General features: G+C 39.3%; 2 protein-coding genes and 1 long non-coding RNA gene across 3 annotated transcripts; all 3 read right to left on the bottom strand.

The window, feature by feature from the left end:
- Nucleotides 1–21,298: 21,298 nt before the first annotated feature.
- Nucleotides 21,299–61,037, bottom strand: LOC121408132 (AN1-type zinc finger protein 1-like). Its single transcript, XM_041599457.1, has 5 exons — nucleotides 60,963–61,037; nucleotides 54,743–54,840; nucleotides 41,507–41,634; nucleotides 23,142–23,297; nucleotides 21,299–21,517 (listed from the first exon to the last, which is right to left on the bottom strand). Exons 2-5 carry the CDS (start codon nucleotides 54,777–54,779, stop codon nucleotides 21,341–21,343), a joined length of 498 nt encoding a protein of 165 aa, XP_041455391.1. The 5' UTR covers nucleotides 54,780–54,840; nucleotides 60,963–61,037; the 3' UTR covers nucleotides 21,299–21,340.
- Nucleotides 32,120–39,225, bottom strand: LOC121408131. The gene is made up of 9 exons (XM_041599456.1): nucleotides 36,451–39,225; nucleotides 36,043–36,252; nucleotides 35,612–35,857; nucleotides 35,328–35,404; nucleotides 34,933–35,123; nucleotides 34,229–34,546; nucleotides 33,992–34,141; nucleotides 33,699–33,891; nucleotides 32,120–33,492 (listed from the first exon to the last, which is right to left on the bottom strand). The coding sequence occupies exons 1-9, from the start codon at nucleotides 36,711–36,713 to the stop codon at nucleotides 33,179–33,181; spliced, it is 1,962 nt and encodes a 653-aa protein (XP_041455390.1). The 5' UTR covers nucleotides 36,714–39,225; the 3' UTR covers nucleotides 32,120–33,178.
- Nucleotides 61,038–69,522: 8,485 nt separating the features above from the next.
- Nucleotides 69,523–71,293, bottom strand: LOC121409468. Its single transcript, XR_005969161.1, has 2 exons — nucleotides 71,115–71,293; nucleotides 69,523–70,567 (listed from the first exon to the last, which is right to left on the bottom strand). It is a non-coding gene; the product is annotated as an uncharacterized LOC121409468 (long non-coding RNA).
- Between the last annotated feature and the right edge of the window lie 796 nt (nucleotides 71,294–72,089).

The raw sequence follows: 72,089 nt of genomic DNA, 5'->3' as shown, positions 1-72,089 counted from the left end.
CAGTGCAATCACTATACAATCACTGTAAGCGCTAAATTAGCACCTTATTTTTTACAATGTACTATTATGACTGGCGACCCTCATCCATTATTATGACTGGCGAACCCCATCTACTATTATGACTAGCGACCCTCATCTACCATTATGACTGGCGAACCCTTTCTCCTATTATGACTGGCGACCATTATTATGACTGGCGAACCCTTTCTACTATTATGAATAGCGACCCTTATCCACCATTATGACTGGCGAACCCCATCTACTATTATGACTAGCGACCCTCATCTACCATTATGACTGGCGAACCCCTTCTACTATTATGACTGGCGACCCTCATCCATTATTATGACTGACGAACCCTTTCTATTATTATGAATAGCGACCCTCATCTACCATTATGACTGGCGTACCCCTTCAACTATTATGACTGGCGACCCTCATCTATTATTATGACTAGCGAACCCTTTCTACTATTATGAATAGCGACCCTTATCTACCATTATGACTGGCGAACCCCATCTACTATTATGACTAGCGACCCTCTTCTACCATTATGACTGGCGAACCCCTTTTAATATTATGACTAGCGACCCTCTTGTTTGATTATGAATGGCGACCCTCATCCATTATTATGACTGGCGAACCCCAGCTACTATTATGACGAGCGACCCTCATCTACCATTATGACTGGCGAACCCCTTTTAATATTATGACTGGCGACCCTCATCCATTATTATGACTGGCGAATCCTTTCTACTATTATGAATAGCGACCCTCATCCACTATTATGACTGGCAAACCCCATCTACTATTATGACTAGCGACCCTCATCTGCCATTATGTCAGGCGAACCCCTTCTAATATTATGACTGGCGACCCTCATCTATTATTACGACTTGCGAACCCCATCTACTATTACGACTAGCGACCCTCATCTGCCATTATGACTGGCGAACCCCTTCTAATATTATGACTGGCGACCCTCATCTATTATTATGACTGGCGAACCCCATCTACTATTATGACTAGCGACCCTCATCTGCCATTATGACTGGCGAACCCCTTCTAATATTATGACTGGCGACCCTCATCCATTATTATGACTGGCGAACCCCATCTACTATTATGACTAACGACCTTCATCTACCATTATGACTGGCGAACCCCTTCTACTATTATGACTGGCGACCCTCATCCATTATTATGACTGGCGAACCCTTTCTACTATTATGAATAGCGACCCTCATCTACCATTATGACTAGCGAACCCCTTTTAATATTATGACTGGCGACCCTCATCCATTATTATAACTGGCGAACCCTTTTTTACTATTATGAATAGCGACCCTCATCCACTATTATGACTGGCGAACCCCATCTACTATTATGACTAGCGACCCTCATCTGCCATTATGACTGGCGAACCCCTTCTAATATTATGACTGGCGACCCTCATCTATTATTATGACTGGCGAACCCCATCTACTATTATGACTAACGACCCTCATCTACCATTATGACTGGCGAACCCCTTCTACTATTATGACTGGCGACCCTCATCCATTATTATGACTGGCGAACCCGTTCTACTATTATGAATAGCGACCCTCATCTACCATTATGACTGGCGAACCCCATCTACTATTATGACTAGCGACCCTCATCTGCCATTATGACTGGCGAACCCCTTCTAATATTATGACTGGCGACCCTCATCTATTATTATGACTGGCGAACCCCATCTACTGTTATGACTAGCGACCCTCATCTGCCATTATGACTGGCGAACCCCTTCTAATATTATGACTGGCGACCCTCATCTATTATTATGACTGGCGAACCCCATCTACTATTATAACTAGCGACCCTCATCTGCCATTATGACTGGCGAACCCCTTCTAATATTATGACTGGCGACCCTCATCCATTATTATGACTGGCGAACCCCATCTACTATTATGACTAACGACCCTCATCTACCATTATGACTGGCGAACCCCTTCTACTATTATGACTGGCGACCCTCATCCATTATTATGACTGGCGAACCCCATCTACTATTATGACTAACGACCCTCATCTACCATTATGACTGGCGAACCCCTTCTACTATTATGACTAGCGACCCTCATCTGCCATTATGACTGGCGAACCCCTTCTAATATTATGACTGGCGACCCTCATCCATTATTATGACTGGCGAACCCTTTCTATTATTATGAATAGCGACCCTCATCCACTATTATCACTGGCGAACCCCTTCTACTATTATGAGTAGCGACCCTCATCTGCCATTATGACTGGCGAACCCCTTCTAATATTATGACTAGAGACCCTCATCCATTATTATGACTGGCGAACCATTTCTACTATTATGAATAGCGACCCTCATCTACCATTATGACTGGCGAACCCCTTCTACTATTATGACTGGTGACCCTCATCCACTATTATGAATGGCGACCCTTATGATCAACGAACCCTTTTCCTCCTTATGACTGGCGACCCTCTTCCTTTATTATGACTAGCGACCCTCTTGTTTGATTATGAATGGCGACCCTCATCCATTATTATGACTGGCGAACCCCAGCTACTATTATGACGAGAAACCCTCATCTACCATTATGACTGGCGAACCCCTTTAATATTATGACTGGCGACCCTCATCCATTATTATGACTGGCGAATCCTTTCTACTATTATGAATAGCGACCCTCATCCACTATTATGACTGGCGAACCCCATCTACTATTATGACTAGCGACCCTCATCTGCCATTATGTCAGGCGAACCCCTTCTAATATTATGACTGGCGACCCTCATCTATTATTACGACTTGCGAACCCCATCTACTATTACGACTAGCGACCCTCATCTGCCATTATGACTGGCGAACCCCTTCTAATATTATGACTGGCGACCCTCATCTATTATTATGACTGGCGAACCCCATCTACTATTATGACTAGCGACCCTCATCTGCCATTATGACTGGCGAACCCCTTCTAATATTATGACTGGCGACCCTCATCCATTATTATGACTGGCGAACCCCATCTACTATTATGACTAACGACCTTCATCTACCATTATGACTGGCGAACCCCTTCTACTATTATGACTGGCGACCCTCATCCATTATTATGACTGGCGAACCCTTTCTACTATTATGAATAGCGACCCTCATCTACCATTATGACTAGCGAACCCCTTTTAATATTATGACTGGCGACCCTCATCCATTATTATAACTGGCGAACCCTTTTTTACTATTATGAATAGCGACCCTCATCCACTATTATGACTGGCGAACCCCATCTACTATTATGACTAGCGACCCTCATCTGCCATTATGACTGGCGAACCCCTTCTAATATTATGACTGGCGACCCTCATCCATTATTATGACTGGCGAACCCCATCTACTATTATGACTAACGACCCTCATCTACCATTATGACTGGCGAACCCCTTCTACTATTATGACTGGCGACCCTCATCCATTATTATGACTGGCGAACCCTTTCTACTATTATGAATAGCGACCCTCATCTACCATTATGACTAACGAACCCCTTTTAATATTATGACTGGCGACCCTCATCCATTATTATAACTGGCGAACCCTTTTTTACTATTATGAATAGCGACCCTCATCCACTATTATGACTGGCGAACCCCATCTACTGTTATGACTAGCGACCCTCATCTGCCATTATGACTGGCGAACCCCTTCTAATATTATGACTGGCGACCCTCATCTATTATTATGACTGGCGAACCCCATCTACTGTTATGACTAGCGACCCTCATCTGCCATTATGACTGGCGAACCCCTTCTAATATTATGACTGGCGACCCTCATCTATTATTATGACTGGCGAACCCCATCTACTATTATAACTATCGACCCTCATCTGCCATTATGACTGGCGAACCCCTTCTAATATTATGACTGGCGACCCTCATCCATTATTATGACTGGCGAACCCCATCTACTATTATGACTAACGACCCTCATCTACCATTATGACTGGCGAACCCCTTCTACTATTATGACTGGCGACCCTCATCCATTATTATAATTGGCGAACCCTTTCTACTATTATGAATAGCGACCCTCATCTACCATTATGACTGGCGAACCCCATCTACTGTTATGACTAGCGACCCTCATCTGCCATTATGACTGGCGAACCCCTTCTAATATTATGACTGGCGACCCTCATCTATTATTATGACTGGCGAACCCCATCTACTATTATAACTAGCGACCCTCATCTACCATTATGACTGGCGAACCCCTTCTACTATTATGACTGGCGACCCTCATCCATTATTATGATTGGCGAACCCTTTCTACTATTATGAATAGCGACCCTCCTCTACCATTATGACTGGCGAACCCCTTCTACTATTATGACTGGCAACCCTCATCCATTATTATAATTGGCGAACCCTTTCTACTATTATGAATAGCGACCCTCATCTACCATTATGACTGGCGAACCCCATCTACTGTTATGACTAGCGACCCTCATCTGCCATTATGACTGGCGAACCCCTTCTAATATTATGACTGGCGACCCTCATCTATTATTATGACTGGCGAACCCCATCTACTGTTATAACTAGCGACCCTCATCTGCCATTATGACTGGCGAACCCCTTCTAATATTATGACTGGCGACCCTCATCCATTATTATGACTGGCGAACCCCATCTACTATTATGACTAACGACCCTCATCTACCATTATGACTGGCGAACCCCTTCTACTATTATGACTGGCGACCCTCATCCATTATTATGATTGGCGAACCCTTTCTACTATTATGAATAGCGACCCTCATCTACCATTATGACTGGCGAACCCCTTCTACTATTATGACTGGCGACCCTCATCCACTATTATGAATGGCGACCCTTATGATCAACGAACCCTTTTCCTCCTTATGACTGGCGACCCTCTTCCTTTATTATGACTAGCGACCCTCTTGTTTGATTATGAATGGCGAACCCCATCGTTGATTATGACTTGCGACCTCTATGAACAAAGCCCCTTATGAATAGCGACCCTTATGACTATTATGACTAGCGGTCCTTATAACTAGCGGGTATTATGACCAGTGGTCCTTATGACTGGCGGGTGGACCCCGTACAGACAACGTATTAGCAGTAATGTTAGATCTAACATTCGACGGAAACCTGTTTTTTCCGATCGTTTTTTGCACATAAAATCATACAATATCACATTATGAAAAAGAGATTGCATCCATATTTACGGAAAAATGTAGGAAATTCAGAAATATCGTACCTTAGACCGCAGTTACGGCTAATTCGTTTCAAATTATGATCGAAACATCGTCATCTTCGATCCTTTCGTCGGTCAACGTAAGTTGCCATCTTGGATGACGTCATCATCCTTACAGACGTATTTACCAGTCGCAAAATATCGCGATTTGAGCCGCTGCTATGCGCTTGTAATCTACGTGCGTGCGCTCGGAACTTGTCACCCGCATTGATTCGCCAGGATATCGAAAATTCTAATCGGAAAGCCTTGATGAAAGCATAACTCATTGAACGTAGAGGGCAGCAACACACGAAATACCTTTTCTTCTCTAATTTGTTTTTTCCCGTATTTTTTCATGAAAAAGCGTACTGCCGTATTTTAAATTGATTTCCGTATGAAATACGGAAAAATCGTACTACTTGGCAGCTCTGTTGAGGGTATTAATCATTCATAACCGGAGGGATGATAATCGCTGATGATCAATAAACGATCCGACTTTGTTGAAAAAAATCGACAAGAATCGTGATCGGAAGACTGAAACTTGTACGGTTCAGCAAATGATTGACAAATCAATCCGAGAAAGGCAAATAAATAAAAGCCACGGTCGGGTCAACAGATTAATAAAATTAAGCCAAGCCGCGTCAATGCAAACGTAAGGAATGCGAGATATCTCAGATGCTCCCGCTTGGGGGAAAGCGCCCAGAAGTCGATCTCTGTCTCAAATGCGTGAGGACGTAGCATCTGCGGATACTGATAGAGAGCTGTGGCAGGACGTTTCCAGCGGCCCGATAAGGACATGGAATGACAGAGAGTAAAGGTTGAAGTAAACCACTTGTAAGGCAGTCAATGTGTTGAGAAAAATGACTGATTGCCATCCTGTTAATAAAGAAAACTGCCACGGACGTGCTGTCTATGCGGAATAGAACAGTCTGGTCAAACAGCTCAACTGGGCGTTTCAGAGAATAAATGTGGCTCGCATCAAGACATAAACATGTGTGATAGACCGAGCGGTCGAGAGAGGACCCCATATCCCATCTCTCTGGTACTAAAATAGCAGACGCCCGCAAGCTTGACCCACATAGAGGGCAGTCTATCAGATAGACTGTTTGAGCTTGACCGATGGCCTGGTGGCGGGCAGTTTGGTGTGAGCTCGCCGACCCAGCACGGTGGGTGCGCCCAGGAAGTAGGCATAGAAATGCCGACAAGAACAGAATGCTCAGTAGTGAGCATATTATTTACTAACAAGCTATACTTACCTATACCATTTCATCAAATTGCTATTCGTTACCCTGACTCGAATAGCCACCGGTAAAAAACTCCCCGAAAGAGGCTAACTGCAATCAGCTATCCCAGGAAACCCATCACGGAACGAGACCCATAAAACCCGCTCGCCGCATATAGGTAAGTGTAGCTTGTTAGTAAATAATATGCTCACTACTGAGCAATCTGATTTACTACACTGCGCTATACTTACCTATACCATCTCATCAAATTGCTAGAATAGCACGGAAAAAACTGGAGGGGCAGAAATGAGACCCTTCTCAGACATGTTAGCATAAGAACGATAAAGAAACTGATTGACTATACAAGTGGAATGCCTCTGGCCGTCTCACCTGCATCACACGGTTCAATATAGCAGCAGTGCTGACTTTGAAAACTACTCACAAACTCGAAACTACTAACTCGCACAAGATGTTCAGTGATACATGGTTACTCTTATGTCCACTTTTTATGAACTAGACCAATAAACTTACAGAGATATGATGGTTATTCAACAAAAAACCCCAACATGGCCAAAGTTCATTGACCGTACATGACCTTTGACCTTGATCATGTGACCTGAAACTTGAACAGGATGTTCAGTGATAGTTGATTACTCTTATGTACAACTTTCATGAATTGGATCCATAAACTTTCAAAGTTATGATGGTAATTCAACAGATACACCCAATTCGGCCAAAGTTCATTGACCTTTGACCTTGGTCATGTGACCTGAAACACGTACAGGATGTTCAGTGATACTTGATTACTCTAATGTCCAAGTTTAATGAACTAGACCAATAAACTTTCAAAGTCATGATGGTAATTCAACAGATACCCCTGATTCAGCCAAAGTTCATTGACCCTAAATGACCTTTGACCTTAATCATGCACAAAATGTTCAGTGATGCTTGATTACTATTATGTCCAAGTTTAATGAACTAGACCAATAAACTTACAGAGATATGATGGTTATTCAACAAACAAGTGGAATGCCTCTGGCCGTCTCACCTGCACCACGCAGTTCAATATAGCAGCAGTGCTGACTTTGAATACTACTCTAACTCGCACAAGATGTTCAGTGATACATGGTTACTCTTATGTCCACTTTTTATGAACTAGACCAATAAACTTACAGAGATATGATGGTTATTCAACAAAAAACCCCAACATGGCCAAAGTTCATTGACCTTACATGACCTTTGACCTTGATCATGTGACCTGAAACTCGCACAGGATGTTCAGTGATACTTGATTACTCTTATGTACAAGTTTCATGAATCAGATCCATAAACTTCCAAAGTTTTGATGGTAATTCAACTGATACACCCAATTCGGCCAAAGTTCATTGACCTTTGACCTTGGTCATGTGACCTGAAACGCGCACAGGATGTTCAGTGATATTTGATTACTCATATGTCCAAGTTTAATGAACTAAACTAATAAACTTTCAAAGTTATGATGGTAATTCAACAGATACCCCTGATTCGGCCAAAGTTCATTGACCTTAAATGACCTTTGACCTTAATCATTAGGCCTGAAACTCGCACAAAATATTCAGTGATGCTTGATTACTATTATGTCCAAGTTTCATGAATCAGATCCATAAACTTTCAAAGTTATGATGGGAATTCAACAGATATCCCCAATTCGGCCAAAGTTCATTGACCCTAAATGACCTTTGACTTTGGTCATGTGACGTGAAACTCATGCAGGATGTTCAGTGATACTTGATTAACCTTATGTCCAAGTTTCATGAACTAGATCCATATATTTTCTAAGTTATGATGACATTTCAAAAACTTAACCTCAGGTTAAGATTTCGATGTTGATTCCTCCAACATGGTCTAAGTTCATTGACCCTAAATGACCTTTGACCTTGGTCATGTGACATGAAACTTTAATAGGATGTTCAGTAATACTTGATTAACCTTATGGCCAAGTTTCATGAACTAGGTCCATATACTTTCTAAGTTATGATGTCATTTCAAAAACTTAACCTCAGGTTAAGATTTGATGTTGACGCCGCCGCCGTCGCCGTTGGAAAAGCGGCGCCTATAGTCTCACTCTGCTTCGCAGGTGAAACAAAAACCCCAACATGGCCAAAGTTCATTGACCTTACATGACCTTTGACCTTGATCATGTGACCTGAAACTTGAACAGGATGTTCAGTGATAGTTGATTACTCTTATGTACAACTTTCATGAATTGGATCCATAAACTTTCAAAGTTATGATGGTAATTCAACAGATACACCCAATTCGGCCAAAGTTCATTGACCTTTGACCTTGGTCATGTGACCTGAAACACGTACAGGATGTTCAGTGATACTTGATTACTCTAATGTCCAAGTTTCATGAATCAGATCCATAAACTTTTAAAGTTATGATGGGAATTCAACAGATATCCCCAATTCGGCCAAAGTTCATTGACCCTAAATGACCTTTGACCTTGGTTATGTGATGTGAAACTCATGCAGGATGTTCAGTGATACTTTATTAACATTATGTCCAAGTTTCATGAACTAGGTTTAAATTATGATGACATTTCAAAAACTTAACCTCAGGTTAAGATTTCGATGTTGATTCCTCCAACATGGTTCATTGACCCTAAATGACCTTTCACCTTGGTCATGTGACATGAAACTCTAATAGGATGTTCAGTAATTACTTGATCAACCTTATGGCCAAGTTTTATTAACTAGGTCCATATACTTTCTAAGTTATGACGTCATTTCAAAAACTTAACCTCAGGTTAAGATTTGATGTTGACGCCGCTGCTGCAGTCGGAAAAGCGGCTCCTATAAGTCTCACTTTGCTTCGCAGGTGAGACAAAAATGGAGTAGTCTCCCAACTGGAGAAGCTACTCTAGGAATAGAGGGATATAAATATCATCAAGCTCGTTAATGAAATATATCAACTGGAAATGGTCAAGGAACGATTAGGACAAGACAGAACTACCGAGGCAAAACCTGTGTCTCGGCTAATTACAGAGGTTTCTTTTTTATTCTTAGCTAGGAAACCTGGTCTAGGGATCAAGCGGACACTGTCCTTCTCCCAACGGATATGACCTGGCCGTACCGTGAGTGCATGAAGCAAACTACGTCTTTGACCTGATGCTATAGGCAACAAGAAGGCTGTCTTAAGGTAACCCGACACATGCTCCGGCGACGATTGCTCCGGTAACAAATGCTCCCCAAAATGCGACATTTGCTCCGCGACATTTGCTCTGTCGACATTTGCTCCGCCGACATTTGCTCCACCGATTTTTGCTCCGCCGACTGTTGCTCCGCCGAAATTTGCTCCGCCGACTGTTGCTCCGCCGACTGTTGCTCCGCTGACAGCTGCTCCGCCGACAGTTGCTCCACCGACAATTGCTCCGCCGACAGTTGCTCCGCCGACAGTTGCTCCGCCGACAGTTGCTCCGCCGACAGTTGCTCCACCGACAATTGCTCCACATTTAGCGACAAATGCTCCGGCGATAAATGCTACCCGAACGACACATGCTCCGGCGACAATTGCTCCGCCAATATTTGCTCCGCATGTAGGGACAGTTGCTCCGCCGACATTTGCTCCGCATGTAGGGACAAATGCTCCTCTGATAATATCCACTGAATTTTTTTGTGTGTGTAAAACTAACAACGCTTCTTCTCCAAAGCTGTATGGTTTTTATCATAATTCTATACATTTTTAACATTTCTAATAGTTTGGCTGAACTTAAATTTCCCATCAACGCTTTTATCTCGATTATTTCTCCCTTTCTTTCCTTGAAAACCACTTTCTCCCCCGTCCCTCTCTCCTGTACTAAAATTTGTTTTTCTCTCTCTACATTCATGACTTCTGTTCCTTATTTCTTTTACAACCTCTCCCATCTTCTCCTATCTCTTAAGCTAATATGCCTAAGTAGGGCACGAAATCATGGCCTGAAAACCGGACATTTCAAGAACTTTGGTAATTATGAATAAGATGAATGAGTGAATACATTTTAACAATTAATGCAAGCGCAAATCGCGAGCCGAAACTTTTGATAGACTATCACGAAATGTGGAATTTAAGGAGCTTGTTGTATAATCAATATTGAGACATACATTACTTGCCAATAAAAATGCAAGCGTGCAGCGCTAGCTGATACGTTTTGACTATCAGACCTGCAAAAGGATACTTTGAAAACTTTATGGAATACACAAAATTAATAAAGGTAACTGATAAGTTAACATTTGCAAGCGTGCAGCACGAGCAGAAAATATTAATGTTCAGATCGTAAAACTAACTTTTTTAAAAATCACTTTAAAACAATTAATTTGTAAATCAAACAAATTAATGAAAGTTCGATATCCGCGTCGAAATATATTTTACATATTGACTTCCAAACTTGATATTTAAGCTCCATATTGAACAAGATAATTATGAAAATCAAACAGGCAATGCGAGCACGAAGTGCGAGCGAATATTTTATATAGTGAAATATGAAAGATTCTTTTTATTTTCCAAGTCTTTCACTTCTTCTTTTTCCTCTCTTTTCCCTGTTTTTTTTGTTCTTTTTCCCCCTTTTTCTCTATTTTTTTCTCCGCCAATAGTGGGGACCCGGGCCCCTCGCCCCTGGATCCGCCTATGATATAGAGTGGCACAACAACTTGAATGGTAAAACAAAACAATACAAAAAAGTATGTAACGCAAAAGGTTGTAACAAATATTTTCGTCAGAGCAAGTGTCTTGTCTTCTTTTAGGCCTAGTTAGCAGAGCAATTGTTATTCGATGAGCATTTGTCGCAGGTATTTTATTTAGGTCTTATATTTATTCTTTTAAAGCAACATGCTGAGAAAATGTCGATGGAGCAATTGTGGACGGAGCAATTATTGGCGGAGCATTTGTCCCTACATGCGGAGCAAATGTCGGCGGAGCAACTGTCCCTACATGCGGAGCAAATATTGGCGGAGCAATTGTCGCTGGAGCATGTGTCGTTCAGGTAGCATTTGTCGCCGGAGCATTTGTCACTAAATGTGGAGCAATTGTCGGCGGAGCAACAGTCGGCGGAGTAAATGTCGGCGGAGCAACTGTCGGTGGAGCAAATGTCGGCGGAGCAACAGTCGGCGGAGCAAATTTCGGCGGAGCAACAGTCGGCGGAGCAAATATCGGCGGAGCAAATGTCGGCGGAGCAAATGTAGGCGGAGCAAATGTCGAGGAGCAAATGTCGCGGAGCAAATGTCGCATTTTGGGGAGCATTTGTCACCGGAGCATGTGTCATGGATTCTGTCTTAATGGACAGATCAAGGAGGGAGCATTTATGCATGGGTTCAAGGGGGATTTGTCTGCAGCTCTTTCCGAAAGGTCCCCTTTAGTTGCTGATTTCCTGAGATGGGCCAGAGAGTTAGGCAAAGCCTTTCCGGGTTCAGGTAATAAGTGTCCGTCCCGGGTTGTTTCAGAAGGTCCACCAGTGGGGGTAGCCATTTTGGAGTCCCCACCAGGAGATCTGTAAATGTTGTGAACCATGGTCTCCTCGGCCACCAAGACGCGATGAAGAGACCGTAAGCTTCTTCCTTCCTCACTTTCTCCAGCACTTGAGGTATTATGGGAAAGGGCGGAAAGGCGTAACCCAGGATCCCCTTCCATAGGATTGTTAGGGAGTCTGTCGCAAAGGCTAAGGGATCTTGATGCTTCATGCAATAAATCAGGAGCTGCTTGTTCAGGGCTGATGCAAATAAATCTATCTGAGGCTGGTTGCCCTGACTGAAGATTCTCTCCATGATGATGTGATTGAGTTGCCATTCTGACGGGAGATCTGCTATGTAATTCTCTTTCCCTGGGATGTGGCAAGCCTTTAAGGGTTATGCGATTGTTCTGGCACCATGCTAGAATTTCCAATGTCAGAATTTCCAATGTCAGGAAGCAGAGAGTAGGTTACCTTGTCCCTCCTTCCCTGTTTATGTAGGAGACCACTGTGCTGTTGTCTGATTTCACCAGAATGCACTGGTTGGCAACTTGGGGAGGAAGGCAAGTAGAGCCAGTTGAACCGCCTTCATTTCTAGAGCATTGATATGCTGTGCTGAATCTCTTTCTTGCCATTGGCCAGAGGCTTTGAATTTCCCCATGTGTGCTCCCCAACCCAGCTTTTAAGCATCAGTTGTTAGGGTGAGAGTTGGTTTCGGGTTCTGAGTTTGCTTCCCTTGGTTCAGAAATCGACATGCTGACCACCGATGAATTGCATGCATCATCGCATCTGTCATGGGAACAAGATGGTCCCTGGAGTGAATTCTGGGCCTGAAGTGTCTCAGGACTTGCAGTTGGAGTGGCCTCATATGTCGTCTGCACTGCGGGATTAGATCCACTAGGCTTGCTAATAGGCCTAGGAAAATTTGCCAAGTTCTGGCTGGCGAGTATGAGTTTGAGTGAAGCTCTGCACCTACTGACTGAATCCTCTTTATTCTGTGAGGGCAAGGGCGAACTATTAAGTTTGGGATGGATATTATTGCCCCTTGAAACTCTGGTGATCTTGTTGGTGTAAACCTCGATTTTTCTACGTTGATCAGAAACCCTAGATCCGGAGCCAGCTTTCGGACAATGCTTACGTTGTAGGCAAGAGTGGTCCTGGAAGGGCCAAGGAGGAGCCAGTCGTCCAGGTAACAGAAGATAGTAATGCCTCGCCTTCTTAACTCTGCGGCTAGGACTCTCACCAGTCGGGAAAATATCCTTCGGGCAGGCTTTAGGCCGAACGGAAGGGCTATGAACTGGTAGCAAACGTCTCCTACTTTGAAGCCGAGAAACTTGCAGGCCTCTGGGGCTATGGGGACATGATAGTAAGCGTCTCTGAGGTCTATGGTGACTGCCCATTGGTTGGGTTTCATCAGAGGTAGGATGGTTGTAAGGGATTCCATTCTGAATGTCTGATCTGGAAGGAGTTTGTTTACCTTCTTTGGGTTGATTATCATGCGGAGGGATAAGCCCGCCAGTCGTAAGGACCATAAGTCATAATACTAACTGGTCATAAGGACCGCTAATCATAAAGTGTAAAATCCTATACCCGAAAGTTCGCTAGTCCTAATAGGGAAAAGGGGTCACTAGTCATAAGGTCCTAAGGACCATGAGTCATAAGGTCCTATTTTCATAATGCAAGCTAAGGGTCGCTATTCATAATGGACCATAAGGGTAATTGATCATAAGGATCGCTAGTTATAATCAACAATGAGGGTCGGTATTCATACTACTAGATAAGGGTCGCTAATCATAAAAAGGAAGAGGCTACATTAATCATAAGGGTCGCCAGTCATAATAGGGGATCAGGGTCGCCAGTCATAATAGTAGAAGGGGTTTGCCAGTCATAATAATGATGAGGGTCGCCAGTCATATCTTAGAAGGGGTTCGCCAGTCATAATAGTGGATGAGGGTCGATATTCATAATAGTAGAAAGGGTTCGCCAGTAATAATAATGGATGAGGGTCGCCAGTCATAATAGTAGAAGGGGTTCGCCAGTCATAATAGTAGAAGGGGTTCGCCAGTCATAATAGTGGATGAGGGTTGCCAGTCACAATAGTAGAAGGGGTTCGCCAGTCATAATGGTAGACGAGGGTCGCTAGTCATAATAGTAAAAAGGATTCGCCAATCATAATGATGGATGAGGGTCGCCAGTCATAATAGTAGAAAGGGTTCGCCAATCATAATAATGGATGAGGGTTGCCAGTCATAATAGTAGAAAGGGTCCCCCAGTCATAATAATGGACGAGGGTCGCCAGTCATAATAGAAGGGGTTTGCCATTCATAATAGTGGATGAGGGTCGCCAGTCATAATAGAAGGGGTTCGCCATTCATAATATAGATGAGGGTTGCTATGCATAATAGTAGAAAGGGTTCGCCAGTCATAATAATGGATGAGGGTCGCCAGTCATAATAGTAGAAAGGGTTCGCCAGTCATAATAATGGATGAAGGTCGCCAGCCATAATAGTAGAAGGGGTTCGCCAGTCATAATAGTGGATGAGGGTCGCCAGTCATAATAGTAGAAGGGATTCGCCAGTCATAATGGTAGATGAGGGTCGCTAGTCATGTTAGTCGATGGGGTTCCACAGTCATAATAGTGGATGAGGGTCGCTATTCATAATAGTAGAAAGGGTTCGCCAGTCATAATAATGGATGAGGGCCGCCAGTCATAATAGTAGAAAGGGTTCGCCAGTCATAATAGTGGATGAGGGTCTCCAGTCATAATAGTAGAAGGGGTTCGCCAGTCATAATGGTAGATGAGGGTCGCTAGTCATGATAGTCGATGGGGTTCCACAGTCATAATAGTGGATGAGGGTTGTTATTCATAATAGTAGAAGGGGTTCGCCAGTCATAATGGTGGATGAGGGTCGCCAGTCATAATAGTAGATGGGGTCCGCCAGTCACAATAGTGGATGAGGGTCGCTATTCATAATAGTAGAAAGGGTTTGCCAGTCATAATAGTAGAAAGGGTTCCCCAGCAGGCACATACGCAAGGGGGGGGTTTCGGGGGTTCAAACCCCCCCTTTTTGTTTCCTTTTTTTTTTTTTTTTTTTTTTTTTGCTTGTCTCCCCAGAGGTCGGTCTGGTCAAGGAGTTATTGGGCAAGAGCCTGATAACTCCTTGGTCTGGTTACGGACAGTTCCCCTACCCAATAATGTATATGACAGCAATAATGAACAGAATCTCATGTTTCCGACGGAAAAAAAAAGAAAAAATTTCCGCTCGCTTCGCTCGCTCCATTTTATTATATCTTTTATTTCCGCATATGTCGCCGACATGATCACGGTATCGCCATTAACAAGGCCATACATGATTATCATGATGTATACTTATGAATACAAGTGAACCAAGACAAAGACATATGTTTTCTTACAAAATATGTTTTACCAATATGAAAACCAAAATGAAGGAAAACGCTAAAACGTCGGTTAGCTCGCTCCGCTCGCTCGTAATAATTCATGAAATTCCAGAAGTATCTAGTCTCCTGTTCAAGGCCGTATTATGAGTGCTACGAATAGAAGGACATGTAGCATCGACTAACACTTGATTTACTAACAAACTATTGACAAGAAATGTATGTTTTGACGGGAAAACGCGAAAATTTCGACTCGCTCACTCCGCTCGCTCGTAATCATTTATGAAATTTCTTAAATTTCTAGTCTCTTGATCAAGGCCATATCATGAGACGAGCAGAAGGACACGTATCATCAACTAATATGTAATCATTACCAACAAGCTAATGAGAAGAATTGTATGTTTTGACGGAAAAACGCAAACATTTCGGCTCGCTTGCTCCGCTCGCTCGTAATTATTCATGACATTTCTCAAGTTTCTAGTGTTCTGATCAAGGCCATATCCAGGCGCGTAGCCAGGGGGGGGGGGCGGTTGCCCCCCAAAAAAAACGTCCCCAAAAAGAAAAAAAAAGAAGGGATAAAAGGAGAGGAGAAAAGGAAAAGGTAGCTTTGTGTTTTTTCTATTTATTCTTTATTTTTTTCTCAAAAGAGAAACTCCTTCACTCTTCTTGCTTTAAATTCATATATGAATTTTGCTTCCGCGCTGCGCGCGGTTAAATGACAATATTGAAGTTCTCCATTGTTCCCCCACCTTTTCTCTAACCCTGTTTTTCCACCTCAGCTATGTGCTTCTTGCCAGTTAAAGTTAAAATTGTATACATTAGGGCATGAATTTGAGTAAGGTTAGGCCGAAGCAAATGTATAAAGTTATCTTTTTTTTCAATTGATCGCGCAACTTCTGGTCTGGTCGGCTCCGAGCGGGTAAAATCTTTATATCAGTTTCTGCCGTCACCTCCATAAAGTCAGCTTCTCCCGCTTTTCAGCTCATTACTATAAACATCCATAATTTGGGGGCAAACAGGTTCCTAATTTAAAAAGAGGAAGGTATTAAATAAAAAAGTACAATATTTTTTTTATCAAATTGTATTAAACTTCATGTCATTTCCCTGTAACATTCATCTCCTGTCCTGTTTTGCGCCCTCAGTTTGAAATTTTGAATGACACTTAAGTTTCTTTATATTCAAAATGAAGCGCTTCAGGATAAGTCAAAAAAATTAATCATCCTTTATCATATAGATAGATAATTTCAATAAATCACAGAAGTTTCAACTTTATGCGCACTATTTTCCTTGTAATGAAGTTCAATAATCTTAGAAAATCAATTGAATTAGAGACGATTGGTTATTAGAGATATCTACATTTGATGAAACGTCCGCCCTTTGAAATTTCAGAGTTTCATTGCTCATCGCGGGGAGGAATATCTTCCTCTACCAATCTTCTCCTCTGTTTTGCGAGTTAAAAATATGCACTGATGCTAAATTGTTTGTAATCAAATCTGATCTTTCCAAAGAAAGTTTCAATATATCTTTGAGAATACCCTTTTCTCGGGACCCTTTTTATGGCAAGAAAAATTGATAAATCACTTTAGCTTCCGCGCTTTGCGCGGAGTTATAATCATTTTAATTTCCTCCATTGTATACCTCTTTTGTGCGTTTACAATCACTTTTGAAAACATGGTTCAAAATCGCAATATAGTCAACCGAATTGGAGGTACTAGAGACAAGAGAAACGGCTCCTTTTCATTTTAATTTATGAAACACTAAAAGCTTCGCGCTTCACGCGGCCCCCTCCCTGCACCCACCCCCTAGGGAGCGCGCTTCGCGCGCTCTGTAAGTGTTGGCATGCTTTGCGTGCATTTACCGCCCCCTCCAAAAATGAAATTCTGGCTACGCGGTTGGCCATATCATGAGTGCTACGATCCGAAGGACATGTAGCATCGACTATGATACCAACAAACTATTGACAAAAAGGTTATGTTTTCAACGCAAAAACGAGAACATTTCTGCTCGCTCGCGGGTCATGACCGCACTGTTACATACCCATCCCCACTTAAATGTTATTGTCTTATTTGCAGCGCTGAAAAAAAAAGAAAAAAAATCATCACCTACCCCCCCGCTCATCACTTTTTAGAGACTGGGCGGGAGGTTTAAAAAAAAAATCAGCTCGAAAACCCCCCCCTTTCAAAAATCCTGCGTACGCGCCTGTTCCCCAGTCATATTAGTGGATGAGGGTCGCCAGTCATAATAGAAGGGGTTCGCCAGTCATAATGGTAGATGAGGGTCGCAAGTCATAATAGTAGATGGGGTTCGCCAGTCACAATAGTGGATGAGGGTCGCTATTCATAATAGTAGAAAGGGTTTGCCAGTCATAATAGTAGAAAGGGTTCCCCAGTCATAATAGTGGATGAGGGTCGCCAGTCATAATAGAAGGGGTTCGCCAGTCATAATGGTAGATGAGGGTCGCAAGTCATAATAGTAGATTGGGTTCGCCAGTCACAATAGTGGATGAGGGTCGCTATTCATAATAGTAGAAAGGGTTCGCCAGTCATAATATTGGATGAGGGTCCCCAGTCATAATAGTAGAAGGGGTTCGCCAGTCATAATTGTAGACGAGGGTCGCTAGTCATAATAGTAGAAAGGGTTCACCAGTCATAATAGAAGAAGAGGTTCGCCAGTCATAATCGTAGATGAGGGTCGCTAGTCCTTGACCTTGTCTTGACCCTTTATATCTTCTGGATAAGGACTTTTGACAATGGACTTATCAAAATCGAAAAAATAAAGAAGTACACACCTGCATAAAAACACAGAAAAAATGAGCTTCCTTAACACCTTCAGTGTAATTTGCCATTTAACAAAAGTTTGTTGACCTTTGATATTTCCGGTCATAACTTTTCAATGGAAGGTCAAGAGCATATAATTGTGTACACTTTTTTGTTCAGTATAACAAGACAAACAATTTGATGTGTCACTCGACAGAATTGGGGAAATTTAAAAAATTGACCCCTATTGACCTTATTTTGACCCCTAACATGGTCAAGATGACCATAAGAAATTTGTCACCAAGTTGAAAGTTGTTCCTTGTGATGTCACCAATCACATAAAAGTGAAAAATCAGACTTAGCCAATTTGTCGAAGTAGCCGGTAAATCATGACATATGCTGCCTGACTATTTGGCAAGTTTAAAACTTGAGGGAAATACTCCTGTTGACAAAGATAGGTTACAGACAGTAGCGGACCATGACCCGGAGGAGACAAAGCATTGGGGGGGCACAGCATTGTTCACAAACAATGCTGTGCCCCCCCAATGCTTTGTCTCCTCCGGGTCACGGTCTGCTACTGGTTACAGATGTGCACCACCGGGGTTATAATTAAACTGATAATCTGCTTTAACAAGGACGTGCTTAATCCATTTTAACCACAGGAGTAACTATTCTTAAGAGTACGCACTATATTCAGAATTTCAAAATAATCAGTTGGCTTAAAGGAGATGGAAGATTGTGATGAGTTATGCAGGTATTTCCTAAAATTGGTACCATGTGTATCTATTGTCTTAGCTTGATTTGGACCAACATTTGCAAAATAGTTGTTAAATGTATTTGCAATTGCTTCTGCTGAGGTAAATTCCTTTCCATCATGAATAAACTTGTTTGGGGTATTTGGATTATTTCGCTTACCTAATATATCTTTCACAGTTTTCCAAGTAGAGGAAATATTTCCCCTTGCTCGTTCAAACTGTGAGGAATAATGTGACTTATGAGAGCAACGTATGATTGATGTCAATTTGTTCCTTTATTTCTTGTATTTATTTATATTTTCATTCATTTTATCTTTAATACTACGCTTGTAAAGAACATTTCTCCTCTTTATTGCCTGCATAATGCCCCTGGTTATCCATGGGTGATATCCTCTTTTCCTATTGATTGATTTTTCGTATGGAAAGTGTTTATTGAAAAAGAAGTGGAATCTGGTCCAGAAATTGTCATAAGCTCTATCAACATCACTAGTGGTGAGAATGTCCTCCCAATCTATTGAAAGTAAATCTGTGTTAAGATCATTGATCCCTTCATTAGTGATCCTTCTCCTCCCTGTACATGTATGTACAACTCGAATTTTTGGTAAATTGTCAATTTTAACACCATGCATTATACAGAACACATGAAGATGATCAGATATTTCAGAATAAAACAATCCAGACTAAAAATGACATTGAGACGCCTTTACAACGATATTATCTATTAATAAAGATGAATGATTGCTAATCCTGGTTGGCTTATCAATCATGATATTGAATGCATTTGAATCGATGATACTTTGAAAGCTAAGGGAGTGATTGGATTTGGATAATAGATCAATATTGAAATCCCCCATCACACAGACAGGTTTACCAGATGAGTTAACAGTTGACATGAGGCATTCAAGATCAGCAAGAAAGTTAGTCACATCTGTGGTTGGTAGTCTATATATTAGACAAACTACACATTTCTTTCCATCTGGAAGATCAACCTCAATGCATAAACTTTCATCAGCTCCTCTCGTTAATGAGAGGTCGTTCCTAGGAGATATAAAAGGAAATCAATCTAAAGCCGAAAGGTAAAGGATTGAAATAAGGAATAAATGCAAAGATAAATATGCCAAAAAGGACACTTTAAAAATGCAAAATGGGAGTGTACTTAGCTAACGTCTGATCACAGCGGCAGGTGAAAGTAAAGGAGGAAATGGATGCTTATTTGCATGAAGATCTTGGGATAGTGCGTGTCTAGAGAGATGCTGTGCGCGCAGGAAAAATTGTGTACTTTGGTTCGGCGTGCAAATTAATCGTAATGAACTAGCAAATCAAATGAATTATCCCAGATATTGACAGTAAATACAATAATTTCATTCCAAAGGGCCAACTACAGGCAGAGCTGCTCTCACATAACAAATGCTGTTTATTGCCTAACCCTGGCTCAATGCACAGGCTTGCCTGTGGAGGTGAAATGTTACATAAGAGGGATTAAATTAGACATGCAGGGTTGAAATAGCTTTGAAATGAAATATCTAAAGGCGCTGTCACACCTTGGCGTTTTAGACAGCGTATGCCCGTCATATGAGGAATTTGGTGAATACGCTGGCGTACGTCGAATACGTTACGGGTAAGTTTTGCATACGTTAAGAGTACGCTAAAACACGCTGGTATACGTCGTCATACGGCGAGGTCGTTGAAAAATTTTGTGCAAGCACAAAATTTTTCAACGTATGCCAGCGTATGCCTCATACGTCCCGCATACGCAGGCCATATGTTGTAGGCAAGTTACGCAATCGTTGATACACGTTACTCGTAAGTTAGTCATAAGTCGATGTACGTCGAGATAATGACCAGCGTACCCTAAAACTTACTTCTAACCTATGAGTAACGTGCTTTGAACGTATGTGTAACTTAACTCCAACGTATATTGACGTATGAAGACGTGCTCCGGACGACCACAAAACTTACTGAACGTGTTTATAACTTACAGCTACCGTATAATGGCGTATTGACAACGTTTATAGGAATTGGTATATAAAGGTGGGGTTCACAGGAGTTTTCTTCGGCATGGCAGTGGTGTTGATACAGTGATGCATCGTGCGGTTATTATTTGAATAGTCGAGCGGCAGCCTTTTATAGGCTTTTATATGCCGCGCTATGCGTAAGTTAGGCTATCGTAGGGCATAAGTTGTGTACGCCAGCAATACGCTAAGCATTCGTTGGAATACGTTACTTATAAGTCAACGAAGCGTTCGATATAAGTTACTAATACGTTATGTATACGTCCAACTCGTTATGAATACGCAAAGTATACACCCAGAGTTGAAAAAAAAAATTTTGATACGTCGTGCATACGCTGTCTAAAACGCCAAAGTGTGACACCACCTTTAGATCCTCTAACAAGGTTTTTGTAAGTGGGGTATAACACATCATGAAATCCTTACCAAACAAGGGAGTTAATGTCATGATGCAGTGTAATCCCCAACATCAGGCAAGCATGTACAGTCATTCTCTACATATTCAAGGATTATTCCACCTCCACTGTACAAAGGAAGAGCAGCATCATCAGCAATGAGGGACTCGAGCTTGGCAACCATTGTGAAGACATCACCGCTGTCAGGATGGAAAAGTTTTAGTTTCTGCAGCAAAATAAAATGCATATATTTTCTAGCATTAATATATTTTAAAACATTTCATACAATTAAAAATCAAATATAATTAAGATGTGTTTCTCATTCTTTTTTAACTGGTCAAAACTGCTGTACCTTTCGACAAGTAAAAACACAAAAAATAGAAACTACCTAAGCAAAAGAATTTTATTAATCAAAATAACTCCTTCATCTAAATAGAAACCATGCTTGTGGAGCATTTCATTTTTTCGTGTCTTGTGTCAGGTTTCAATGAAAATGGTTAAGTTATAACATAAAACAAATAACCAATAAATAAAAAGAAGTAAGATTATTCTCCCCTTTTTTATTTACACAGAATAGAGCACAAAGTAAACAAACAAATAAAATATATTATATATCTTGAAGAGTCAGTTCTGGTTAATCCAAACATATGGTAATCCAAATTGGCTGTTAAGGAGTTTAAGCTGAAGTCCACAATGCTGGAGATGATGTAGCCTTTCGACAAGGCCTTGTGACTTGGCTCCATTCCTGAAAATGACCTTTGACCTTAACATATGATCTCTGACTGCAGCATAACATGCAGGTCCCCCAAGTCCATCTACCATCCTGGTTTGGTTGAAAAGTGACTTATGGTTCCAGAGTTAGGTGACATAAGAGTCTTGCATGTAAGCTTCAACATTGACCTGAAAATGACCTTTGACCATACCATGTTACCTGCGACTGCAGCATAGCATGCAGGTCCCCCAAATACATCTACCATCCAAGTTTGGTTGAAAAGTGACTTACGGTTGCAGAGTTAGGTGTCATAAGAGAGTCTTGCATGTAAACTTTAACGTTGACCTGAAAATGACCTTTGACCTTACCATGTGACCTCCGACTGCAGCATAACATGCAGGTACCCCAAATCCATCTACCACCAAAGTTTTGTTAAAAAGTGACTTACGGTTGTGGAGTATGTGTCCTTAGGTTTGTGACGGACGGACGACATTTGGATCCCTAAGTCTCGCCTTCACCTCTGGTGAGCGAGACAAAAATTATCATTTTAAGCTCTTGCTGAATTTCTTTTACATTCAATCTAGTACTTGGGATTGTTATTGTTCATAAATTTTTACAAAATATCAATTATTTCAAAGCTTAATATGCAAACCCATTGAAAATCTCAAAATTATTTTGGACAATTTGTTGTTGATTTCAAGTGGTTTGTCACAAATGTGTTGGTAAAATCACCGACAAGGAAATTAACAAACTACAACCCTGATAAAATTAAAGAACAGAAAACAAAGATAATAGATTTCTGGTGATTAAAAATTGACTGAACAAAAGAAAGGAAGATATGAGGTATGTAGAATGGGTGAATATAAAAAGAAGAACCTACTTGGTAATAAGTAGATGCAAATGGTCTATGAAAAAATTGAAGTTCTTGCACGTGGCATCATATAATTCATTTTTTAGAAAGACTTGAAGTAGATTTTCACCACACCTTCATTGACATTACTTTTGTTGTTCTATCTTTATTATGTAAAACAACTTTATATGAAGGATGAAGGCCAATTTCCACTTCAAAATGACATTGAACTTGCATCATTGAGGACAACCTCGCCCATGAAACTATCATGTAGAATATACAGCTTACCTTGGCAGTTGCAATGTTGTTCTCATTTTTGAGTTCCAAGAGGGCAGCAATCCTGTCCACCATTTTACCAATACTCCACATCCTTGAAAAGAACATGGGTTTTTGCTTCTCTGAGTGTCCTTTAGGAAGGTATACCTGAAAAAACAAACGCTCTTTCTGGAAAACAGAAAGTGGCAAATTTATGAACTAAAAATATATCTAAATCAATGATCCACCATCTCACATGATTGATTTATTTCATCATTTCACCACTTTTAACCCTAAATCTCCCGGGGTATTTTGATTCTTGTCATTACCGGGGGGGGGGGGGGGGGGGGGGGGGCATTATGGCCCCCTCTTTAGATTTCAGCCACGGAATGCGCAATCACAACGAAAATTTGCATGATGGTAGAGAATGACGTAATCTTCGCATTTGCATTGGTAAATTTCACTGAATTCATATATATTTTTATTTTATATGAATTAATTATGCTAATTCATTCATAAAATCATACTTTTTGCTCTGATTCACTAAATAAAGCTCCTAGAATGCTATTTTTTGGTGAAAATATTCTTTATATATGTAGCATTCCTAACAATTGAGAATGAAAAATATTCTGGTACCAAGACCGATTTATTATGTATTTTATTGTTTTTTAAAATTTCTTATGTATTTCTCTGTTTTTTACTTTTTGTTCTATATTTTTGTTTTTGATGGAAATCATTCCAGACTTAATTCTGATCATAAACAAGGCAAAATTAATTAAGTTTGATCAGTTAAAGTAGAAATAATGATATATTTATGAATTTTGGCTAATTACACAATTTGCATTGGATTTGTACATGAAATCACGTTTATGAGCACTTTGGGTCTGACATGCACTTACATAATGTTGCGTGATGTCGTAACTGCTCAGCCGGGCGCCACAAATTTGGTTTTGAAAATTTGCGTGAAACTTGAAAGTAAAAAGTCAGTGAGCGCAGAGGTCAAAAAATTTTGCACAGCAGATATATCGCAAAAGATGTCAAGGGGGGGGGGGCCATTATACCCCCCGCCCCCACGGGAGAATTATGGTTAAGAAACACAGCAGTAAACCATACAAAACAATTACCGATCTACTTCTAAAAAAAAATCTTATGAAAATATCAAAAACAATATTAAGATATATATATTTCATGGAAGGACTCATCCACAGTTGGCCAGAAAGTTAGGGGGTAACAGCGATTGGGAGTAGACAGATAGAGAAAGTCTGATTACCTCCACGATCACATCCTCCCCGGTCGCGTGGTGACCATGGCCACAATCATACCATGGGTGGAGGATAAGATGGCCTGCAAGGCCACTCAAGAATGCCGAGTGGAAGCTTTTCAAAATAAGAAAACTCGCCCGATGGGCATGGTGAATGTGTCGACTGTAACTCGCTCCCACACTAAGAGGGAGCGGCAAAGACACCTCCAAACCCTACATTGAAGGCAGTCTATCAAATAGACTGTTTGAACTCGGCCAACGGCCTGACAGACCGCTCACTTCTGCCTCTGCCACCATGGGAAAATTAACCAATGGTCTGGCGTGGGCTCACCGACCTGACAGGGTGGACGTGGCCGTCAATCTTTAAGAGAAATGTGGCCGCTACTCTCCTCCGAAGTGGTGTTTATCCGACCGGGGTAAAACCTAAGAAAAAAGCCCTGAATATCCACGTGAGAGGTATCTCTCACAGATATAGCAGATTCCCTCCGGGTGTTTGGTGTGGCTGCAGTAAAGATAGTTAATCACAACCATATCACACCAGGCAGTGATAGGATAGCAATTACTAAGCAAAGGTAAGCTATCGATAGCCGTGAAATTCAGCTCCGATATTTGTGCTCGTAAGCTCTGCAGAGTTACAAAGAAAACAGTGGGCCTGACCGCTGAGTGGTTATGGGGTTATTCCATCTGGATTCACCCAGTGGTTGTATATATATATACAGTGCGTATCAAAAAAAAGTTTACACTTTGAAAAAGCTCTGGGAATTAAAGAATATACAACATGTGGGTAATTTTTTCACATATAATCTTGGGTTTGGGTCTCATCTATCCAATGAAAGTGAAAGTTTTGACAGAATGTTACACTTGAGTGAGCACTGTCCATTTTTGTAAAGCTCGCAGAAATCTGTTTGCGCAGAAATGCTCGTTTTCACGCACTATCAAGGGGAAAGGGCGAAATCAAACTTACACTGCGATACTTTTTTCCGACACATCCCTTGCACTTTTAGTCAATTAAGATAAAACAGATACATTCAAGCATTTTTAAACAAATTTTCCACCCAAATTGAAATTCCAACACTTTGTAAGCACAACTTTTACCCTTTTTGTGCCAGCTGGATCTGAGGACATAACTGAATCTGAACAAAAGTTTACATCAGACATCTCCAGCACTTTTTCACTAAGAATCTATTATTTAAAGTGGGTTGACATTTAATTTTTCACTTAATACTTGTTTCTCCACACTTTTCCCAAGCTTGACAATGATTAACAAAATGAAATCAAGCCTAATTCATTTTATGTAAATCACAGCTCAGTGTAAATCAAATATCGTCTTGATGACCTTGGTGTGTGGGGGAGTGGGGCGGGGCGCAATGCACTCTTCGAAGTGTATTGGGCAAGGAAACACGTTAAAATAGGTCAAAGATATCTTCAAATCAATTTTACTAGCTAAATTCTACGTGTTCTTCATGATATAGGTTTACTTTTAGTCACATAGCTATTTCAAAGTTCTGCGCAAATCATTTTTCACTAACTTTTCAAAAGTAAGTGGTGCTCACTCAAGCGGAAATATTTTTCGATAGTTATATCGTCATTTGCTTAAATGGATCTGTACCAATGTTAAAATGTGGAAAAATCTTCAGGATATTACATATGTAAAATTTTACTGGATTTTTTCAAAGTGTAAACTTTTTTTTGATACGCACTGTATATATATATATTTTGATGATAAAAGTGAAGACTTTACTACCATGAATATACATATATGATATATATTGCCGAACATCAAAATGAATATACATGTATATTGCTGAACATCAAAATGCCTAAACAGATACATATTCATAAGCATAAATGTTTAATCTTTCATTTGTGAACTGATTAAGCTTAAAGGAAACCAAAACCCAAGAAGAGAAGTAATCTTATTGGAAAGAGTAAAATGAGAGGAACAATTTAAAAAATTTCATCAAAATCGGTTATGAAATAAGCAAGATATGGGAGTTTGAGAACTCTTGTTGTACTTTCTATGGGCATCCTCAAATTGGCAAACGTGATTCAAAATGGCTGATTTTGTGGAAAACTCTCCATTTGTTTTGTACACAAATTTTCAGATTTTCCTCATTATCTTTCAAATTGCATCTTGCCTCCTTCTGAGTGCAACATATGTCATGGGAAAATATAATCCACACCATATATGTCAAGGTCAAGAGGAGATCATGTGAAATATGTAAAATAAAGGGGAAAATCTGAAAATATGTGTACAAAACAAATGGAGAGTTGTCCACAAAATCAGCAATTTTGAAGCACGTTTGCCAATTTCAGGATCTACATAGTAAGTACAACAAGACTTTTTAATCGTCCATAACTTGCTTATTTCATAACCGATTTTGATGAAACTTTTTTTAAATTGTTCCTCTCATTTTACTCTTTCCAATAAGATTGCTTCTCTTCTTGGGTTTTGGTTTCCTTTAATTTCTTTTCATGTGTTTAAATACTGTAACTTAAAGATTGGAAGAAATCATGTAACTGGTAAACACTTTACTAACATGAATATCAGTGTGTGGGACTAGAGTGAAATTTCATGGTATCTTTGGAAGAGTTTTTAAAGGTGAAGAAATAAAATATCATCATTGATTTTAACATATTTTGTCAATATCATACCAATAATCAACATACTTTTTTTTAAAGACAAAAAGTCCAAAGAATAATAATTTTCATTTCATACAAAATAATTATTAAAATTAATTAATAATTAAACAATTAACCAAAAGGTTAATTAACAATTGATCAATTAATCAATTAAGAATAAAAGATTGATTGGAACATAAGAGAACAATCAACCAACTAAAAACAAGAACAACAAGTTGAAAACAAGTTTGAGAACAAATGAAGGGCGATTAATTAAACAATTAATCAAAAGGTTAAAAAACAATTGATCAATTAATCAATTAAGAATAAAAGATTGATTGAAACATAAGAGAACAATCAATCAACTCGAAACAAGAACAACAAGTTGAAAACAAGTTTGAGAACAAATAAAGGGCGACGCTCCTACCTGTCCAGCATAGCCTAAGCTGTGGAGAGGAAAATAAAATCAATTCAATTCAAGACGAGGCAAAGGAGCAAGTCAAGAATTAAAAGAATTATAAGGAATTAAAAAGAAAGTGAAGCGTCGCATTAAAGCCCGCGGCACGCAGGAGAGTGCGAGCTATGGGATAAGGAAGCGGAGCAACCCGTCTGTGTGAAAACGAAACTGACTGTTCGGACCTCACACAATTTAATTAAAGAAAAACGTGAATTAATAACACGAAAGCTCCACGCAGAGTACATAAAATGAAATCAATCAGAAGCATAAGGGCAAAGGATTGAAATAGGTAGTAAAAATATAGATAAATATGTCAACAACGGACACTTTAAAAGGGGCAAAGTGGGAGTGTACTTAGCTACGTCTGATCACGGCGGCAGGCGAAAGTAAAAGAGGAAATGGACGCCAATTTGCGTGATGATCTTGGGATAGTGCGTGCGTAGGGAGATGCTGCGCGCGCGCAGGAAAAATTGTGTACTTTTATTCGGCATGCAAGCTAATTGTAATGAACTAGCAAATCAAATGAGTATATTCCAGTTATTGATAGTAAATTCAACACTTCATTTCAGTTCTGTATTGAGTGATGTTATCCATATTCAATGTTCGGAATTTGATCTGATGTAATCATTGTTCTGAGAGACATTTGAATTTAAAGATTGGAATTAAAATATGATTCCCTTGAAATCTTTGTCAGTAGCAACTTTGAGTTCTGTATTCAAGTTGCCACTGGACCAACAAGGTGTCTAACCCTCCCCTTGGCTGTGACAGTCCATATAGCGCTAGTGCTCACATCATCATCGCACAAATCCCAAGCAGAGTCTACGCGCATGCCTGATATGTTAACTAGCTTGCGCAATCAGCCAATCAGGAGGCAGGGTTTTACTGGTCAGAATGCTCAGTAGTGAGCATATTATTTACTAACAAGCTATACTTACCTATACCATCTCATCAAATTGCTATTCGTTACCCTGACTCGAATAGCCACCGGTAAAAAACTCCCCGAAAGAGGCTAACTGCAATCAGGTAGCCTGGGAAACCCGTCACGGGACGAGACCCATAAAACCCCCTCGCCACACATAAGCCTCCTCTTTCGTTGCCAAGGAGGGGCGAGGTCTGCTGGGGAGCTATAGGTAAGTATAGCTTGTTAGTAAATAATATGCTCACTACTGAGCATTCTGATTTACTACACTGCGCTATACTTACCTATACCCTCTCATCAAATTGCTAGAATAGCACGGAAAAACTGGAGGGGCAGAAACGAGACCCTTTCCAGACAAGTTAGCATAACAATGATAAAGAAACTGATTTACTATAAAATGGAGTAGTCTCCCAACTGGAGAAGCTACTCTTGGAATAAAGGGATAAAAATCATCAACCACGTTAATGAAATATATCAACTAGAAATAGCCTAGGAAAAATTAGGACAAGACAAGAACCGCCAAGGCAAAACCTGTGTCTTGGCTATTATATCAAATAAGTAATAAGATACAAAGGTATTGAATAGGTCCAATAGGATGCCTGGAGGATCTCCTCCAAAGAGGTACCCTGAAAAAGCGCCCAAGATGTTGCTATGCCCCGTGAATCGTGGGCTCTAAAGGATCCTGATAAAATGGCATTTTCTCCATCTGACCTGATCCCCTGCACTAACCATCAGGAAATTGTAATTGGATTAACAGGGCTGTGAGGTTCTATTGAACTAATGAACAGTTGGTGGGAAGTGCGAATGCACTTTAATCAATGTACCACTTTAAGGCACGTACGGGACAACATAACCTATCTTCGGAAACTGACGAGAGATTGTAAAATCACATTGTTCACCCCAGGACTTGAACCTGGGACTCCAAGGACGCTAGTCAAGTGCGTTATCCATTCAGCCACGATATCCCCCTAATGGCTGGAAGAACATCACAGGTGTTTCTTTTTCTTAGCTAGGAAATCATGTCTAGGGATCAAGCGGACTCTGTCCTCCCAACGAATATGACCCGGTCTCACCGTGAGTGCATGAAGCAAACTACGTCTTTGACCTGAAGCTATAGTCAACATGAAGGCTGTCTTAATGGAAAGATCAGGGAGCAATCATGTATGGGTTTAAAGGGGGATTTGGCTAGGGCACCAAAGGACTCTTGGCAGGTTCCAATTGGGGAAGAGCATACTTGCCAACATTTGAAATCTAAAAAGAGGGACAAATTTTTGCCGGGGGTCGAGGGGGCCGCTTAGGCTCCCGACTTGAAATGCAAAGGCAAAGAAATAGTCTTCTCCCTACTGGGAAGGTGGGGAAGGGCTAGTGTTAGATTGACATAAGTCCCGGTTATGAGTGGGGGCCCTGAATTTGGTGCATTGAAAGAACGCCTTGCGGCCCCGTCCCCCACCACGAGGATTCCTATGACTTTCCCAGCGGCCCCTTTCATTCCTGGCATCGCTACCAGAGCGAGGGAAGAGGGGGATGACCCCTTATGTTCATTATAGGTCTGGGGTATGGAGCTAGAGCTAGCGTATGGTGGTCTCTGGTCTGGGCCTGGACTAGGGCCTTGCGGACTAGGTCTACTCGAGAAGAGCTTAAAAAATGTCTTGTCAGCTGTGGTGCTGGCTGAAAAAGACTTGTCCAATACTTCTTGAAAGTGTCAATGAAACAAGTCCTTACCTTCGCAAGGAAGCTTATTGAGAATGAGAAGTCCAGCTCAGTCAGAAGCTGCCCCTTTCTCAATCCACGTATGTCTTCTTGTATGCGCTATACGCGCGCGTCCATTTTGTTTGTGACGTAAGCATTTTGAAACGTAACAACGCATGATCCGTTTTGTAAAAAAAAAAGAAAAATCCCCTTTTTGCTCTCAACCAATCACATCAAAGGAAAAAAATAAACCCTTAAAATAGCACGGCAACGTGATATGAATATTCATACATCACCAACACAACATATTCTATCTTCATTCATGTTCTAGAAAAGGCCATAACGTCCAATTTTTTAGGCTGTATTTTTTCATAAAATAAATTTTTAAAATACACAAATTACAAGGGTTTTTTTTATTCCATGTATTTTTTTATCGGAACTTTTATATTTTTAGTGTTTTTCTCAAGATTTGAACGAGGATATAAAGTTCGTGACCAAAGCAATTCTTTTCATCCTAAACTTTTTCCTGTAATCGTACGGCATTTCAGACTTGTGCCATTTCAAGGTAATTTTTCACTTTTTTAAAATAAATATGACACCATTATTAGTAGATCCTGATTATATTTTGTTTATCTATCCTCCATAATAATGAGTTGTACTATTTGACAGAGTGGAATAATATAATTTTGATGGAATATGTTGGTTGTTTGTCCTCTCATTATTTATTTGTGTGTGACCGCCTATATTGGTTGGTAAAAGCCCATGAATTCAATTTTGAGCGGTACGATGTCCACGCGTACGCCGCGTGTGTAGGCGTCGTTTATCTGGTCCCACATCGTATAAATTACGCGTTCCTTGCAGGTCTTTGGTGCTGTATGGTACATGTTGGTGATTATTTTGCCTCTTCTGAGGATTCTGCTAATCAACAGCTTGCCAAAATGTGAGTTACTCAATGTTAATTATGAATACTGAATTCTGATGAAGGACTAGATCTAGACTAGTTGTTTCTCTTTTCGATAAAACTGTTGAATGTATTTCATCATTCATGTTTAACATCTGAGTTAATTTGATGAAATATGAAAAACTTAGAAGTTTTCAAAACAAAAGTAACAAGATTCTGAACACAGGACATATTTTGAAAGAATGAAGGTCAGACTCTGAGTCTGAGATTATTCTGTGAGATTTTTTTTTGAAGGAAAACTAGATCTAGATTTATTTCAGTGCATTGCTATGGTAACCAAATAAACAATTTCTTTTAAATTGTATTTTAGAAAGTATGTGCAATTTAGTGCTAAAATTCTAAGTTTGTGGGCCTTATCGTGAAATTTGTTACCTCATGTGTGTTGTTGATGTGTGTGCGCATGTTGTGTACAAAGTCAATGGGAGTGGAAAGATGTCACCAGCACTGACGAAATAAACGGCAGTGAATGGACTGGTGACTTATTTCACGATAATGCCAGCTTGTGATTGTATTAATGAGATTGCCCTTATTTTCAGCTTTATGAATCACAAAATAACACTGATTCTGACTTGAGTTATAAGATATGAATATTGGCATGCGAAAAAGAAGCCCCCAATTTTTTTTTAAGAAAAATTGGTTAGGGGGTGGCTATGGGGGGGGGTCGATTTTTTCATTACACGTCTGTAAATCAACGAACAAGTAGCAATATTATTTATTCTTATAATTGGAGTGATAGTTTTTATCATGTAGATCTAAATAATTTAAAACAGAATGGTAAGATTATAAAAGAAATTAGACAAAGAATAATTGGACAATCAATAATTAAGGTATGGATGTTGAGGAAAATGAGATTTAAAAAAATCTATGTTACCAATCAATCAAGCATTCAATCACCATTTAGCTATCCATTCAATAATTTGATCATAAATCATAGTAAATCAAGTTACATTCAATCACTCCTTCAATCCACTAGTCATTGATTAGCAGTTCAGTTTCCCGTAACTTACACTTTACACATCGTTGTGAAAATAAACATGTCAATATTTTTTCTTTCATTCCACTTTTATTTCTTTTATTTTTTTTATTTTTTTTTCATCAGCAGAGTTGATGGAAGCAAAATATCATTACTTCAAAACAAACATCATATCCATAAATGCTGTAATCAGATTTCAATGAATAATTCTAGGAAACACATTTCTTGCATTTGTAGTGTACAAATAAATACAAATAGCTGCACATCAGCTCAAATGATTGACACAAGTTTGTAAAATAAACTTGTCAGTTTTTATGATCTTTCATCTCAACTTCATTCTATGCATTTTTTTCACAGCAAAATATCAGCACTTCAAAAAAACCATCATATCCATAGATGCTGTAATAAGTGTCAAAGAGTAATACCTGAACACAACTGTTTACAACTGTTTGCATTTGTAGTGTATAGATAATCCAAAATAGCTGTGCATATATCAGCTCTAAAGTTTGACATGTGTTTTTGTAAAATAAACATGTCAGGTTTTTTTCACTTCACTTTTATTCTTTGCAGTTTTCTTTTCAACAGTATAGGTAATGGAAGAAAAACAAATATCATTACTTGAAAACAAACATCATATCCATAGATGTTGTATCAGCTTTCAAAGAATAATGCTAGAAAACATCTTTCTTGCACTTGTAATATACAAATAAATAACAATAGCTACATTTCAGCTCAAATGTTTAACACAAGTTTGTAAAATAAACTTGTCAGTTTTTTCTTTCATCTCAATTTCATTGTAATGCATTTTTTTCACAGCAAAATATCAATACTTCATAATAATAACATCCATCATATCCATAGATGCTGTAATATGTTGTCAAAGAATAATACCTGCAACACACCTTTTTGCATTTGTAGTGTAAAGATAATCCAAAATAGCTGTGCATACTGTATATCAGCTTTAAAGTTTGACAGGTCAGGGTTTTTTCACTTCACTTTTATTCTTTGCAGTTTTCTTTTCAACAGCATAATTAATGGAAGAAAAACAAAACCCGTCATACAGATAATCTATCATTAAAGAATAATGCCTAAAACTTTCAGATAACCTTCAGAAAATTGAAATTAGCTGTGCATGTTAGCTCAAAAGATAGACACTGAAAATATGTGTAATGGGGAAATGACTCTGGCTTATTTACTCTTTTTCTTTGAGGAGACTTCTTTTGTATAGTCATTATATGTGGTGGGACAACTTTGAACCCATTGTGATCTGACAGACTGAAGGGTAAGTTTTAGGGCATCATGATAACCCCGCAGATCCCTCGAGATTGTGTTCACTTGACAGTGGACCGACTCCCCTCCTTGCTCTCCAAGAAAACCAAGGGTGGCCTTCCACTGCTGCAGCCAAGGAATGGTATGTTGTTCCAGGATGTGCTGCTTCGGGGTTACAGTCTCTTTAGGAAAGTTATGCCTGAAGAAGGTCATGTAGGACTTGATGTCATCCGCTAAATATTTAAACAAAGGTATGAAATAAAATACTGGTATTTTAATAACGAGTACATCCATTACAACATGTTGATAAATATGCGTAAAGTCATTTATAGCTTCCTTTTGAACAACAATTTATGGTCAACGATTTCATCTATCGCACAATACCTTCTCGATTAATATTTAATTATCCATCTCTAAGTTAATCAGTATTATTTCTTACCTAACTGAATGATGCTATCTTCACATAGAAACGAGCCAGTATTCATCCCTCTGTGACATGCTCCAAACAAATGGAACAACTGGTTGTACTTGGCTCCTGTTTCACTTGCCATCTTCTTCAGATCCTCATCATTCGGGCAATGCTCAGCAACACACCTCTCCAGTGACTCAGTAATTCTATCCACATTCTCAGGCTGTGAAGGTAATTAGGAATCAGATCACAATTATATTAAAGTACTGACTGAATTATGTGTTTCTATAATGCAATGCATTCTATAAATATTAAAAACTCACCATCAGACTCCTGTGGACATGATTTCCAACGAAGGCGCCCCCATGAAATGCTTGTCTGCAGATCTGAAGGCTTTGTAGAACCGACTCTAATTCCATTGCCACTGGTCCTGCACCAAAGGGTAGATCACCAAGCTTAGAGATTTCTTTTTCCTGTTAGAAGAAAAAATATTAATTGTAAATCCATCTGATTGTCTTTTTTTTGGGGGGGGGTGGGGGATGCAATGTGTAAATACTAACCTTTTGGAGTTTGCTTTTCTTTTTCTCTTGTGCCAACTCTAGAATAACTTCAGGAGGCTCCTTTTCAGGATACAACAACCCGATCATTGTATGCTGTTCAACAAGCTCCTGGATTTCCTCTTCAAGTTCTTGCGTTTCTTGTTGAAGAATTAATTTCTTCACGTGAGAAAGAAATGCCTTGGTACCTGATTCCTCTTCTCCCTGTGTCTTTGCACGTTGTTTTGCAATTTCCTGGTCAAGCATGTGTGCTGCTTTGTTCAGTGATACGTAATGCTTCAGGAAAATACCGAGGGACATATGCAGCCCTGGTGGGCACACCTGTTGAAAATGGCAAAGATAAAAACAGAATATGAAGTAAGTATGGAGATCTGTCTGGCCAGGATCAAGCATGTGGTACATGTGAGATTCAGAAACAGGTCTGTCAAATTATATTTGTCACATCCTGGCTACTGATGAAGAATGTGACATCTTCTTTTAGAGTAATGCTCAAGGATAATTACAGGACTCTTTTAATGGGGGATATCATGTGTTTATTTGTCCCTTCGAAAAAAGAGGCAAAAGTTTATGAGGCAACTGCCTCCTTAACCCCAACGTGGGCACAATGATTTGAAAGATAACGATTTTCACTCAGAGTGCTCCTATTTTCTTTACTAACGTTTTTTCTGCAGTTTAATACATACCTATTCATCTTAATGCATGCCTACCTGATTAATGGGAATTTTGAAGAAGGGCTCCCGAATGACGTTGTTTGCCTCCTTTGGAATTCCTTTCTCAAGGAAAAGGGAATGTGACGTTTGAAGGGTATCCAAAGTCCTTGGTTGAGTTTGGGCTCTGTCCATGGGAGGGGTAGCCAATGCAGTGCGAACAATATCACAAAACAAGCAGCAATGTCGACCTAATTGAATTATGAAGAAAAATGAATAGGTAGAAAGATCAAATGTTGATCTTCTAAATCACAGTAACATATGTATTATTTTTCTATGGAGAAATTGTTCATTTGCATAAACATTACATTCCATATGATCATCAAGAAAATTTGCAAAACTTAATGATATCAGTGATATTTGGTAAGCTTTAAATGTAAGAAATTGATACTTACCATTGGGTCCACTAAGGCCATACATTCGGGTGAGGAACTCATAATCACCAAAACAGAATATCCTGATTTTCTTACCCCTAAAAGAAAAGAAAAATCATCACATGAGAATACTGCAATTAAATTTAGTTTTGCAAAAAATTGGTTGAGTATAAATATGTATGATGAATCATATCAAAATGGTGTCCTTAAATGAATTAAAATTGCTATAAATGTATTTTTCTTCCAGGCAGTTTCCAATATTCTGATAATCTGATTATTATGGAATGATAATGGTGCATACTGACCTCCAAGTTGACGATGCCAGCTCTTCTACTTGCAGAGTGAAATCGCTCAGAGCAACATCGAGATTGAATGTGGAGTCACTTCCAGGATAAAGAAGAACTACACGAGTGTTGGCTAAGCTATTCGGCCGTGATACATTCCCAATCTGGATCATCATTTTAAATGTTCCTCCTCCTTTGTCACCGCCAAGTTTAATCCAAACCTCATCAGCAGGAATGGAACCATTATGCCAAGTCAGTTCTTTCAACCTTATTTGTAAAAAAGTAAATAAAACGAAAACTCTGTGGTATAATAATGAAAAGGATATTTTATTAAATTTTTGTGTCCTGCAATTTCTTTACCTATTGTGATATAATGATTAGCAACTATTATGAAATATATCCAAATTACAGGTTGGATATTTTTTAAAAGTAAGATGGTTATCAATACTCACTCGTCATACTCGTCCAGCAAGTCAAATACCATACTCGTCAGGTTCTTGACTGTTATCAGGGGGACTTGCTTGATTTCTTGGCATTTTGTCACCTCATTTGTTGTCTGCAAAGGTACGTATTCCCCCTTCAAGTTGTCCTTGATTATGTTCTCTTGCAGTTTTCGTACTTTTCCTTCGTTTGAAGTTGAGACATTTCTCTCTTTGAGCCATCTGTAAAATTAAAATATATGCAAAATAATGCTTTTAGACATTTCTGCATTGTTATATTATATATTTATGGTTGTGCAAATGAATTTCATATTCATTGAAAGTCAATACTTTTCAATATATTATGGTTTAAAGAAATTTAATCAGATAATCAAGTGATTTCTATGCTACATTATATTTTGATTAATGTGGTTTATTTACCTTTTCAATCTTCTCAGTTTTTTCCAGCTTAGTCCGAAGAATGACTTCAGCTGTAAGATGTCTTTCCCGGGGATGCAAATTCCAGCTGGGCCTAGAATTTCCTGGAGACCCCCTGCCTGGATTTCATCTATTTGCTGTGATTCTTCTCCTCCGAGGGAGATGTCTTTTCTTATTTTCTGCATTAAGAGGCTCCTTTTTCTCACTGTGCTCTTGGATCCCTCTGCGCTGGATATTTGTGGGTTTGGCAGGCATGTTGCTTTCATTGGCTAAGGGAGTTTATGAAATATTTCCGACATGATTTTGTAATTAAACTGACCATGTGAAATTTCCAGGAAGTAGGGTTTTTCTGTTTTAAAAGTATTTTTCTTTCTCTTTTAAATAATGCCATTCTAATCTTGTTTTTTCTGATGTATTGTTTTATTGGCCCATATTCTGAATTCTGGTTTAAATTAAACTCTGGTGAAAAAAAATGTGGTTAACTATAGATAACCAATTGTGACAGGTATCTCTAAATAGTAAAAATTTAATTTGTCAGCTCATTTGACACTCAAATTATTCATAACTGACTGGGAATAATTACTGACATAGGTCACTTCACTTTTAAAACATGACGAAAGAGCAAATTAAAGATAAGAAACATAAAATATATTCAATTTTTAAATTGTTGGTTTCTCATTATTTCAACATAAAATAGACCATGGTTTAATCAGGGGCCCATTTCATAAAAAGTTGCTATGATAGCAACTCTTGCTAGAATGTTAATTTTCATTGGAACAGCCAATTAGGAAGCAGAATTTTCACTGTTGACAAAGTAGTTGACATTCCTTTTTTATGAAATGGGCCACTGGAGTTCAGAATATGGGACATTAAGTAAAAGTATACTATTACATACAAATGGATTTTTAATAACCCTTATAAGTTGTAAAGAAGCCCCTATATTTGGAAAGTACTTGCAAAAATGATTCAAAGAAAGATTTCATATAACTATTATAGAAATAGAAAACAATGGTTTGTAAAGAGTCTGTTATATTATTTTCCCAAGCTACTTCTTTCATAAAATTCCCCCACCTTATTTCACCGCTTTGATACTAAATGGTTTAATTTTATTCTTGTTTTATTGCTCACTCATAATGACTAACATTTTTTGCTTTGAATATAAAGAATAAAGTCACCAAAGTTCCACGTAGTTTACCTCTACTTTTTTATTTCCTTCTAGTCTTGGATCATAAAAAAATGAAGAATTAAATTTATGCATTAGTAATAGGCCCTATTGTTTTTACAGAGTAGGTCCTGTTACGCCTACCTTTCCACGACCAGGAACCCCAAACATTGCAGAGCCATCTTGTGATTTAGCAAGCTCATTTTTAAAGAATGATGTTGCTATCTCTTGGGTTTGATTTTCTGTTAAACCCAGTCTACTCCCTACATCTGGCATTTTACAGTATGTATGGTCTTGATGTGAGCAATTGTGTGTGACTGTCATTGAGTGGTGTATTAATGATTGACAATGTGAGCATTGTAATTTCAATTGGTCTATGATGGTGTGGACATATTCTGAGGGTTTGTGTGTTTGTTTGTAGTGTACTGTGGAATTGCAAACAGGACAGTCAATGGAAACTTTACGAAACAAAGGAGAAATACAGTCAACACAGAACAAGTGACCACACTGGGTTTCTACAGGACATGAAACAACACAGCTACAAATACTACAGACAACGAACGAATGACATGGATCAATATGATAGTTGCCCACTGTGCTTTTTACTGAGTCCCTCAAAGACATTTCATACATTTCCAAAAAGAATGATAGTGGTGTGGAACTAGATAATGGGCGACCAGTTTTTCTTACTTTTGGGGGTCTCCCACCTTTACATTGAATTTTGAATGAATCACATGTCTGACAGTTGGAATTACGTTTGTGTTCAGCCCAATCATTTTTTGGAGTCCATGATTTTTCTTTATTCGGTCTAGATTTAGTTATTAGGCAGTAGCAATTAGTACAAAATGAATTTGGATGTACGTCTGGGAGGTCACCTTTGACATCTATGTCAAATCTACTTTTCACTGCTTCTTGATAATTGATTACTTTGTATGCATGCTGTTTCACTTTTGCCTTTTTCACCCTCCCTCCACAAAATCTACACAGCTCAGCGAGACACTGCCTATGATTATCCATATCAATCACATACAAACGTATGGTACATTTCACAGACTTTACACTAACTCGACAAAGTGACACAGTGACAGGGTCAAACTAAACGATGAAGAACAATTAAGAAAAAAGTGTAGGATGAAAAGAAACAAAGAAGACTTACCACATAAACAATGAAAAAATCAACAAAGTAAAGATCAACACAGATAAAACTTCCACACAGAAACAGAAAAGGAAAACAGAAAGACAAAAATTTACGGAAATGTGTGTGATTTTTTTGTTTATTTACGATGTCACGCCAGAGTAAACACGGAAGTGAATGGCGGGGGTATATTTGAATCACCGGCCGGCAATAAATTTTCTTGATTTGAATGTTCTAACTTCTATGTATTATGAAATAAATATTCGGCGTGTCGTTTTAATGTATAGATGTGTTTGGACACCAGTCTGGGAATTACTATGATGACGTAATGTTTCCAGTCATCGAGAGCTCGATCGACGTGTTTTGCTCTTGACCTAGTTTCGGTTCACAATTTAAATTTTGCGCGAGTGAGCCCTCTTGCGTTGAAATAGCGAAAGGCCGAAATCCACTAAATTCTCGCTTCGCCGAGCTAGCAGACATACGTGAATCATCTTGAGAGCATCTAGTCTTTAGCCCTCCTTGCCCTTGTGCATAGCAGTGTTGATTGCTGCTTGCTGATACTGGAGATCAGCGATTTTTGTGACTCTAGCAATAAGTTCTTCTCATTGGTAGAGACTCAGTCCAAGCCGCTCAGCATCACTACGAGCGGATATCAGATACCCCTAGTACATCGCGAAAATCATACCGCTCCGGGCGGCCCCGTCCAGCGCTGCAACTACAAGCTGATAGTCGCCGAGTGGTAACCAGTGCTGCGGAGAGGGTTACGGCCCGATCTAGTCTTCCTCGCTCCCGCATCCCCGACATGGAAAGCAACGTCCGGGGCCGAAGGGATACACAAAAAATCCTCAAAGTCTTGAGCGGCAAACCGATAATAGTTCGAGACTTCTTTACTGATGGGTATAAGCCGAGAGTGTTGCTTATCTAGGAGCAGACGTCCCGAAAGCAGGATCTATATACGGAGCGTCCATCTTGATCACAGATGGACGAGTTCAGGTGGAAGATTGACTTCTCTTGCTCATTATTCGCTACTGGTATACTGTTTTCGGCTCGAAGATGAGGGCAGTATTTAGAATGCCTGTTCCCACTAGTCGGAGTATCGCGTTTGAGTAAGCCAGAACTCTCTCGTACCCCTAATGGTGATTCTCTTAGATCGAATCCCATTTGCTGGGCAGCTTTCAGGGAATGCAAGGAGCTGCTATAAGAATTTGATGGGGGGAAATCGCCCCCAATCTCTTCTGATGAATTGGGTCGGAGGTAATCGAATTCCGAATCAGATTCTCCGACGATGGAAAACTCCTTTTATCTACGGCTAGTACGAGGCGAGTTATCATTAGCCCCAACTCCGCGATCTGTATGAGGCAATCTAGGCCTCTCTCTACGTTTAGAACATAGAATTATGGTCTAGAATGAGTCGAGTTTTCATTAGCCCATTGTCTCGGGCGGCTCGGGGTCGGGATGGGTCGATTGCAGCGCCCGATGGGGGAGGATCGCCTGCAAGGCTTCCAAGATCCAACTACTACAAATGTTAATAATACCTTTTATTAGTATTATTATTATTTTTTAAACCGCATGTACGTAGAATAGATCTTAATTCCACAGCACTGTATAAACTCCTGCACAATTCCACAAGTACGATGATACACCAACCTGGTGGACTGTACTATATAGATAACGGATGATGATGACCCGTCTCGGCGGGGTCTGGCAATGAATGGACTGACCGGTCACAATCGCGGGCCAGTCGAATCTTCTTATAAAATATAGGGGTTGTAGTGGGTCGTTAATTCGAGCCTGATTGTCATTAGAGCACGAGTGGTCATCGCAAGGCTTCTTCTTGCCCGCCCTACTCTTTGATGAGGAGCTACCCCGATCGGAAGGAGTGTAAACAGCCTCTTCCGATTTATCCGTACCCTTGTCTACCTCCCGCCTATGGGGCTGGGTGTCTGATTGTGTAGTGTCATTAGCCGGCGTTGTCTTGGCCGGGTTATAAGTGTTAGACTTCTTATTCTTCGGCTTTATCTTGGCCTCCTTATCATCTTGCTGTTATTATTTCTCGGCTTTGTCTTGACCGAGATAATGGCCCTCGGCTTTGTCTTGACCGAGTTGATCTCCCCTTTATTGAGATCTTTTGGGTTGGGGGAGGCTTGGGAATTAATGTTTATGTCAGTTATTTCTTCAGACATCGTGATTCATAAAAAAAAATTGCGCGGTGGCTAAACGTTTCAAGTGTACTCAACGACGTCGCGGTAACGAAAGAGGAGGCTTATGTGTGGCGAGGGGGTTTTATGGGTCTCGTCCCATGACGGGTTTCCCAGGCTACCTGATTGCAGTTAGCCTCTTTCGGGGAGTTTTTTACTGGTGGCTATTCGAGTCAGGGTAACGAATAGCAATTTGATGAGATGGTATAGGTAAGTATAGCGCAGTGTAGTAAATAAACCTGTTTGGGAAAAAAAATTCGCGGCCAGGCCCAGTACCGATGGCATGGCTTGGGCTCGAATCGTGAGAATAGGACATTTATTTCAAATGTCTTGTATTTATTCTCTTTACCAATAAGCTTGATATTTGCAAATAATTCAGGGTGTGGGTTACAACCATACAATATAATTAAGGGTTCAAAGTGTTACTAGTTTAGCAACTTTAAAAGTATTTACTCATTCCTTTATTTCCATTTGTTTTAAATTCATGCTTATCTGACTATGTAACCATTTTTTAAAATTTTTATTCATTTTCTTCAATTTTCCCTTTACAAAGAAAGCATTTACCTGAGGTATACTGGAATCTCCCAAAGCATGCATCTTCATCTTCATCAGGGCAACCTTGGCAGCCATTTTAACTGATTTAGCTCCCTTTCTTTTTGCCAATACTCCAGTGCCAACTGTCTTTCTACAATCTGATACAAGTAAAAATCATTCAAAGGTAGTAATGATTTTAATGGCAAAACATTAATATCTTGCAAGGCTTGATCAGTATTTACTAGTATCTTACTATCACACCTATATGAGACACTAGCTTCAAATTAACACCAAATCTTCATGACGAATGTCAATCGGAGTATTGTATCATCACATATATTCAAAATCACTTTTTTTAATGGGGGAGAAACACCTTCAAACTTTGAGTTCAAAGTAAACAGTAACTATGAGAAACAAGAGTGTCGCTAAGGCGAGCACATAATACGCCTGTCTGCAACGCAGAAAATGGAGCTTTTGGTCAAGCAAGAAAAGTGGAAGATGGTGACTTCACCTTTGACCTTCTATCCTCAAAATCAATATAATTGCTAGGATCGATGCTAGTATCATTCACACCAAACTACATGAGCCTAGGTTAAGTTCAACCAAAGTTATCACGTTTACAAGGACTGCAGAAGGGTACAATGGAAATATGACACTGTGACCTTGACATTTGACCTCAAAAATCAATAGAATTGCTAGGATCTATGCTAGTATCATACAAATCAAATTATATGAGTCTAGGTTAAGTTAAACTGAAGTTAACGCGTTTACAAGGACTGCAGAAGGGTACAATGAAAATAGGTCACTGTGACCTTGATCTTTGGACCTCAAAATCAATTGGCTTCCTTGGATCGATGCTAGTATTATACATACCAAATTATATGAGTCTAGGTCAAGTTAAACTGAAGTTATCGCATTTACAAGGACTGCAGAAGGGTACAATGAAAGGTCACTGTGACCTTGACCTTTGACCTTTTGACCTCAAATTCAATAGGTTTCCTTGGATCCATGCTAGTATTATACATACCAAATTATATGAGCCTAGGTTAAGAACTGAAGTTATCGCGTTTACAAGGACTGCAGAAGGGTACAATGAAAGGAGGTCACTGTGACCTTTTACCTTTGGACCTCAAAATCAATAGGCTCCCTTGGATCCATGCTAGTATTATACATACCAAATTATATGAGCCTAGGTTAAGTTAAACTGAAGTTATCGCGTTTACAAGGAAAAGTTAACGGACGGACAGACAGAAGGACGGACAGACAGAAGGACGGACACCGAGTGTGATACCATAATACTTCCCGTCAAGACGAGCGTATAAAAAAATAAGTCTTCAACATAGTCAAACTGAAACAAATATAAGTTTAACTTGGAGAAATTTGACTCGACATGTTTTTCTTCATCTGGGCCCCATAAAACAAAGGTTAGCCATTAATCTCTAATCTGTTAGAACAATTTTGATTGGTTCCTTGTCAGTCTACTGAGCAAATTGTGCAGCAAGTATGATCTTGATGGGTCATGTAATTTATTTAATAATCACTAATGTGTAACTGGCTCTGGTCTTAAAAATTTGCCTTGACTTGGGTGAATATTTGACTTACGGAAGGTTGACTTAAAGGGGTAAAGAAAAATAAGACAAACAACACACTGAAAACTTGATCAAAATAGATAAGGAACAACAAAGTTACAGTAATTTTAAGATTTGCCTTCAGGTCAAACAGTTCTAGACAAAGTCATGTCATCAACATTCAATGAGCAAACTGGTAACGTCATATCCCCACTTGTTCTTTTGTAGTTTATGATGTAAAATTATGTTTTCTCCAATTTTTTCTACTCAGAACTCATCAAGGTGGTTCACGAACCATGACTCTCGCCTGATTTGGCAATTAAACAAATATGCAATATGGCCTTTTGACCCTTAAATGACATTTGACCCCATCATCCTCAAGAACACACTTGTTATTACCCAAGGATCATTGTACCAATATACCTTGGGTGCGTGCCTGCGATTCCGGAATGTTCTCCCTGCGGCAGTGCAATTTTGGGTACACTGCCGTTATTTAGATCTGTGGCAGTATTTTCCAAATTATTTGCTAGTTACGCCAAAGTGATATGTGTTCAGGATTTTTAGTAAATGTAAAGATGACAAATCAGACATTTTTAGAGACAAAGGATTTGCTTTTCAAATCAACAGAATAGTTGAGAAATTTATGAAGAAAAAGTTGTGTTCAATGCCACTCTGTTGTCTGCTCTGGTTGCCTATTATCACGCTACTGAAGAATGGTCTCTTTTCCTTCTTGTATAGAGGCCATTTCCAAAGTGTATAATTACGACAATAATCTGTTAGGGGTGAAATCACAGCATATTATTTTCAAGAATAAATATTGGGGAAAATATATGCTCTCATACACGCATCCATTTTCCCTCTCATAAGCAGTCAGATGATGTCAAAATAAAATGCACTGAATTTTTTCTCCCCTTAATAAAGTATTCACTGCTTTATGTTCATCATATTCCAATAATTTAGGTTCATCATATTCCAATAATTTAGTTCATGGCTCTCGCACTAAGCCCCGCTATCGTGAATTTTCTGTAATTGCTCCCACCCTTTGGAATAAACTCCCAGTTCATATCCAAAATGCTCCCTCCGTAGAAATTTTCAAATCATCACTTAAAGCTCACCTTTTCTCATAATTTTTTTTTTTTACCGATTGACTGTATATTATCATAATCTGCCAATCTGTGCGCTTTGAAACACCAGTATAAAGCGCCCTACAAATGTTATTGTTATTAATATTATTACCTAGAGCTTTTTGATTTTGTATTCATTACCAGGCAAGTTTTTGAATGCATCAAATATCTGTTACTGTTTTCACGAGAATTTCTTCTAATTCTAATTTTTCCTTTTCTTCGTTGCTATGTGGGGGTAATTGAATGTGAACAAAGGAGAAGTGGTCATGTGATTTAATGACGGGAACGTGATTTGTTATTGGTGGCGCGATTTTTTGTGTGGTGGAAAGGAGAGAAAGTAAATGTGGACAGAAGCAATTCTCACCGCTTTTGGAGAAAGTCCTGTTTTGCCAACCCAAGGGAAAGAAGTCTGACTGCTTATGAGAGGGAAAATGGATGCGCGTATGAGAGCGAATATATTCCCCAATATTTTCTTGCCAACTTTCTTGCTGTTTACAAGCTAGATTGGGCAGACGGTCGATGTGATTCTTTCAAGAGGCGGCAGGCACAGGGAATTCCAATATACAAGAAATAACTTTAAGTTTGTATAACCGGATGTTATTTGTATCGTTATCCATAGAAATCAGAATTTTGTGCAATTTATTCACTTTTGGATTGAAATAATTCATGTTTATGTCATTGTATTTAAAAAAAAGGACGTACACTGTATTTTTTTGCTTTACATTAAAAAAAGAGTGATTTTAGTGAATTACATTTAGAGAGGAAACGCCCTCTCTTGACAAATTTAGAGGGATGGTCATTTACTTTCTGTAAATATATTGGCCATTTTTTATTAAACTTTTGATGGCTGACAGTTTTTATTTTGGAACCAAGTATGTCATTTCATTTTCTTCACATTATTTTGTAAACCAATTCTCTTGTTACTGAAATTGAATATGAAGGTTTAGGTCTGAAGATTAGTTATTTTCAAGCAGCTCTAATTATGAGCCCGATATTAAAGTATCGCTTTAATATCGGGCTCATAAATATCGGGCTCATAATTATAGCTGTTTCGAAAATAACTTATCTTGGAATTGGATTGGATTTATAGTTATTGTTGCTATTATATTTGTCATGAATAAGGAAGGAATTATTCAAACTCGTATATTTGAATTTTATTTATGTGCTTGTATAAATACTATACTTGACCAGGCTTTAGAAATGCAAATAATTTTATAAAATGATTGGCATAGGGAATTTTAATCATTGATACCCTTGCTTATTATTGCCCTGTAATTATTTTACAACCGTATATGCATAGGCTGACTTTTAAAGCAATCATCGAATTGATGAGATCCCCTGATCGAAAGGTACTGGATGTAAGGACTTGATCATCGGACACAAAGTCTACCTACCGTCTACGAGGACCAGCTACGTCTTAGATTGACAATTTTCTTTTGTGGTTTTCAAGAACGTATGAACTTGTCCGTTATCTCTTACTTTAATTAAGTGAAGATCATCAATACAGATTTTTTTTTTATTTGAATTTAATACTCTGCTATGGAGTGAAGACCCTAAGAAGCACATAATCAATTAAGCCTTCTAATTATTTGATATTTTAAAGAATCATTGTCAACATATATATTATTGTGTTTATTTTATATCATGTGATGTATGTTGATATGAGTTTTTGAGTTTAGACAAATTGTCTTCTTTTTTGAAGTAAAACTTGATTTAACTCGTAACTTTTCCATTTCTGAACGATTCTTTTTTTTGTGTATAGCCATATAAATTACTCTCATCTACATATCTGTGGCAATGACAAAACACTGCACAACGAAAGTCCGATACTATTTTATAAATTTTGGCTTCTGGGCTTCAAGACGGTGGCCTCACTGTTTTACTAAAAATCGCCTTAAATCGTATTTTTCTTTTGATAACTTATATTTCTCTTTCCATTTGATTTTATTCCATGCAGTGCTGTTCCTGAAGATTGTGTACCAGTATCTGATTTGTTTTCCTGTTGCAATTTCAAAGAGTTATGCGAGTAAATGTGACTTGAACAAAAAAGACAAAAAATAAAAGAAATTGGGTCTGTAATAACCTTTTTTGGGGAAGGGAGGAAGGCACAGTCCAAGGAGCATTAGAACACTATCATCAGACCCTGAAGACCATGATTAGGGCTTATTGTGAGAACTATTCAAATGACTGGGATAAAGGGATCTCATTCCTACTGTTTGCAACTAGGAATTCCCCTAATGAGTCCACAGGTTTCAGTCCATTTAAATTGGTCTATGGTCATGAGATAAGGGGTCCCCTAAAAACATATCAAAGAGAGGTACATGGTTCGGGTGATGATGTAAACCTTCTAGACTATGTGTCAAAAGGTGGTTTCAAACCGCCTCGATCATAAGAATCCCCGTTAAATTACGAGAACTTTTTTAGGCTAAAAAATACCCATTAATTATTCCTGCATTCACACCGCCCCCAAAACATACCCTTCGGGATAAGTTCCTGAAGTTACGAGCATGTGCAGTATGGTCTGATAAGCAGGCAAGGCACGAGATTCAAAATCACTAAACCAGCAGCCACCCACGGTGCCCGCGCCCAACGACACTCTGGGCTAAAAGTTCCCATAAATTGCTTTCACATTGCCTACATACCTGCGACCTTGGAAAAATCCCCACGAAAGTTCTCGTAATTTCGCCAAGTACCTACTATTTAACGGGTATTTTCTTTCGGGGAAATTACACGTAGTTTGCTTTCACATTACCAAAATACCTGGTATTTTCTGATCGGGGTAAATTTCCCAATCAGAGAATACCTGGAACTGACAAACTTCGAGGCGGTCTGAAACCACCTAATGTTTAGAGAAAGGCTCTCAAAAGCTTGTGATGTGGCTAAGGAACACTTGAAAGTGTTGCAGGGAAAAATAACATCTAAAGCTGACAAAAATGCAAAAGAGCGAAGTTTCAAGCCTGGAGACAAAGTGTTAGTGTTGTTGCCTTTGCAAGGTGAGCCCTTGAAAGCTAGGTTTAGTGGTCCCTACATAGTCAAAAAGAAATTGAATGATGTCAACTATGTGATCAGTACTTCATTGTGAAATGACTGGGATGGAATGACACATGTCATAAGAGCCTTGCACGTAAACTTTAATGTTGACCTGAAAATGATCTTTGACCTTAACATGTGACCTCCAACTGCAGAATAACATGCAGGGTCCCCAAGTCCATCTTTCATCCAAGTTTGGTTGAAAAGTGACTTATGGTTGCGGAGTTAGGTGCCATAAGAGATTCTTGCATATAAACTTTAACGTTGACCTGAAAATGACCTTTGACCTTACCATGTGACCTCTAACTGCAGTTAACATGCAGGTTCCCCAACTTCATTAACCAACCAAGTTTGGTTGAAAAGTGACTTACAGTTGCAGAGTTAGGTGTCATAAGAGAGTCTTGCATGTAAACTTTAATGTTGACCTGAAAATGACCTTTGACCTTACCATGTGACCTCGGCCCACACCAAAATCGATAGGCGGCTTTGCTATACCATACTCAACCTTCATGCCAAATATGAAGATGATCAGAGAAGAAATGCAGCTGATAGAGCGCTCACAAGTAAATCCCTGCGGCGGACGCAGCGCGACGAGGCCAAATCCATAGTATCCTCAGAACTCTGTTCGAGGGATACAATAAGTCATATGAGACATTAAAATCTGAGTTATTATAAATAAATTGGAGATCAGTCGATTGATAGAAGCTTTCTCTGAAATGTCAATATTTTTCTTCAGTTACAATACGTGACTTACAATGATGCAAATGAATTGGAATAAAAAGTAATAAAAGTAAGAGGACTGGAATTAGAGATATAAGAACCATCTGGGAAACCAAAATGAAACGTGGCAATAGCCAAACAGAAACACCTGATGGTTGAGAGCGAACGAACGAAGTAAATACATGGACAAGAAAATCCATGACTGCGGCATAGAAGCCTTGCGAGGATTGATAGACCGCGTGGCACACCAATCAGAAAACCAAGTGTCGATTCTCTTCGATTCTCGGTGACCAACTGAGCAGCACGGTCATAAAGGCCTAGTGCTTCTGCCCGATAGCGGCCATACAGTTACATACCTGCCAACCTTTGATAATAAATAAGGCAAAAGCAATTTTGTGTCTCGCCCACTTATGAAAATAACCAGAAATATAGTGATTTGCGAGGGCACGCAAGAGAATTATATCGAAACTTCATTGTGAAATGACTGGGATGGAATAACACTCGTCATAAGAGCCTTGCACGTAAACTTTAATGTTTAATGCTTCAAGGATGCGAAGGAAATATCCACTTTGGGGGAGTACAGCTTACTAGAAAGCAGGATATTGCAGTTCCCAGCAGTTTTCTAATGATTTATTATATATTGCCCAACATCAAAATGCCTAAACAGATACCTATTCATGAGCATAAATGTTTAATGTTTCATTTGTTAACTGATGAGCTTAAAGAGAAATTCCAGTAGTTGCAGTAAACACTGATTTCATGGGAAAGTCTGTAAAACAAGGCTTAATTGTCAGTATATCATCGAGGATATAGATCTGGTACAGTTACATTAACTGAACTTTGTGAAATCTTGAAATCTACGCTGAAAAATTTTCACACCGAAGATCCCCAACACAGATAAGCGCACGTGGGACAATGTATAATTATTGCTTTGGGCGTCGGGCCCGACGCCCTACCCGATTCCTGTGCTTATTTGCTGATTTCTCAGCAATTACAAAATTTCTTCCAGAATTCTTTGGAACATGCGTTTTATTTATACAAACAGCCACTTTGGCGGTCATTTCATTGGATTCTGTACGAACTCATTTTGATATCGTTACCAAAACTAGCATTTACCTTTAATTTCTTTTCATCTGTTTGCATACTGTAACTTAAGATTAAGAAATAAAATATCATCATTGGTTTTAACATATTTTGTCAATATCATACTAATAACTAGAGATGCTCAGCGGGTCACGCAGCTGAGCACATATATCCCCGAACCCACCGCGTCATCCGTCATTGCGATATATAGAGCTAACACAGAAAATTGACAAAAAAATACAATTATCATGGCGACAATGACCCTAGCATGCAGGTCCCCCAAGTCCACCTACCATGCAAGTGTGGTTGAAAAGTGACTTATGGTTGCGGAGAAAGAGAGTCTTGCATGTTAACTCCAACTTTGACCTGAAAATGACCTTTGACATTACCATATGACCTCTGACTGCAGCATAACATGCAGGTTGCCTAAGTACATCTACCATCCAAGTTTTGTTGAAAAGTAACTTTCAGGTTGCGGAGTTAGGTGTCATAAGAGAGTCTTGCACGTAAACTTTAACGTTGACCTCAAAATGACCTTTGACCTAACCATGTGACCTCCGACTGCAGCGTAACGGTTCTTCTCTCAACGGTTCTAGAAGCTGTGGAAACCAGCACCTTTTCGGCCACTCAGGGGCAATAAGGAGCCAAGCCTGATCTTCCTTCACTTTCCTCAACTTGCGATATCAGGGGGAAAGGTGGAACCCCCAAGTGAAGGGAGAATGCATCCAGGAAGGTTGCTTCTGTTTCGTTCACTCAAGAATAGGACACCGGTAACTTCCGATTGAGAGCTGTGGCAAATAGGTCTATTTCCAAAGGCCCCCAATGGGCTTGGATTGACTGGAACACCTTCGAGTGAAGTGACCATTTGAATGGAAGACACCGGCCCCAAGAAAGCAAGTCGGCTATCAGGTTGTCGCTGCCTGAAGCAACCGGGACGATCTTCGCCTGGCGGCATCACTCCCAAAGCTCTGCTGTAAGAGGGAAAGGTGGAACCCCCAAGTGAAGGGAGAATGCATCCAGGAAGGTTGCTTCTGTTTCGTTCACTCAAGAATAGGACACCGGTAACTTCCGATTGAGAGCTGTGGCAAATAGGTCTATTTCCAAAGGCCCCCAATGGGCTTGGATTGACTGGAACACCTTCGAGTGAAGTGACCATTTGAATGGAAGACATCGGCCCCAAGAAAGCAAGTCGGCTATCAGGTTGTCGCTGCCTGAAGCAACCGGGACGATCTTCGCCTGGCGGCATCACTCCCAAAGCTCTGCTGTAAGAGCGTTGAGGGAATTCAATCCGAGTGCCGCCCTGGCGATTTATGTACGCCGCAACAGATCTGTTGTCCGTGCGGACCAGAACCGTCTGGCCAACTAGCCTGTGTCAAAAATGCTGAAGAGTTGAGGCCAGCCCTCATCTGTAGCATATATGAGGTAAGGTGTGCTGGGATGCCCAGGCACCTGAGACCATCTCCTCCACACAGTGACCACCCCAGCCCACCAGCGAAGCGTCTGTGGTCAGAGAGGCTGACAGGAGGAGAGTGCGGAAGGGTTTGCCCCGCACTACAAAGGATGCCCGGGTCCAGGCGGCCAAGCTGTGACGGATGTCCCGGGAAAGAGGAATCCACAGATGTTGAGAGTCTGGGCTTTTTTTATGCATATAGCATTTCCATTTATTTGAAAGCAGGATAAAAGAGCGTTGTAGATTAAATGCCTTGCTCACGGGCATAAGTGCCGTGGCCGGGATCGAACCCCGGACTTTCCATGTATAGTCAGGAGCCTTAGACCACTCGGCCAGGCAACTCCTAGTGAGAGTCTGGGCTTGGTCTGTAATAGTGCAAGAAATGTCTCTGAAAGGGTCTCATAAGGAGGCGATAATCCGAACGGATTTCGACGAGACTCGACATGAACCCGAGCAGCCTTAGCCAGGTCCATTATTTTCACAGAGCTGCGCTCTCTGAGAGAGCGAGCCAGAGACTATTGCCTGAACTCTATCGGGTCTTGGACGGAAAATCTGGTTTGGTAAGTCTAGAACCGGGCCCAGATAAGTGGGGATGTGGGAGGGTGGGAGAGAAGTTTGGCCTCCGAGTCCGCGACTAGTATTCAGTCATTAAGGTAGACGAACAGTCTTAGTCCTAGGTCGCGGCGTTGACCACGTGAGTGAAGACTCTGGGCACTGGAAACAGGCCGAAAGGCATGGCCCTGTATCGGTAAGTCGAATCTCGAAACCCCAACAGATCCCGAGAAGCAGGATGGATGGGGATATGAAAGTAGGCGTCCCAAAGATCGAGAGAGACAGCCAAGTCTGATGCCCGAAGAGATGGTATGATTGACGCCAGTTTCCAGATGGAAGTGATCTAGCTTGATGAAAATATTGATCACCTTCATGTTCAATATCATTCTCAACTTCCTTGAGCGCTTGGGGACAACGAAAATAGGAGACAAAGATGTGGGTTGTCTGGTACTCTCTCTATAGCTTCCTTTTCCAGCAATGCATTGATTTCCAACTCGATGTATTGCTGGTGAAGGATAGGAACGGTCTGCGGGGCGATTCGAATCGCGCCGTGCGGGAAAGCTTCTATGTTGATATAGAAGCCATTTTGCACAACGGACAAGATAAATGCTTTGTCTGTAGTTCCCTCTCATGCAAAGAGAAAATGACGGAGATGGCCGCAATCCGGTCCCTGCGCTCGGGGCAGTCCTGCTTGGGTCTGGCTGGAGTCTTGGAGGATGGCCGACCACCACTGCCCCGACCGCCACAGGAAGCACTAACCGATGGTCTGGTACAGGGTCTACAACCCGACGGAATGGGAGTGAGTAGTTCTCATGGGGACAGACTCCAATGGTCGGCGGTGCCTGTGCGTTCATGGGCAGGGCCCGTGTAGGCTCGAGAGCAGGCGACTGGTATGAGTCGTTGGACACCCCCTGAGGTGTGGGATGGCTGGTGTCTGGTTGGTCCGCTCCTTGTTGGGGGACACCGTCAGCTGGAGCTGATGACAAGCAATGGGGTTAAAACCCACAGTGCTCAAAGGGGCTCTGGAGCAACTTGAAAAGTTGCGATGCCTGGCCATCGGCAAAAGAATCAGAAAAAGATCCGCCCAGAAACGCAGGGCTTACGACTAAAGATATTTTCTTTGGCAGCTCCGGATGCAAAGCAGAAGAAGAGGCAAGAGGCTGGGCAGGACCTGGCTTCTTCAACCTAGCCATCCCACAGGGAGCGCTTGCCTATCGTGAAGGAAGGTCTGCTGAATCTGATGGGGTCAGATTGAAACATGAGTTACGTCGGACTCCGAGGCCTCTTGTGATTAGGGGCTGGTAGCCCTTTGCTGATGCTCCCTTGTGGAGACTGACATGGCATTGAGCCTAGTCGTTGCCAGTAAGAGAGACATGCGCTCTCAACCCGGTCTTGGTGTGACCCAATAGCCAGTGGGTCTGGCAGGAGTCCAGGTTTTCTCAACTAGTACAACACTCCCCATGTTAGGTTAAGGTTCCGACGTAGATACCTTGGCTATCGCCTTTCAGGCAATTCTATGGTTCCATCCTTTTTCAGTGGGGCATGTGGACGCGCATCCACGGTTTTACCCCTATGGGCACGTGGACACAGATCCAAGGTTCCACCCTTACTTGAGGCCGCAAGGGGTCTCTCTCTACCACTGTCAACATTACCATTAATCAGGAAAACTACTCTTGTGTTTGACATCTCTTCAGCGGCCATGCTAGCTCGTCCAAGGAAGATTCTGAGAGTTTCAACTGGAAACAAGAACAACAACAAAGTAAAACACAAGTTTGAGAAAGAAAACAAAAGGTGACGCTCCTATCTCTCAGAACGTTACCTTAGCTGTGGAGGACGAATAAAATAAAGTAAAATCAAGACAAAGCGAATAAATGAGCAAGTCAAGAAATACAAGAGTAAATCAAAAAGTGTTGAACAGATGCCCACAACACGCTGGAGAGCGCGGAGACTGCGAGTCTGCGAGGAACGAATCAACGGATCAGGTACTCACAATAAACTAAGGAAATAAATCGTGAAAATACCATGAAAGCTCCGTGCTGTGGGATATAAAGATAAAATCAATCTAAAACCGAAAGGAAAAGATTGAAGAAGGGAAAGAAGAAATGCAAAAATAAGAGTACCAACAAGGCAAATGCCAAGCGTTGTCTCGCCTGCATATTGCAGTCATGAAGAGACTGCATGTCAAAACTATAGGTCATGTCATTAGTGGAACAAACAGATAAGGTCATGCCATTAGTGGAACAAACAGATGCAAAAAGCATCCGAACATACAGTAACAGTCAGATATCTTTAATACCTGTTTCGAAGCTATAGAAAGTTGTGTGTACAACACAGCACAGTGCCAGTCATGGAAAGTTCATTGACCTTTGACCTTAATCAAATTCAACTCACATTCGAACTTGACATGCACCTTCAAGAGATGGACCTCTTGTATGAATTTGGCAATCCTACCTCGAAGATATAAAAAGTTATTATGTGTACAACACAGCACAGTGCCAGTCATGGAAAGTTCATTGACCTTTGACCTTAATCAAATTCAACTAACATTCAAACTTGACATGCACCTTCAAGAGATGGACCTCTTGTATTAATTTGGCAATCCTACCTCGAAGATATAGAAAGTTATTGTGTGTGCAGCACAGCTCAGTGCCAGTCATGGAAAGTTCATTGACCTTTGACCTTATTCAAATTCGGCTCACATTTGAACTTGACCTGCACCTTCAAGAGATGGACCTCTGTTATGAATTTGGCGATCTCACCTCGAAGCTATAGAAAGTTATTGGGTGTACAACACAGCAAAGTGCCAGTCATGGAGAGTTCATAGACCTTATTCAAATTCAACTCATATTCGAACTTGACCAGTGTGTTCAGAAGATGGACCTCTGGTATGAATTTGGTGATCCCACCTTGAAACTATAGAAAGTTATTGGGTGTACAACACAATTGTGCCAGTCATGGAAAGCTCATTGACCTTTGACCTTATTCAAATTCAACTCATATTCGAACTTCACCTGTGCCTTCAGGAGATGGACCTCTGGTATGAATTTGGTGATCCCACCTCGAAGCTATAGAAAGTTATTGGGTGTACAACACAATTGTGCCAGTCATGGAAAGTTCATTGACCTTTGACCTTATTCCAATTCGACTCATATTCGAACTTGACCTGTGCCTTCAGGAGATGGACCTCTGGTATGAATCTGGTGATCCCACCTCGAAGCTATAGAAAGTTATTGGGTGTACAACACAATTGTTGACGACGACGCCGCCGGAATTAGTGATACCTATGTCTCGCTACGTTACGCAGGCGAGACAAAAACATGTTATAATTTGCAAATTTAGGAGTATACTTAGCTAACATCCTATCACGGCGGCAGGCGAAAGTAAAAGAGGAAATGGACGCCAATTTGCGCAATGATCTTGGGAAAGTACGTACGTAGGGAGATGCAGCACGTGCAGGAAAAATTGTGTACTTTTATTCGGCGTGCAAGTTAATCACAATGACTAGCAAATCAAATGAATATATCCCAGTTATTGATAGTAAATAACTGTTTTCATAAAATATTGCTAAAATTTGAAATACAATAACTTTGTTATTTGTTATCAAATTTTTATGAAATTTAAGCATTTAGCTCTATCAATTTTACTCTATGTCTTTAGATTTAAATATTTTCAGCCTTGACTAACCTTTTATGTGAGTTAACCTGTATTTACAACCAATTCTAAAAGAATTATTTAATACCTGTTATATCTTGAACAAGTTCAGCTGTTTTAGCCATTGGGGCCGACTTTTCTTCAGTTGATAATTCTTTACATTGGTGATCATTTTGATATCTGTGTCTGCAACAGAAAGACATATAATTTTGTTGTAAAAAATGTTTTACTGAAAAGAATGGGAAACATTAAACAGAAGAAAGAGGAAAAGAAAGAAAAGGAAGAAAAGAGGGGCCAAGAAGAAAGACTAGCACATCACTGATGTGGAGCTCATCCGGCATCTCGCAACGGAATTTCACACAATTTTAATTTCAGCCTAGTTGACACTGTAGTGAAATATATTGGTGACATGCATTGATATAGAATTGAAATTGATGAAGGATTGACATAGAAGCATTTTTGTGATTTATGAATAGATTTCATATTAATTAAGCATAACTAATTTTCTAGTTGAAATTTCTTTACTCTGTATAGAACCTTGGTGGACCTCATTCAAAAATAATCAAAATCAATTAACAAATAAATAAGTAATTTTTGTGAGTTTTGAATAAATAAGCATATTTAATGAGTTTCAAAATTGAAATTGAAATTGATCGAGATACAAAATTTCACCACCTCGAGCTATCATATAAAGCAAACAAAATTGAAAATGATCAACAAATGAAGAAGAAAAAACATTTTTTGTGATTTATGAATAAATTTTGCATAAATTAACATAAATAATTTTCAACTGAAAATTTCAAAATTCTGTGTAGAAGTTTGGTGAACCTCATGAAGTTCTACCAGATGGAAGAAAAAAATCAAAATCTGTCAACAAAGAAGAACAAGCATTTTATGAGCATTTTAAGAATATGAATAAATTAGTTTTGCATAAATTAGCAAAAAGATTGTGTTAGTCAAAATTTCAAAATTCTGTGTAAAATTTTGGAGAACCTCATGAAGCTCTAGCAGATGGAAGAAAAAAAAAAAATCGGTCAACAAATAAAAAAGCATTTTATGTGAATTTTTAAAAATATGCATAAACTAATTTCACATAAATTAGTATAAAAATTGTTCTGGTCAAAATTTCAAAATTCTATGTAGAAGTTTGGTGAACTTCATGAAGCTCTACCAGATGGAAGCACAAAATTCAAAATCGGTTGACAAATAAAGAAGAAGCCCTTTTTGTGAATTTTGAAAAATGTGCATAAATTAGCATATTTAATGAATTTCAAAATTCTGTGTAGAAGTTTTGAATCCCCATCTAGTGCTATCATATAAAGCAAACAGAATTGAAATTGGACTTGAAATGGCGAAGAAGAAGCATTTTGAAATTGTGGACGGACGCCAGACGAAGGACAACAGACGAAGGACGCTACGCCACGGCATAAGCTCATTTGGCCCTTCGGGCCAGATGAGCTGAAAAGGTAACGGGGAAAAAAATGTTTACTGTTCAAATAATACAAAAAAGGAAGGCTATCTACTCATATATGCAGGGTTTGCAGACTGTCTAACATCATGTATTTTCATGTATCCCTACCACCTGATTCCTGCAGACCAAAGGAAAATAAAGTATTTTGTAAAATTGATTTAAGACTCCTTCCTCACTCAGTGATAAATTGTGGAGAACTACCATAGTCAAATCTGTTGAAAGAAATGAAAGTTCATCTCCTTCTTAGAATTCGACTTACATTACGATAATAAAAGAGAAGGGTGATTTGATCTTTAAAGATATGTATATCTTGGGTATGATAATAAATTTTCATTACTATTCCCTCGAACTATCTCTTTTCCGCCTTATCCTTAATCTTTTATTTTGTTAGTTCATTATCTTTTGTTCTCTTTTTCTATTTTAATGCTCCACATCAATGTTTCTATCACTGATATCATAAGAAAGCACGAAAATACCACTATTTTCTTATTTACAAGATATACATCCCATTACGCTATACCGAAAACAATCGACAAAAAAATATAAGAAATACACCGAATACAATTCTGAGATGAAAGAGTAAAGAATATTTTAATTTCAGAATGTCATAAAACACCATTAAATAGGCATAATTATTATATCCATGTAACATACGTCACCTTGTTACAATGGTACAGTACCAAAATACATGTAAGAAGACCCATTCCATAGTAATAGTGTATATTTGTAGAGCGCTCACACCGTCAGTAGACGCTCATGGCGCTAACCAAGCAACAGTTCTCTTTTACAATGGAAAAATGAGATTTTATAGAAATTTATATAAATACTACACAAGAACCATGAACAAGTACAATGTAAGAAATGGAAGAATAATAATTTCACATCTGCTTCATTCCATTCCATTCCATGTAGTCAGAAAAGAGAAAAGGTGATACCTTTTGTCATTAGGGCAAGGGTCACCCTAATGTACTTAAACAAAGGTAATATCAGTTGCAATGTCAAGTTCACGTATTCTGATAATATGGCTGTCAAGTGTTTACCAATCACGTTATTCCAATAAGCAACGATCAGCTCTAATTTTTTGTAAGTCTGCCATGTGGGCAAGTAAACTATGTACACTCTTAATCTTAAGATGTTTACTTGTCCGAAAAATTTATAACAAAAAACATTAAGACTTTTTCACTAATTGTTACAAAGAGTACCAGGTACTGAATTTTTTATGACATTGATTTACATGGATGTATGTTATTTTAATTGTAGAGATGGCAATAGGTGTGTTAAATAAGTCTATAAAGAGTCCTACAATTAAACAATTCTGCTGAAACCACTTTTAGTGAAACTTTTCAAAGACAGAAAATTAACTTAACACAAATTTCACAAATATTTGTTCTCATTCTTAACATCTTTCCTCATTTGCAATCAAAAGTTAACTTCCTCAATTGGGCAAGTAAATTCAAACATTTCAAATTTTTACTTGCCCAGTTTGAAATTTCACTGGCCCAACTGTACTAGGGCCAGACATTGACTGCATTATGTACAATGCGAACTGGGAAACCAATATTCACAGGAGTGAGGACCATAAATGCATACTATCTAAAAACAAAAGAATATTTAGAAAAAAATTCTTTTACACCATCCGCCACACCTAACAAGAAAGAGAACTAGAATTTAATTCGTCGTGCGGATGAATTAGGTGGTCTGTCATGATTTGTCATTCAGTGTCGGCTGATGTATGAAATAAATCATTTAGATATCATTGATAATCTTGATCGTAGACATCCTAATAATAAGTTTTGACCATTACTAAATGTGATTATTGATGTGGTGATGACAATCGTCAGACATACATCTTCAAACAGATACATACAAGATAGATGATTATACCTCACGGATCAACACGGCAATGCCGGCATGATCCGGGGAGGTCCGGGATAGTTTTGCCCCAGATGACTGTGAACACGGCATCAACACGGCAGCTTCACACGGATCTACACGGATCATGTCGGCAGAGCACGTCGTCAACACGGACCAATACATCAGCAACACGGACCTACACGTCAGCTACACGGACCACCACGTCAGCAACACGGACCTACACGTCAGCAATACGGACGAACACGTCAAATGCGTTATCCATTGAGCTAGCATATTCCCCATAGAGATTACACGTAAGCAAGTTTGAGAATTACAATTCAAATTTTGCAAGCAAAATACGGGCATGATCCCGGCATCTGATCAAAAAATAAAGGGCACACTTCCGAAAGCTTAGAATCTCAGCTACAACATACTAAAAGCTCAGGGAAAACTGACAAGAAACAATGGAGATATGGCTCACGAAATAGAGGAATGTCGAATCTAGTTTTGAGAAAAAGTCATGTCCCATAGAGATTACACGCAAAATACATGTGATATGAAAAAAAGTAATTATAATCTGTTTTATCTTGCTAAATTTAAACTTTTATACCTTTAAATTATCATAAAGGATCATGTAAGAAGTGGCAAAAAGAAAAAAAAGTGAAAAAAAAAAATTCATCTTGTTCACCCCAGGACTCGAACCCGCGCCCTTTAAGAAGCAGTCAAAGCCACGATATTCCCCATAGAGAATACACGTAAGCAATTTTGAGAATTACAAGTCCAATTTTGCAAGTGAAATACGGGCATGATCCCGGCATCTGATAAAAAAATAAAGGGCACACTTGCGAAAGCTTAGAATCTCAGCTACAACATACTAAAAGCTTAAAGAAAACTAACAAGAAAAAATGGAGATATGGCTCACGAAATAGAGGAATGTCGAATCTGGTTTTGAGAAAAAGTCATGTCCCATAGAGATTACACGCAAAATGAGGAAAAATGACATTCCTCTTTTCATCGCTGTTTTACGCAATGATGCGTTTCTCAAAACGAATATTCATGTTAACTAAGGAGAAAGAGTACATTCTAAACTACAACATATCGAAATCTGGGCGAAAAACGATCTATATTCGAGAAGTTACAACCAAATTTGCATAAATTTGATGACGTCATTTTTGAAAAAATGAAATTTTTAGTTTAGGCGCCATTTTGATGACGTCACGATATAATTTAGGGACAATGGTGACATGAAATCAAATGTACAACTCATACTCTATCGATATATTAAAAAAAAATTGGGGGTCAATGGACTATTTAAAGAGCTACAGTGAATTTACAATAGGCATGTTTTCGCCCATATATGGCCTATAGTGAGAGCTCGCGCGCACACGTGCTGCAAACTTTAACGGGTGTTAATTTCGTTATTAGTGGTCGTAGAAGGTTGATCAAGGTATCAAATTGTTCAGAATTTTATTATCAATGCAAAGATGTAAAAAAAAACGGTGTTTCTGCGTTGCGTTAAGGCGTTACATGAGGAAGCGCGCGCGCATCCGTGCGCACGCGCAAAATTTTGAAATGCTTAAAATGACCTGAAACATACTCTCGTTTGGTCAAAAAGTGATTTTGAGCATTTTTAAATTTTGACGCATGCGTACGCGCGCGTCGTGACCTTCAGGTGACCTTTGATGACATGATTTGATGACCCTTGACCTGAACTTAGTGTGATGTTAATATTATTGATTTTTGATAATTGATAATCGAGATATGATTGATAATGTGATTTTACAAAATGGCGCCTAGATGACGTCATCATGACCTGATGACCTTGAAAAGCTTCACTGCACGTGTCCATGACAGATCCTATAGATGACATGAAATTCAATGAAATTGACCAAGTCCATTTTGAGATAACTTGGCGACAAGAAAATCCGTAAAAATAAATAAAGAAAGAAATAAGAAAATTCTGACGAAATTAAGAGGTGATCTGTCAACGACAGACCACCTAAAAAGTTGATAGTAAAGATTATTTTTTATTCATGGCTTATTATTTTACAATATACACTAGCGTAACGAACATGGCACCCTTACAAAGTGAACTTCATCAGCACTTCTTAGTTTCAAATTGAAAGAAATATGAATAATGAATGTAATTATGTAACAGCAAAGTAACTTTACTAACATACTCAAGAAAAACATGTAGATATTATTGGCAGGTATTATTAATTTAATAGCTTTAGCCTACATGATAATTTTATATAGAATACAATGCTTATAGTTCCACTACGGCACACTGAGAAGACCAAATCTCATTTTTTGTGAGAAGAAAACAAAATGTACCAGACCTGTATAAATCCAAGATGAACATTTTATGAAATGTATTTTATGATAAAGAATATGTTCTAGTTTTAAGATTAAACAAGTGGAATGCCTCTGCCAGTCTCACCTGCATCATGCGATTCAATATAGCAGCACTGCTGACTTTGAAAACTACTATAACTCGCACAAGATGTTCAGTGATACTTGGTTACTCTTATTTCCACATTTTATGAACTAGACCAATACACTTACAGTGATATGATGGTAATTCAACAAATACCCCGAACGTGGCCAAAGTTCATTGACCTTACATGGCTTTTGACCTTGATCATGTGACCTGAAACTCGCACAGGATGTTCAGTGATACTTGATTACTCTTATGTCCAAGTTTCATGAGTCAGATCCATAAACTTTAAAAGTTATGATGGTAATTCAACAGATACCCCCATTATGGCCAAAGTTCATTGACCTTTCACTGGAGAGCTCCTGCCCGCAAATTTTAAACCTGCGTGAGAAATGCTTTAATCTACGCTTGAAATGAAACTGTTATCTACATTTTGGTAGCACGTTTATTTAGCGTGATGAGTAATCATCTATCGTCAAAGAAGTCTGCCTACAATTTACGAAAAAACAAACGAACCGAAAGTCAAATGTAAAGGGAAGAACCAACCCAAAACTTCAATATCAGCTTCATCACTAGATATGTCAAGCGACTCTGAAAGTGAAACTCCCGGTTTGTCGGCCGACCCGGGCTCAGACCAGGTCCTTCCCCTACAGAAATTTCCAAGCTTGCGGGAAGCGTGCGACTAGCTTGCGCAAGCTTGCGGCATGCTAGTAACTAGCATGCGGTTAGCTTAATAAGCGTGTGATATGCGTGCAGAGTAATAGTTAAGCGATCTTTTAGCGAGCAGGGACTGTTCGCTAGCATGCACTCGCTTATTAAGCGAGTGCCCTGCTAGTCGCATGCTAGTTACTAGCAAGCGGCACGCTTAAATTTCGGTAGGGGTTCGCTCTAGGGCCGATATGAGGAGCATGCTCTCCGGTAAACTTGATGATGTCTTGGGTCAGTTAACGGTTATCAAGATCGAGCTAGAACAGACGAAAAAAAGTGTTTCTGAATTAGAAGCAAATGTCAACTTTGCTTTGGATAAAGTAACGGCATTAGAGAAGGATGAGATTCCAGTGTTAAAGGAGAAGATTAAGCGACAAGAAGAAGAGATAGAAGGGAGGCTGACACTTATGGAAATACACAACCAAAAACAAATGTACTGGTATACGGAATTCCAGATAAACAAAACAAGGATATCGTCGTGACCGTAAAGGAGATCCTTTGCTACTTTCTGCGAATTACACTATAGGAAACCCGCCAAATCCAACTGGTGAATGCGCATCGATTGCCTGTACCCCAGCACGCGAAGCAACCTCTCAGACAGCCTGCCGAGCCCGGACACAAGCCTATCATAATTCCTTTCGCATCTATGTTTGACCGTGACCAGCTTCTCCGAGCATTCAAATCACAGCTGCGTCTTCAGCGCACGGGATGAGCAGCAACCGCCTCTTCGGACCCGGTAACAAACCCAATCCAGCAGCAAAACTGGGACCCAGCTTACGGCCCGCGTAACTATCAGGAGTGATCTCCTGTGCCAAAATCGTTCAAACTATGGGCGCCAAACTGATGTTTGAACAAAGGGGGGGGGGGGCGAATTATTGTTCGAACTAGGAGGGGGGCGTCAAATTGATGTTCAAACTGGGGGGGGCGCCGAATTGATGTCTGAACTAGGAAGGCGCTGCATTGATGTTCGAGCGAGGTGGGGGCGCCAAATTCATGTTTACACTAGGGGGCGCCAAATTCATGTCCGAACTAGGGGAGCGCCGAATCGATTTTCGAACTGGGGGAGCTGAATAGATAAGGAAGGAAACTAGAAATAGTTTTTTGGGCCATGGAAGGACTTTCTGGTACATGAGAGAGGCCATGATACAGCACATGCATGCATGCACAACCACTACAAGCCACTGCCTTTTGATGTCCACCAAGCCATGAACTTGAGTACTAAATAACTTTTGTCCTACTCAAAGAGGGTATTGAATACTGACAATGATTTCCTACAAAACACTTTCTCTGCTATGTCTGCTAATCCTATGCAATATTGGGACTGTGAGTATAAGGATTCACGCAATAATGACAACTCTGGTTCCAAACATGAATCTTGGAAAGCTCACAAATACTGCACATGGGAAAAGACTGAGTTTTTACCCCAACTCCCATGCAATGTTCCAATTGCTTTTACTGTTAGCTGGAGATCAGCTCAAACTCAGGCCCAACTAACAGTGATGCCAAATTCAAAAAAATGTTATGCGTGATATTTTTATGACTCGACGTCTCTGTGCGCGCACGGCCAGTACTTACACTCGTACGTTGCGAAAAGGCACGCGCGCGCCATGAGAAATGGGCTTCAAAAGTCCAAAACCATGCGATGCACGCACGCGATTCATCGTATCACGTACTAGCTGTGCGCTGACTGCACTCTCGATTCGTCTCGCGTGCCGGGCTAGACGCGAAGGCGGTCGGCCAGTCGTATAATCTGGCGAATAATGCTACTTTTTCGCTTTTTTTTCTGTCGGGTCCCGATGCGTGAGAAAAATGGGTGCCATGCGTGAGATCGTGAGACGGACCCTGAATGTGTGAGTCTCACGCACAATGCGTGAGACTTGGTAGCTCTGAACTAATAGTACTAATGACAAGCAAATAGGAATGCATTGGATGAGCTTCAACCCATGCATCCGACACCAGAGGGCGCAACTTATGAATACAGTAGGGCATCCCTCTTGGCACTAAACACGGTCCATCTACTACAACAGCCACTTAAGGACACTATCTAATCTTGGTACACCTCGGAGAAAGAAGACCAGACGAAGTAGACGACGACCTATGTTTAGAAATACCTTCACAACTCACTATCTAACTCAGTCCCCTTTTATTAAGTTTTCATCAATCCGAGGCTGAGGTTGACATTCCAGATAGTGACAGTGTATCACAGGACAGTACTTACCCGATTAACATGACAACCAGAGGGCTTTGGGTCGCTCACCTGCTTCTCAGCAAATACGATCACCTAAAGGAAAAACTCGAAACGAAACCTTTTGATATCTTGACATTTTCAGAAATGTTGTTAGATCACACAGTTACTGACGGAGAACTTCAACTGGATGGCTACTCACTTGAAAGGATGGATCGTAATCGTAGAGGTGGGAAAGTTGCTGTGTATATATCTCATTCTCTGGCTTATACACGTAAACATGACTTAGAACTGCATGGGCTTGAAGCCATATGGACTGAGATTAGACTACAAAACTCTACCACAATACTGATAGGTACTTTTTTACAGGCCTCCTGGTGCAGATTTAGGATATCAGAGATTGATAGAAGATTCCATTAACAGCTGGCGATGAGTTTAAATAGAGAACTATACATCTCAGAAGATTTCAATTGTGACATGCTCTGTAAAAAAAGTCACAGTTAATTCTGTCACTCTGTAGAACTCATAAGTTGAAACGAGTTATTCAAAATGCAACCAGAATTACTGAAACAAGTGTAAGTTTGATTGATATTGTTCTTAACAAATATCTCTCATAACATTGTAGAAAGTTGTGTTCTGTCTGAAGGACTGAGTAACCATAGTCTTGTGTATTTTGTAAGGAAATTACATAGACCAAAGATTAAACCCAAAACTGTAATCTTTCGTAATTTCAAGAGATTTGACACACAATGTTTCTTGGAACATCTTTCCAAGACTGAAATAGGGAGACAACTCCAAACAAAAGATGTTAACTTAATGTGGAATGCATGGAAACAAGAGTTTGTAGAATCTTGTGATAGAAATGCTCCAGTAGGAACTATGAGAGTAAGAGGGCCAAAACACCATGGGTAAACGATGAGTATATCCAATTGTCATATGAACGGGATAGGCTTAAAACAAGGGCAGAAGTTAGCGGATTGAGTATCCATTGGCAACAATATCGCTTTTGTAGAAATCACATCAATAATTAGACATGTCTTAAAGAAGGATTACTATGTAACAAATGTAACAAATATAATTGAGCATAAACGAAATCTCGCACTGAAAGTCTAAGAGTAGATGATAAGTACATTCATGAACCACTCGAGATAGCAAACGTACTAAACCATTCACTTGCAAATTCTGGTGTTATATCTGAGGGTGCCCCACAACATTATGATGACGGTAACTTGCATCGAGTTGTTTGTAACCATAATTTTTCATCCACGGACATCAACTCTCAGCGTGACTAGAGATTCTGAAAGCACTGGACATTAAAAAGGCAACAGGAATAGATGGTTTGGACCCTAAATTGCTCAAAGAAGCCGCCCCAATAATATCTGAACAATTGACTCAGATTTTCCATGTCTCTCTTCAGACCGGGCTAATACAAAATGAATGGAAGACTGCTAAAGTCACACCTATATACAAAAGTGGTGATAAACAGGATCCAAATAATTATCGTCCTATATCAATTATTCCCATCATAATGAAGGTTCTTGAAAGAGTGGTTCATGGTCAACTCCATGCCCATTTTAGTGATAATGATCTGTTTGTAAAACAGCAATCTGGGTTTAGGAAAAAACCATTAAACGAATACTGTACTTACCTATTTTTCTGATTATCTTCTGAAGCTAATAGACCATGGCCATCTAACAGGTGTCGTGTATCTTGACATTTAAAAAGGCCTTTGACTCTGTCACTCATGAATTGTTGCTATAAAGAAACTTCCCTTCTATGGTGTTAAAGGCAGAGAGCTTACCTGAATTCAATCATACTTATCTGGAAGAACCCATCGTACATTTGTCAAAGGAACCTTGTCTGACATTACTGATGTCAAGACAGGCGTTCCGCAAGGTTCGATTATCGGACCTCTGTTGTTTTCAGTTATGGTGAATGATTTACCCAGCATTCTAGATAAGTGTCACTTTATGATGTATACTGATGACACTATACTGTATTATAGTGCTGAAAATATCAATGATATTGAATTAGTATTAAACAGAGAGCTTGAACTTGTGAATAAATGACTGACACATAACCATCTGAGGCTAAATCTATCTAAAACGCAATACATGATTTCTGGATCCCCAGGAAACTACCAACCTGTGATGATATTAACCTAGTTGTTAAGAACCATGTGCTTGAAAGAGTCAATAATTCTAAGGCCCGAATTCACAAAGGTGGTTTCGTTTGAAACCATGGTTTTTAGAAACCGTGGGTTTTAGAAACCATGGTTTTTGAAAAACCATGGTTTCTAAAATTTGCGATTCACAAACGATGGTTTCTAAAACCCACGGTTTCAACAGTGGTCTCAAATGAAACCATGGTTTCAACAGTGGACTCAAATGAAACCATGGTTTAAACCATGGGTTTTACCTCAAAACCAGGGATTTCCCCTTTTTAGCGCGTACTGAGCATGCTCAGTTTCATTAAAAACTTACATTCTACAGCTAGCACTGGCATAAGTGGCAATACGGTCTGATTCTTCAATCACTACAACTTTTTTTCGTTGAAGTATAAAAAAATGAAAAAGGTGTAATTTTATGCGCTTCTAGCTACTAGTATCTCGCGATTCCCAGGTACAGATGTATTAGCTGCTGTACTGTATTGGCGATCGACTCGACCCCGGGACCCCGCTCAACATCTGACTTAATTTTGTGATCATAATTTATTTTCTTCACTTTTGTCGCAGAAGATAGACTATCTTGCATTCCCTTAACTCAATTTCTTCATAGAAAGAGTAAAACTTAGTGTAGATGCCTGATTTGTTGAGGTTTGTCAACTTTCTCTCTGATCGTGAGTAGCGAAAAACGGATTAAAGATTCGGTGCTTTTCATCGCAATATTAGTAGCTCGGCCCCCGTAGCTGCCGGGGCGCTTCAGACCCGAAGATATCCCCAACGGAAGTGTGCATGTACAGTCAAGGAGCCGAGCTTGGCTGATTTTTTTACTCCAACAATGTTGTAGGACTAAGCCTGTTAATTCATCGATCAAAGAAGAATGTCTATTGTTGCTCTCCTTCAGACAAAATTAGATGAAGCTTTACATCGTAGGATCTGCCCTTCTATGATGGGGTGTCCAAACTTCGCGCACTTTTCAAAAATATTCATCAGGCTTAATTTTGTCCACAAATTATTCATAATTTATACAAAACCAATTCAAGAAATAGTAACCACATTGACAGCAAGATCGTAAACTATAAAATCATAGACGAAAATGTAAAGTAGGTCACGGGGTTTCGCCGGTATCGCGATCTCAAAATTCTATTCCGATCGGCTAATGCGGGCTGTGCTGGAAAACCGTTCAGAAAAAGTGTGACCTAACTTCGCGCACCAAAGCTTTTGTGGATATTTAAACAAAGACTCAAGCTCAAAAAGTGAAATATTTATATTAGATTGATGGCAAAATGCTATGGAATCGGTTAGTACCACATTTAACTCACATTTTTTATGATTTCTGCTTGTAAAATGGTGATATCGTGATGCTTGTTGCTTTCTTCAAAACGGGCGCTAACGGTGACAAATTTGCCGATCTTTTGCCAATATTTTCATGAATACTGGACTAATCCTAAAGAAACTTCGGCGAAGGGTAATTTTAGGTCGCTTTTCACATTGATGATGTCAGATTTTAAGGATATTGGCTAGTTTTGGAGATAATGACCGTCCGCGAAGTTTGGACACGCGCGAAGTTTGGACTCACTGCCATACTTTTTTGAAATAAATGTATTTATTTTCCATGGTGTGTAGCTTGGTTTGAAGTGGTAATAGGCTTCAATTTCTTGACTTGTAGATGTTTGATTCATCATTCAGGCTAAAATTGCATGTATAGTACACATGCACAGGCGCTGCAGGGAGGGGGGTCGGGCGTTTTTTGCCCCTGCCCCCAAAATGTATTAAGGGAAAATATACATGGGGGCCAGCTTGGGACGATATAATCCCGGCCCCAAAAATGTTCAAAAGCATGGCTCTACGCAGCAGTTGCCCCCCCTGGAATTTTTGAACATTTAATTTTACAGAAAACTTTTATATCCACTATAAATGTGCATGAAACTTTCAGTTTCTCTTTCAAAAATGCAAATTTGGTTAAGTATACAGTGTTTACTATGTAATTATTCAACTTCATATGGCAAATAATAAAACCCACTTCACAGAGGGATATTATATTTCAAAACAAGTATTTTTACTGTTGAATTCTATCTTGTGTATATGCATTTTCCATAGATGAATGGAGATATGAGAAAAATGTAGATGTTGAGAGGGATGGAAATGAGAGGAATAGAGTTGATGAGGGTGATGGAGATAATGGGAGGAATGAAGGTGATGGAGATGAGGGATGGAGGGGAACTGAGGATGGAGATGAAAGGATAGAGTGATGTAGATGGTGAGATGAGGGATGGAGATGATGAGATGATTAGAGGAGAGATGTAGATGAGAGGGAAAAAAAGGGGGGTGTGATGAAGATTAAAGGGGGATGATCATTACTATCAACATTACCATCATCATCAACACTAACATCACCATTGCCATCATCTTTATTGTCATCAACCTCGTTATCATCAACATCGTCACCACCATTACATGTATAACCACCACCACACTTGTCATCATCCTCATCACCACCAAAGTCATCTTGATCATCTTCATGATTATTTCGTCCAAATCAGAAAAAGGGCAAAAGACTACTCTTCTTTTATCATTTCTGTATATCTTTAATTTGCATGAAACCATCCTGCACCTTGGAAAATCACACCAGGAAATTACATAAAAATAAACACACTGAAAATCTAATAATCAATTGGCATTTTAAAAACATTGCAAAATTACAAACATTTGTGAAATAATAAGGTCTCAAGTTTTGATATATTGCCACATCATTCTCGTATTACAATACAATAATGGCACAAATGAATAATTATTGTTAATTATTAGCTGGTATTTTTCTGGTTGCCTGACTCAAGCTCTACTTGTGAGGCTACCTGGTTTCCCAAACTAGGCCATCAGGTTATCCTTTGGGGTCAATTGAAATTATATTTTTTTTCCAAGAAAATGCATTAATTGCCCTTTTAATTTGTTTCATTCATGCTCCCTAAATGTGCATGTGCCAGGCCAAGCTAGTGTTTTCCTGTTTGCCAGAGTTGAGCTCTACTCATAAGGCTAGCTGGTTGCCCTAGCTAGGCTGTTGCCTTGGGGACACTTGAAAAGAATACATTTCAACAAAAAACAAGGTGAACCACCAGTCTCGCCTGATATCACAATCAAACTAGCGTGTATGCTATATGATCTTTTGACCTTATTATCCTCTTGGACATGCATATGGTATTTAATCCCCAATGGTTATCTGTACAAAGTGTAAACACAACTGATGCAAAAAACAAAGAAAGATCAATTAGAATCGATGACCCCCATGGACACATACGCGTATTTTGGGGCATGCAATAAACTTTCGGTGAGCTATAAAAGTTTTAATCTTAAGCATTTGAAATAGACAATTTAGATTATGTGAGAATATTTCACATGAAAAAGTAAATGAGGAATTTGCATTTGATGAGTCCTGATTAAATAGCGTTTTTTTTAATGAAAAAATAATTGAAGATACATGTAGTCTGAAAGAAACTAAATCTGATAAAAGTTAATTTCAAATACTTGTATTCATGTGAAATTGTTAGTAATAATGTGCTCTTTTAACCCTACATGTAAAACCCCCGGGGGGGGGGGGCATAGAACTATGGTGGGGGTAGGGTGAATTAACCCCCTCCCTCAACATATTCCACAACTATTCCGCTGTGCGAAATTTTACGACCATTCTACTCGCCGACTTTTTACTTTGAAGTCATGCACATCTTTTGAGATCAAATTTACGATGCATGGGCATGCTGTTGGAAAATTACTCAATTTTACATAAGTGCATGTCAGACCCAAAATTGCTCCAAAACGTGATTTTGTGTACAAAGCCAATGTTGAATTTTCTCATCTTCTTCATATGGACATGATTATTTTTACTTCCACATGTGAAATTACTTGATTTCAGCATAATTATGCTTCAAAAAAATGTCCTGCCATAATTTTGGCAAAACACAAAGATATACATAAGAAATTCATAAAACAATAAAATACATAAGTCTGATAAGAAATTCATTTCAATCTAGGATTTTTTTTTCATTTTGATTGTTAGCAATGGTATAAAAGTATGATTTATGCAGAAATTAGCATAATTAATTAATGTTAAAGATCTGACGATTTCGGAAAAATTAACCAAACAGCATTGCACAAGACATCCCCCACTATTATCATACCAATTTTCAAGGCGTTAATGTGATCATTGGCAGAGATCTCAAGGGAAGTTGATTTAACCCCCCCACCCCTGTAAAAACAAGTGTTAAAAAAGAAGACACAAGTAAATAATGAAATTCTTACTTGTACATTACAAAAGTACCTGTTCTAGAGCAAGTCCACTGTACAAAAAAAAGTTAATGTGAATGGAATAGAGATAAGTAAAATATGCATGACACGGAAAACGTCAAAATAGGATGTAAAATAAGAAATTAATTAATCAAGTGATAAAACAGGTGATATGCAAACAAGTCTATGTCACACACTCACTCTTTCTTCTGTAGAAATATATTATAATGCTTGATTTTTTACAGAATTATGAGAAAACTCTTCATCGAATTGAGTATAGGTTGCCACAATGGCTTTTTACAAAAGTTTCAGGGAGAAATCAAACCATATCTCACCTGTACTTTATACACATTATGAGGGGAAAAAATCATGATACTAGTATATTACAAAAGAAACACTGAGTGGAGATGGAGAACGTCACTTTGTCACTCATTTGCATACTGACCAGGATGTCTGTTTTGTGAAAATAAGCGAAACTTCAAAATGTCAACACTCTCATTTTACATCAAATTTTGATGAAATGTTTAGTCTTATGCTCATTGGACTTTTCTGTATTATATCAAAGAAACTTTTTGTTGGGGTGGACTTGCCCTTCAGGAAAGTACAAGGCTTGTTTCCCTCCAGGAATTCTTGTATAGACATGGGTCCCATCGATCACTCACACAGTTGTTGTTGGGTAGTCTCAATCTCATCTCTGGTTGTTGAAGTTCTCACAAAACCTCTTTTTTTCTTGCTATGGCTTGCGAAACATCTTTGATCACTCACAAACAGATAATTGCAACACTGATGCCTCATCACCACGTATTCCCTGAAATTATCCTGTAAATGAAGATATATTGCCAGAAGTTGCATCTTACTCTGCGTTTTAATTTTAATTTTTTTAAGATGACAAAGAGAAAACAAAACGTAACTATTCTATTGTCTTTACATTGTAAGATTTGAAAAAAAAGACTGGTTCCCAAATGGAATCCTTTAAAAATTACTTTACTGGTCTAAAGGCTAAACCTATCCGTATCCCATAAACATTTATGTGACAAACATACATTGAGCATAGCCGATGCAATACTTTTTTTCAAATAACCAAGATCATGATGCAACCTCTCATATTTTTTTCTTTAATGTAAATTAGGGATTTTGGAAGAATCTGTCCACAATGGATGACAAAACATATAGTTCTAATTTACATTTCTGATTGTATTATCATATGCACAGTTCATTGTAAATTAAAAACAGGCAGTTGCCAAAATTTATTATCACTTTCTACATTGAGTCTTCCTTCTTACAAGAATATCACTAATACTTGCATACACTAGGCTTGTCTTGAGATGTTATTGTTATATAACTTTCTTATTAAAAAAATACTTACACCATACAAAAGCAGAATTGTCAATATTTGCAGAGAGAAAGGTAGTCTATCACTAGGCCCTTTGTCCCTCTTCAGGCTCAGATCATCTTCAAGCATGTTGATGAGGTAGTGTGTGGTCTCTTTTAAAAAGTTTCCTCCTGTCAACCACTCCTAATTGCAGTTCTTGTTGGCATATTCCTATTGAGTTAGAGTGAGAAGCACAAGAAAAGATTTAAACATTGAAAAAAATATGTAATCTTAACTACCTTTACTGCGTACTGTCAAAATTAATAGGCCTACCTTTTAAATCTGCATATATTTGGTCAAATGACTTTTTTTTGCCCACAACCTAATCAGATTGCCATTCTCATAAAGTTAAATTTAAATTGATCAACTGGATCTACAAATATTTGACATTTAGGCATTATACTCTATGACCATGTGACACAGAATTTAGATCAATTCAGTCACTGTCAGATGTGTACATCAACCAAGATTGAAATTGATCAAAATAAGTGGTTCTTTATCATGACAAAAAATTTTATGATAATAAAGTTTTAGACGGTGACAAAGAAAAAAATTAGAAAATAGACAAAAGTCCACATAGAAACGACAACAAAAATGAACATACCTCTCTTAGTCTCTCAGGACAGCCTGTGCATGTTAACTTGTAAGATGTTTTCATCCATTCAAAAATTTACTGCGGAAATAAACAAAGTACAGATAGATCTACATTAAATTAAGCTTTAAATCTAATGGACATGAAACAATTCAACATCTCTTCAAACCTGCCAGATTTCCAACCAAAATGTAAATTCTTATTATCATTTGGGGTGATTTGTTAAAATAATCCATTCAATTAATTGTTCTACAGAACGGTGCTTCATAACATAGCTCATCGTATTGTAGCTACATCATGTAAACAAAGCGAGTCAAGCCTATTGTATTATGCAGTGCGCAGCAAGGGATGGGAAGATTTTGCAAAAAAAATGGCCA

This window comes from Lytechinus variegatus, chromosome 2, assembly GCF_018143015.1.
Source record: "Lytechinus variegatus isolate NC3 chromosome 2, Lvar_3.0, whole genome shotgun sequence".
Lineage (NCBI taxonomy): Eukaryota > Metazoa > Echinodermata > Echinoidea > Temnopleuroida > Toxopneustidae > Lytechinus > Lytechinus variegatus.
This window is presented reverse-complemented; position numbering and strand designations above follow the sequence as displayed.

Excerpts from the sequence above, each read along its gene's own strand:
- LOC121408132 (XM_041599457.1), bottom strand. The coding sequence starts at position 54,779 with ATGGCTAAAACAGCTGAACTTGTTCAAGATATAACAG. Across the intron at positions 41,635-54,742 it reads ACTTGTTCAAGATATAACAG|ATTGTAGAAAGACAGTTGGC; the intron begins GTATTAAATAAT and ends TACTTGTATCAG. Across the intron at positions 23,298-41,506 it reads GAGATTCCAGTATACCTCAG|AAAGAGCGTTTGTTTTTTCA; the intron begins GTAAATGCTTTC and ends TCTGTTTTCCAG.
- LOC121408131 (XM_041599456.1), bottom strand. The coding sequence starts at position 36,713 with ATGAAAGCAACATGCCTGCCAAACCCACAAATATCCAGCGCAGAGGGA. Across the intron at positions 35,124-35,327 it reads TGGCCTTAGTGGACCCAATG|GTCGACATTGCTGCTTGTTT; the intron begins GTAAGTATCAAT and ends TAATTCAATTAG. Across the intron at positions 33,493-33,698 it reads AGATAGCATCATTCAGTTAG|CGGATGACATCAAGTCCTAC; the intron begins GTAAGAAATAAT and ends TTAAATATTTAG.